General features: G+C 38.5%; 2 protein-coding genes across 3 annotated transcripts in view; one reads left to right on the top strand and one right to left on the bottom strand.

Moving 5' to 3' along the window:
- The first annotated feature begins 442 nt into the window (after nt 1-442).
- adcy8 (adenylate cyclase 8 (brain)) lies at nt 443-56,984 on the top strand. Of its 2 annotated transcripts, XM_060897502.1 has the most exons (18): nt 443-1,723; nt 20,515-20,664; nt 22,589-22,719; nt 24,653-24,764; nt 30,002-30,129; nt 33,524-33,682; nt 33,868-34,138; nt 39,578-39,775; nt 40,473-40,573; nt 43,533-43,734; nt 45,367-45,459; nt 45,801-45,988; nt 46,122-46,203; nt 48,602-48,760; nt 53,587-53,733; nt 55,320-55,412; nt 56,045-56,159; nt 56,285-56,984. In XM_060897502.1, the coding sequence occupies exons 1-18, from the start codon at nt 854-856 to the stop codon at nt 56,770-56,772; spliced, it is 3,687 nt and encodes a 1,228-aa protein (XP_060753485.1). In that variant the 5' UTR covers nt 443-853; the 3' UTR covers nt 56,773-56,984. The 2 variants fall into 2 exon arrangements, with proteins under 2 accessions (XP_060753485.1, XP_060753402.1); XM_060897419.1 differs by lacking the exon at nt 39,578-39,775.
- Nucleotides 56,985-72,069: 15,085 nt separating this feature from the next.
- basp1 (brain abundant, membrane attached signal protein 1) overlaps nt 72,070-72,089 on the bottom strand; it is a 19,764-nt gene continuing 19,744 nt past the window's right edge. Inside the window, exon 2 of the mRNA XM_060872332.1 lies at nt 72,070-72,089. This exon is cut by the window's right edge and continues 2,230 nt beyond it. The gene's annotated coding sequence lies outside the window, so the exon portion shown is untranslated.

The raw sequence follows: 72,089 nt of genomic DNA on the forward strand, positions 1-72,089 counted from the left end.
ACACAGACAGATACAATATAGATATACATCTTCTCGCTGACACGCTGTCATTTTACTGCGAAGACGTCTCTGTACCAGGTCTGTGCTGATCCTGACTCTCCGCTCGAGGCTGCATTTCATGTTGTGCTTGTGTACTGTTTGATGGACGGGACCAGCGCTATACTGCGCCTTCAGAAATCTTTACCTCTTTGCATGTTGGTCCTGTCCCCCAAAATAAGGGGTTGACACGTCGCCTGCCGTTACTGCGCTGGCGACAATCATACGTTCTCGTCATTGCGGCTGAAGATGCCGGCCGCACCAGATCTCCACTCAGCTTTAAGTTGAATTCCGAGAATACCTGGAGTTTGTGCTGCAAGTACGTTCAGCAGAACCGATCGGTCTTTACTTCCCAGGACGCCACGCACCCACGCACGCGCGCATAACGTAAAGTGACAGAGTGCTCTCTTTATGCGGCGCGTGGGAGGCGGAATGGCGCCGCGCCTCTTGCAGATTCTTGCCTATGCACTTGGGTCGCGCGATGGAAAATAACGGTACCCCGCTATAGGACTACACATCCACTAGCGTGGCAGGGCCACCAAGAACAAGCCCTTCTGACTTCGAGGAATTCCGAGCTGATGGGTAGATGTTTAAAAACGACACCGCCCGAGGACAAAGGTCAATGTAGGTGAGCCACTGATCATGCATGGCTATTGTTTTTCTCACGAGCCTGTCTGTTCCAGGCGCACGCCTGACTCATTGCGGAGTCAAAACCTCACTCGCTGCGCTGAACATGCTTAATTAGCCCTAACTCACATCCGCATACCTACATACGCACACATACATAGTCACAGAGAATATATAGGGTGCGAGAACTATGGAATTATCCGAAGTGCGGTGTTCCAGCGAGAGCGAGGAGCTGTACACTATCAACAAAACCCCCACGAATAACAGCGGCGGGAGACCGAAGCGGCTGCTGTGGCAGAACGCAGTGCGCCACATCACCGAACAGCGATTTATCCACGAACACAACAACCCCAAGGCCGCTCCTGCGGATGAAACACCAGGACAAGACTTGCGCAAACAGTCAACTGGGAGGACATCTGTGAGCGAGCGACACAACAACTGCGGCACAAAAGTGTTCCCGGAGCGCTCGAGTAGTGACCTGGGGTTCCTGCAGCTCGACTGCGCGCCCAGCAACTCGGACTTCTTCGTGAGCTGGGGCTGCGCGTACCGGGGCGTGATATTCCCTACTCTGCGTTACGCGTTCAAATCACGCGAACTCGAGCGCCTGTACCAGCGTTATTTCTTGGGTCAGCGGCGCAAATCTGTGGCGGTGATGAACATCCTGGACGTTGTGACCAAGCTAACACTTCTCGTGCTGCACCTGACTCTTGGCGCCACGCCCGTGGATCCAATAAAGGGCGCACTGCTCGGCTTCTTTGCAGGCGTCGAGGTGGTGATTTGTGCGCTTGTCGTGGTGCGCAAGGACGCGAGCTCTCACGGCTACCTGCAGTACAGCGGCGCTGTTACGTGGGCGGCCATGGCCACGCAGATCCTGGCCACGGGACTTGGCTACGGGCTGTTGGGAGACGGTGTGGGCTACGTGCTCTTCACGCTCTTCGCTACCTACAGCATGTTGCCGCTGCCGCTCACATGGGCCATCGTGGCGGGAGTCTTGACCTCCGCGCTGCATATTGCGCTCCAGCTGCTCGTGGCACCCCATGTGCAGCTTTCCACCAATCAGGTAATACTGGAAATAGTTTAGAATTTACACATTCTTACACTACACGATAATGAAACACTATAGAGATCCAAAAGAAGCTAAAATGCACGTGTACCGTGGTAATGTCACAGTCTATAACATATTAAAGTGATATAATTTAAATCTAACTAATCTAAATAATAAATTATGGCTTTAAACTACTTAGAAATATATAAAAAGTAAAATAAATTTTGGGAAAAATTGTGTTTAGTTCATTGTCATGGTTTTAAAAACTACTTCGTTCAAATCTCGTCGCTGTCTCGTGCTGTTATCTTGGACGCTCAGATCGCTGTCCACGTGCTGAAACCGTGATCTCGGTATTTCCATTTTCTGTTGTAAACTCAAACCACCAACATTAAATACCAAATAATTTGTCTTTTCAGTTAGTTAAATAAAATAAATGCTTAAACACGTGACATATTTCCTCAGAGTTCTTATCTCGTTGATTATCTTCATGTGAAGGAACATATTTATTTAATATATTTTAAGAAGCTTGGCTTAGCCTTTTTTCAAGACTGATTGAAATCCGTTATAAAAACATGCTTAATAATTTAGGACAAATATTTTTACTGATTTGGGGTTTACTTAAATCCTCAGTTACAACATTAAAATGTTATATACGTTTGAACAAATGTTTTTAATAACAATACTTTCAATAACACCTTCCTAATTTTCCAGATCTATACCTAGTTGTCTCTAACATTCATTATGCGCAGATTAATTGAACATCATTATTTCAAGTTAATTAACATCATAAATTCTTTCTTGTGGTAGCAAAGTAAAAAAGGACATTAAATACATACAGTATGTTGAAATTAACATCAAATTTAATATCTAAAATTTCATGAAGTACACTACGTAAAAGAGTTTGCATATTGAATAGTAAACCTAAGTAGCAGTATTTTTTTTTCCAGTTTTCCCTATACTCCTGCTGATTCAATAATTGAATGCACATTAAATGCACATAAATCAATCATCCCTTAATTTAATTTTTAGAAACTCTTCACTTAAACAGAACCACATTTATGTAATATATTTATGATGATATATATTATATATCAGTTTATTGAAGGAATTCAGCTGTGGCGGACTACACCAGTGTTAGTTTAGGAAAGTGACTGGGTGGGAGGAGTAGTGTTCAGTTCCCAAGTCTGGCTGGATTGTGAAGTAAGCAGGGCAATGTGTTAAGTATAGTTAAAAATGTATAAGGATCAGAATAGTGATAGATATGTTCATTTTACCTAGCACCAAATGCTCTGAAGGGAAAAATGAGAGGGCAATAAGCATTCGATTGAATTGAGAAGTGTTTTTTTTTTTTATATACAAATGGTAAAACAGCTAATCTAAATAACTCCAGTACATCACAGACCAATCATCTGCCTTTCAAATGTTTTTGAACATTTCAACATAGCTATATGTTAAACCAGGCACTACAAAAAACAATCATGAATGGCTAGAAAACACTTGCAACACAGGCATCACATAGAGAGGTTTTTTTTCTGCTACACCTACTGCTCTTTTTACCTGTTTCCTTTTCTGTACATTCTGTTTTCATTTGGCTCATGCATCACTGCCCCACTTTATACACATGACAATGAAGTATGACAGCAGACACTTATGCGAGTGTCCTCTCACATATACGCACACTGGCAAAGCAGCTTGATGTAAAATGGCCTTTTATGGCACAGCCCTTTATTAACAGAATGAACTGTTAGATCCTAGTTTATTTCCATGAATATAAAAGGTAATATCCTAAACAGTCAGTATATAGTCATGTAATAAATATAAAGATCAGACTAGCTCAAACACTCAAGAGTTGATCTGATCAGGAAGGTAGCTATCACAAGATCTACAATGCAAATACTGAAAGATATTTCAAGCAGCTTAAAAAACAATCAAGGTGATAACAAGTGCATAAAATAAACCACACAGTCAAGGGGAATTAGCACTAGTAAGTTTAATGGTGGATAGATTATGGTCCAGGGCTGTTTTTCAGTGTCTGGGACATTGCCATTTAGTTCCGGTTAAGAGTATTTTTAATGCTACATACAGCGATACATATAAACATACAAAGACATTTAAGGTAATTGTATGCTTTCAAGTTTATTTATCAACATGATTGTGCTACTGTACTCATAGAGGTTGAAGGTCAAGTGCCTACATACATTTGGCTATATAGTGTATTTAGTACAACTGGGACAGTACTGGGCTAAATTTGTTATTTGTGTGTTAATTATACTTTGTGTGTACTTAAATTAGTGTGTGGTTGTGAGGGTGGATGGGAGGCAATTTGAATTATGCAGTAATTGTTAATATGTGTAGTATAATAATATACGATATATAATGTATAGTATAAGACGTTTAACAATAGAAATGGTCACAAAGCAGAAGACTGTATGTCGATTTATATTTATGATGGGGTAAGGGGAATAATATTTAGATCACAGAGGTGACAGCGGCAAGTAAATATTCCCTAAAATGGCATGAGGAAGAAATATTGAGAAGAAGCAGACTCAAAATAAAAAAGTTTTTATTTTTATTAATATTAGCTGTATTGTGTGTTGAAAGGATGTTCAATAGTTCTGATGTTCATCAACGATTACAGCAACATTTTTTTTACAGTGGATATAAAATCTACACACCCCTAATTAAAAATGCAGGTTTTGTGATGAAACCAATTGAAACCAAGATAAATAAGATCGGCGGTTTACAAATAGAAGTGATGTAGAGGGAAAAAAGGAATAGAGAAACATCACAATAATCTAGTTGCATAATTGTGTTCAGCCTTCTAAAGAATACTTTGTTCAATAATTTTCACGGTAATTTTGCTGGTAATTTTGATTTGTTAAGAGTTTTATTACACAGATCCTTTTATAAATTGCTCTAGATTTATCAAATTGGGAAGGGATCTGAGTAAGCAATTGCCAAATGTTGATGGTACTTAAAATTGTGCTTTTGATCATTACTGTGCTAGAAATAGTAATATTTCCTCATTTTCAGCTGTCTAACAAAGGCATGCCGGTTTTTATGACAAAATAGATTTTTGGTAGTTTGTGCTTTCCATGATTCCTTCAATTTTGACTAAAGGGGATACCACCACCATGCTTTCATGTTTAAAGTGCTGTTTGATCAATAAAATGTCTTGTTTATGCAAAAAAAAATTTTTAACAGTATTTTTTTAATGCATAAAAAAGAACTGCTTTGGTCTGTCCAGAGTATAACAGAATTTACTGCATGGTCTGGGCTGATTTTAAGCAGATTTGTATGTTTTTTATTTTATGAGTAAATCCACCCAACTCTGTAGTCCAGACAGAAGAAATGAGATTGGTTTTGTATGCAGGGAGTGACTGTCACTTCCCAGCTATTCTGTCAGCTGCTTTAATTTTGCTGCAAGTCTCCTGGCATCCTCCCTGATTAGATTTCTTCTTGTTCTTTTGACATTTCTGGAGCGATGTCCTGTTGTTGGTAATGTCTCTGTTTTGTACATTTTATCCACTCGTTAATGAATGCCGTTACAGTGTTCCATGGTATATCTATTGGAAATTCTGTTCTACCCGTCTCCTGATTGATACCTTAAACAATAAGATCTTATTCATGATATGGAAGCTGTTTGGAGGTCATGGCTTCAGCAGTCATGGAAATGCAAAAAGAAGAACATCTTACAGAAGAAGCTGATCTTTATTTATTGATGATGGGTTGAACATGAGTTTAAATGTCACTGGTAAATTCTAAGATATCACATGCTCTATTATAAAAGTGTACACACACTTTTGCAACCAGGTTATTGTATTTTATTTTTATTTATAACTTTAAGGGGAATATACTGTAGACTTTTATTTTTACTGTAAGTGCAACTCTACATTATCTATTGAGATTATTCACTAAAGAAAGGCTTTACTTGGGTGTAAGAATTCACTTTGTTTTTGGGAAGTGCAGCCTTTAGTTTGTACATGTTGGACCATTCGCAGCAATTTCCTACTGGGTCATGGGGAACCTGGAGTCTTTCCCAGGAGACTTGGCACACAATGCAGGGTTCACCCTGGTCAGGATGCCAGTTTATCACAGGACACAACACTCACACACATTTACACATTATGGACAATTTAGAGCTGCCAATCACCCTACAATACATAATACATGTCTTTAGACACACACACACACACACACACACACACACACACACACACACACACACACACACACACACACACAGTGGAGGTGGGAATAGAACCCCAATGCTGGAGGGAGGAGGTGAACATGCTACCCAAATAGTATTAAAGATTAAACATTTTTTTGTGCTGGGGAAGGGTCAAGTCAATATTGTATTATAAATACTCTACATTTTTGCAAAGAAAAAAATCAGATTTAAATGAATAATATAGTGTGTGTGTGTGTGTGTGTGTGTGTGTGTGTGTGTGTGTGTAGGTGAGACTGTAAAAATAGCATGCGTGGGAAGATGATATGGAAAAAGATTTCTCTGACTCACACTGCATCCCTCCCCCTTTCCACCCTATTCTTTAAATCATTTTCTTTTCCCCCCACCCCTCTATTTTGCTCCCTCTCTCATCATTCAATTTCATCTGTCAGGATTATTGCCTTGTCCTGAAAACACATACAAACACGTATGTTTACCTGCAAAATCATAAAACCTGTCACTAGTCACAAGTAAGGAAATACCTTATAAGGTATTAGCATCTAAACTTTTTTGCAAACCAGCTTACAGGTTCAATACATTTTTATTATAAATATCTCTATAACACAATATACAACTCAGCAAAAGTCTCTAGGCCACTAGTGATGGGAAGTTCGGTTACTTTTCCGTGAACCGGTTCTTTGGCACAGTTCGTTTTAATGAACCAGTTCAATAATCCTGTTCACCAGTTCTTTTATGTCCTGACGTAATGACGTAAATTCCTTCATCCCGCCGCTGCTGGCAGATATTAAAACAAACAATTTAACATATTTGAAAAGTTCTTTGTAATCATAACTTTAGTTGAATACGTTTATTACATTTAAGTTTTGCAACTAAAACACCCAGTACAGGCATTGATGTGCAAACGTGGGTGTTTTACGTGTCTTAAAGATATAAAGTTAATAAACTAATCTTCATCAACTTACAAAAACTTACAAAAAAATGCATAATTTTGAAATGTTTCTGTCGCTCCATCAGTTATTTCAAAAACTAATTCAACTGACTTAAACACTCACACGTTGATAAGACATTAAATCATAACCATTTACATTTGTTGCTGTATCAGTTCAGTGACTCAAGCATGCGCAGTATCAACAGCTCATCGGTTCTCGGACACGTCCGAAAGAAACAGTTCTCAGTTCTGTACCTATGATTCGCTGTATCGGTTCAGTGATTCATGCGCAGTATCAACAGCTCGAGCTCACAGTTCTCTCAGCACAACATGTCTCAGTTCAGTGTACAGGAGTTAAGTATACTCCGGGATATTAGTTTATTTAGAGTCGGACCAACTGTCAGGCATGACCGAAAGTGAGTAACTTTAGTAACTTGTGGATCAGCGCTGACTCAAGACGCGAACTGTTTAGAACGAATCAGTCCGATTTGGTGAACTGGTTCATCCAGTTCACTAAAAAGTACCGGTTCAAAAGAACAATTCGTTCACGAATTGGCCATCACTATAGGCCACCATTCAATAAAAGAGCAGGAAATTAATTACAATTAGAAGGAGTTGTTGTGAAAGATAAAGCCACTTACTGTTTGTCTCCTGTGGGTGTGTATGGTGACTGCTATCACTGTCACTTGTGTACACAGACTGCCTGAGTTCTGACATGAGAAAGTAGCTAAACTTTATACACATCACTGTGATACAGATTTGTAAATGAATTTTAGCCTGTACATGCTGCAATTGTAAGGGGACTAATGGCAGGGAGTGAGAAAGAGGACTAAGAGCTTTTGGGACAGGAATCAGGAATAATTTACATTTTCTTTCCTTATCAAGAACTTACATAAAAAGGGATATGCAGGGTTTGTTATGACTAATGTTATCTCCTTAAAGTCTGTGATGAAATGATGAGGATTAGAAACTCACATGACAAGTCATCAGCCACATGACTATAAACTACTGAAATGAAGACTTTAGGGGTTAAACTGCATGCAGTAGATATTAGTCTGCATTTTTAACAAAAGCTAACTCACTAATGTTACATGAACACCCTCAGTATTGTTCTTAAATGTCACATACACACACACACACACACACAATTTATTTTCTGGGACTTATTTGTGAGGACTAAAATGTAATAATAACCTTAGAAATCTCATACTTGGCCTACAATGACCAGCGTCACTTTGGTTTTGCAGAGAATTGTTAATGATCGTTGTGGCCAGAATGCTTGATATTTCTGCAGCTTTTTTTTGTTGTTGTTGTTTTGAAAACCTACTTGAATTAGCAAAATTCCAAGCACATGATTCTTATTTTAAACTCCTACCAGTGAAGACATGAGTTATTACTTTCTAAGAATGCCCTACTCATGTTCAACACAAGAGAATCGAAGAGGGATTTGGCTGACTGCATGCTGTGATGACAAAATCTGCAGTAATTTTGAAGCCAGCCAAGTTTTCAAAATTCTCATTTTTAGTTGAGAATTACTTTAGTCTTTCAGTTTAGCGTAAGGTCCAACAATCCCGTGCAACAAATACCATTCAATTTAAATGGGCAGTTAGGGCAATTACAAATGTAGGTAAATTAAAATAATATTTAGAGTGAAATGGTGTATGGGGGGGCACGATGGCTTAGTGGTTAGCACATTCGCCTCACACCTCCAGGGTTGGGGGTTCGATTCCCGCCTCCGCCTTGTGTGTGTGGAGTTTGCATGTTCTCCGCGTGCCTCGGGGGTTTCCTCCGGGTACTCCGGTTTCCTCCCCTGGTCCAAAGACATTCATGGTAGGTTGATTGGCATCTCTGGAAAATTGTCCGTAGTGTGTGAGTGCGTGAGTGAATGAGAGTGTGTGTGTGCCCTGCGATGGGTTGGCACTCCGTCCAGGGTGTATCCTGCCTTGATGCCCGATGACGCCTGAGATAGGCACAGGCTCCCCGTGACCCGAGGTAGTTCGGATAAGCGGTGGAAAATGAGTGAGTGAGTGAGTGGTGTATAGGGTTGCTGTATAGTGTACTTAAATTAATTACTTTATGTAATTGTTTATACCACACTGTAACAAAGCAAGAACTATATTTAATAAGACATGTCATGTACCAAGTTTACTTGACATTTTATTTACATTTTATTAAAGTAAACTAAAAAAAGAAAACACATTTGTTGTCATTTTAAAAGCATAAGCAAAACTAATTGAAAGATTTAGTAAGAAAAAAGATGTGTTCCTGGTGATCCAGTGACAGGATCCCACAGTCTAGCTGCAGTCAGGGTTTGAATCTGAGGCAGGGAACCAATCCAGCCACTGAGGGGTTAGCTCTCCGTGCCAGTCCCAATCCAAGTTAAAATGAGATGGATGCATCAGAAAGGGAATAAAACGTGCCAAAATCAAATATGCAGATCAAAAGATATGCTGTGGCGATTTTAAATGGGGAGCAGCAGAAAAACAGCAACAACAGTAATAATAAAGATGTGACAATAAGGAAATGTAAAAATGTGCATTGTGAGGTTTAGCTATTATTTAGATAAGCTAAATCTTTCCTAAATTATATGTTTGGAAACTTTCAACAGCTGCATTGGAGATTTTTTGGAGCTTTTCCTACAATTTAATGTCAGATTGCTGGGCTCAGTAAATTATAATCAAAATAACTTTACAAACCTCATTGAACTATTAAATCTTTCTGCATGGAGAATTCTGTGCCAAGGTCAGAAGAATGATCAGAATTACACTGGTAAAATAATGTGGTAACATTATTATTATTATTATTATTATTATTATTATTATTATTATTATTAACATTACACATTATTCATGTGTACACCTGTAAACAAACAGCATTACATTTACTGCAACATGCATTGCTCTCATGCCATTTGAGCTCTTATGTGAGGGATGTTGCTTTTTAAGTAAAGGTTCCCTTCATGTCAGAAGCAGTTGTTATTCTTAGTTGCACTGCATTTCATTTCCGTCAGTCGGTGGAAATTGTGAAAATATGAAATGCGATTGTGCAGTTGTTCAAAATCACAATCCAAAACCACACTTGAAACACACACAGTGTTTGATCACATCTTCATTTTTGGCAGGTTTTGTTTTTTTTTTAGTTTGAGAAGAATATACCTTGTGCTACAATGAAGTGCAGTTGTCAGATTGTTCACACACGGTCCTAAACCTGTGGAGAATCTCAGAACGTAGGACATCAAGTGTGTGTGTGAATCACATTTATTTCTGACACAAATCTGCGTTTAATTAAAAAAAGCAATTCCCTGATGCTTGAGGCGTAGTGATTGCTTTACTCTGTGTACCATTTTCTATGTCACTAATGAAAAACAATATAATTTGTTTATTGTATTAAACATTTTTCTCCAGGTGATTGCTTTTCTATCTTTAATAGGATTAAGTGGCGTAATAACTGTGCAATAATAATGCAGTGTTGCATGTTATCTGCAGCTTTTGTGTATTGTATTTGAGCTTGTTTTGTTGGTGTGATTGTGATTTTCTGCCATGGCATGTTCTCCATTAAAGAGCTATTTTAAACCTATCGAAAGTCTATTTTTGTACTTACCTTCCTAGCTGATAATTCCCTGTCATTGTGTAACGCTTTCTTCTGGCTTGGATTAATGACAGGAGTGATTACATTTGATGTTGAAGTGATTAAATGTTATTTATGGATCAGCAATCATAGCTGTCATTTTTTCGGATCACTTCATCTGGGATGTACTCATCAGAGTGGATAAATCTGACAATTAATTATTAATTTAAACTCATCAGCAGATGGAGTTGTGTACTGTATGGTGCCTTTAGATCTATAGATATAGTCTAGGATCTGTCTTTAATATAGGTCAGAAATGTCTTTAGACTGAATTTTGGTGTGTTTTATAAAATACTGTTGAAATCTTTGTATTTATTCTGCTGAATGTAGATCTGACCTGACACCTCTAATCTCAGTTGTACAAACTGTCATGGTTATGTGTTTGGAGTTACAGGGGTTTCAGTTTATACTGTATATATTCCTCAAAGTGTGATTTCTGTTATGAATTATACATGGCACTGTTGTATTTGCTTTGGTTACCAATGTGAGTGTACTGAGCTGCTCACCAAATGGTAGCTGTTTATTTTATTATGTTGGCTTTGTCGAAGCCACATGCACCAAATTCGGATATGTTGTAGACCCTGGTCTGAAGTTTGTTGCTATTACTTTTATAAGCGATCCGAGTACCGGTACTTCTGGTACCGGGTCTCAAAGTGGCCTTTTTCCCATAGACTCCCATTATAAACTTTGGAGGTTTATAACTTGGCAAGCTTTCGAACTATCTACACTAAACTCAGCCAGCTCCTTTAGGGTGATATTCTGAACAAACCTTTAAATTGGTGTACCGACTGGCCTTCCAGTTGTCCAGAAGCCCTGCCCCCAATATATGCAAAATCAAAAAACCTTTTTACAACATTGACATGTCATATATCAAAACACTCACAACAATGAGGGGGACTTCCTCACGTGTATTCTGATGACATCACATGACGTCACGTCATGTCACGTCCAAACGTAACACTGATCCTTATGTCCACTCACCTCCAAAAAACACCGGCCTTTGCAAATACTTGCTTTGTCAAAGCCAACATCAAAGTTTGTTGCAAGGAACTTTACAAATCTAGTTGCTTTTTTAATCTTTAGGTTTGATACGGTTAGATGATGTTGAGCTTTGTAAATAGCATAAATACCACTGCAGACTATAAAGAATTCTACCACAAGAGGATTTGAGCACAGTGTGTATGGATTTTGACTTTTTGAGATAAATACAGCTCTTAAAATGGCCGACTACTTGATAAGTTCCCTGACTACTGAACTAGGGAGTTGATTAAGATGTCTTCACTGTCACTTTGTCTCTAACCTTTCTCAAAGTGCACAGGTCATTTGAATATTTTGGTTATTACAAAAATCTACTTTAAACCAAAATGCAAGGCAGGTTGTTTTAGGCAATGTATTTATGTTATAGTTGCACCATTAAAATGCACACTTGGAAACTGTAGATTTTGCCGGTTTTGATTGAATGCTTGAATAAAGACCTACAAAGTCATAGTATATTAGCCAGGATTTCTGGAAAATGCAAGGATTTCAGGTTAATGAAAAAAAAAAGGTTCGCTTCTTTATTAATACTAGAACTTGCTTTATACTACAAAAGAATCAAGTGCTAAATTTGCAGAGATTAAATGGATTAAATATACAGGTAAGTGCTTTGTTTAAATCGGCTAGTCTAGACACAAGCAATTTGGAAAGCTCAGACTTCATGAACAACTGAAATCAAAATTGATGTTAATCAGGGTAACTCTTTCTCTCTCCCTGGTCAGACTGGGTGGGATTTTTTTTTACAAAAGTCATCTTTCTTCTGAGTAATATTCCATGAAAGTAAACAGCCTTGGAATTTTCCCTACCCGCATAAGTGGTTATTAAAAAATCACACACACACACACACACACACACACACACACACACACACACACACACAGACACACAAAACACACAAACAATCATATAATTTCATGTGAACACTACAGCAAGCTATCATTGAATTGATAACAAAGCTTGTGTTCTTGACATGCTGATTGAATCTAGCAGGACTGGGTTTGTCTACACATGCTCTAATAACACCTGCTGGTATTGCAGGTGGTACGCAGTCCTCTGTGGTTAACTGCAGGCTATTGTCCAGATGTGACTCATTCATTTTTTGTTTTCAATTTTTTACAAATAAATGAAATCAAGAGTTCTCTGCAGATCTCCTGGCTACATGGTGTGTTTCTGATTTCGCTTATTGTTAATATTCTGAATGGAGTGCATAATAAATAAAGATATTTATGAACACTAAGGTATACACACTGGAATATATATAACGTTACATGGTTTTTTTTCATATGGTATAACCACCAACTCTAAATATTATCCAATATATTAACTTCCTGTGATGCATCTATGAGTATGTAAGATGCTATGATTGTTCTAATCGAGGGACGTCGTGTGTCAGTGCTGTTTGCTGTAAAGCAACAAAACTCAATCATCTCTCTTCTCATCATGCATCACGTCCACATTACAACAGTAACTGTATCTCTCTCCATCAATAGTAATGTCATGCTCCTGGCTCATTTCATCCATTCTGTGACTTGATCTATCAAGCTGTCTGGAATGCAGTGTTCCATTTTATTTATTACGTTTAGATGGATGGATCTGGAATTAGAGACAGAGGGTAGGAGAGAGAAAGAGACATGGGGAGGAAGTGGGGTATAGGGAGCAAATTAAAGATAGAAAGATAGAGAAAGAGGAATATGAGGAAGATAAAAACATAGGAAGAAATGGTGCAGAAGGGGACACATTATGGCAATATGAATCTACTGTTTCCACTATGTGTGTGTGTAAATTAATTTCATGGTGAGAAAATACAAAAGCACACACACACACACACACACACATCCTGTGGGGTTTTTAGAGTAGCAGGTGCTGAGGCATGTCTGGTCATGTTTATCCAGTGTCTTGGAGCATGTGTATCCATGTACCTGTTGCTCTGTAAGATGTAATTGTTTCAGGAGGCAATGGTTGCAGCTGGTTACAAAATAATCCCTGAAGAAAATACATGCTGTTTTCGAGTCTAGGCATATTTTTAGGAGATCTCTTGAGGTACACGACTTTGCATGCAAGTGTGTAGTGTGTAACATATGGGGCAAGACCATTGATCAGTCATGCTTGCAGGAGAAATGGCTTCACCAAAATCATATCTGAATGTACAATAGATGTAAGAAAAAATTGTTATTTGGGATGGAATTGTCTGTTTTTAAAACCCAAAACATGGCTGCTTAAGATACACATAAGGTCTATTTATTAGGGATGAGCGAGTACAGCATTATCTGTATCTGTATCTGTATCTGTTAACCATATGAATTATCTGTATCTGTACTCGGAGTGGGTGGGGTCTAACCCGGAAGTAGGCGGGGCTTGTCTTGAAATGGGCGGGCTTTAACCGGTAATAATTAATTTGTAATATTTATAACACTAGCTTACTACCTTTATGTTTTTATGAAATACAGCAAAAACGTGTCAGACACTCAGTGTCTTGTTGTTAGAGACAGCTGAAGGTTTAAAAAAGAAAAAAATCTCCGACAGGCAGAGACGCAATGCGAGTCGCATTCTACCAAGCAAGCACCACGGCTGAACGAACCCACGTTTACCAGAACTCTACTGGTTAGTAAGTACGTATTATTAACGTTACAACCCGAGTTAAAATGTTGAAGAAACCCTAAACGTTAACAGAAAAGACCCGCGAACCCGAGTGACTGAGGGAGAGACAGAGAGCTGTTCTGTGTGTGACTGTGAGTGAGCAGAGCGAGACACAGCAACACAATACATCTGTATGTGTGTAGGGGAGGGGCACTGTGACTAGCCTATCACTGTAGGGGAGGGGCGCTGTGACTAGCCTATCACAGAACGCTGACACAATCAGATACCCAATGATGATTTTCATTCAATCCGAGCACAGGTATTGACTCGTATTACTCGTATAATACTCGTACTCGGCAGAAGTGCTTTATCCGTACTGGATACTTGTTTCAGCCGAGTATCCGGCTCATCTCTACTATTTATATATAAATGTTCTTCACCATACATCGATGTTTGTACTAATAATTAGTACCATGCAGAATGACCTGTTTTTTTTTTTTTTTTTTTGCTTGTACACATACAGTAGGAATGGAAAACACTCTTCACTTACAACTAGCATCATCTGCCATATGACTAATATCATGTGAAATAATTAGTTTAGAGCAATTGTTCTAATAGAGTATTTTAGAGCTAGTAATAATAATTAACTACTAATTACTAACTGCTAAGACCAATTAGCATTTAATAATCAAAATAGCAGAGATCAAACTTGAATTAATTGAAAACTGCTTTAATACTTTTATAATATCAGTTGGCATGACCTACTATTAAGATTAGAATACACAAACAAATGCAGGGCTTCATTTTCATGTCACTAAATGTTAATTAACTGTCTCATCTTGCCATTTTGGTTGGTCATGGTCAATATTATTCACATTTTTATGCTGTTGCTATTTTGGTTATAAATTAATGCTGTACCATGGAGCAGAGCAAAAGGTGGTGTGACATTATCTCCCAGAGCAGTGAAGTATTAAAACCGATTTAGTCCACAAATGTGTGTGCAACAGTGGTGAGTGTTAAAGGTCAGTTTACACCAAAAGCCTTTATGAAATTGCACTATAGTTTTCATATCTGACACATGCTGTATAAATCAATTTACTTATATATTAGTGAGCAGTATAAATTCTGTAAGGATAAAAACATTTCCAGGTTATTTTGCAGTTGGAAAGTTTGTTTCTTCTGGCTTGTGCTTCACTTTTGCTTTTGTCTTCTGCATTACTAGTTGTAGAAAGTCTTACTTAAACAAAAATAAATTCTATTGAAGACATTGGGTTTAGGATACAAAAAAATCAAACTTTATTGAGAAGCCACAAAGCAAAGACATCTGCACGATCATCTGAATCTGAAGCCTTTTATAATCTTTTGAAATGATGCATTTTTGGTCACAGCTTGATCTCTTGCCGCATTTATTTCTCCATAAAAAAATCCTGGATTTTAACTCATATATAATGTCACCTAATGCACTTCACATACAGTACAAGACTGGAGTCATACCAAGGTCTTTCAATGCTATTTTTCTGTTTAATTCATTATAGAAAACAAAGCAAAGCAACAACTCATGATTGATGGTAAGTTCATGGTAAGGTCAATTGTAACCATGCCCCAGCATCAGCTGACATGTTGTATGACGACATTCGTTAAAATTCACACATAGTCTATGACAGATCCACTTGTCTGAGATCTTGATTCCCAGAAAGCTGCAGGCAAATTGATGCTAATAATGGTACTTTTGTGTAGGAAAAATCTAGACTGATCTTTTCATAGGATATTCTGCATCAGCTTGTCACAACATACTTTGTATATTTCTTTCATATTCTTCTCACAGTTAAAGCGTAGACTGGTTAAAATTAAATGAATCCATAGAAAGGTTTATCCAAAACTCCACAAGAAAACAAGCATCGTGTCTCAGTTGATGATACGTATACAACAACCAAAAGAACTGTTTGGAGAATACACCATACTCAAGGTAAAACCCAAGGGTTTTTTGATGCACAATAGTGAAACTAATAAAAAACTTTCAAAAGAAATGTAGCAGCATTGCAGTTTGATTGGCACTGCCTGCTTAGCTTTTACTCATTTTACTTTTACTCTGCTTACTGGAAAGTACTGTACATTCAGTTCCTTTCACAGAGAGAAGGAAAATAATGGATCACCTACACATATGTGGGAAAACAGAGCGCATGTATTCCACATTAATCACTTCCCATCTAACTTATTTCCAAATACCTTGCACACCCTGTGGAGGATGTTGCACTGGATACAATAGCTAATAAAGGTACAGTAGGGTCTCCAATTTTTGAGAAATGCTTCAGAAAACTTATTTGGGCCGAAAAATAAACAAAAAACAAAACAAACGTGTATCCACTGAGCAGAAAGGGACGGGTTTTTTCAATATGTGTTCAGTGTGCATGTGTGACATTAGCAGAAAGCGGTTTTAACATTGACATGGAGTATAAAAACAAAGAAAGAAAGCGAAGAAAGGCTTACGATAAGGCAAGAAGTAGGACCGTGTTAATATAGGATCAGCTTTCCAGCGCTGGAGAGAACTGAAGGAGCAGGAAGTTGGCCGCATTTTCACAGATTGGAGATTCCCGAGTCAATAACTCCTGAGCAAAACGCTGTTACGACACAAATAACACCTCTTTTCTATCGTAGTAATGTAGAGAGGCAGCTATAACCGCGTTTTGCTAGTAACAGCATTTAGCTCAGGAGTTATTGACTCGGGAAACTCTGATCTGTGAATATGCAGCCAACTTTACTTAAGACGCCGAGGCGCTTTTTTCCTTCTCGATAGGTGAGTAACGTTGGTTTTGCTTTGTTTCACAGAACTAATATATGCCGTCCTTTGTATGATTATGCTTGTGTGTCATTTATGCTTGTTTGTTTATCTGCAATCGTATTGTTCTTTCCTTCAGCTATAATGAAGACACATTTCTTTCCATTAGTTGCCTGGGTTACGTATGTATGTGTGGGCGGAGCTATCAATACAGGGGTGGGACCCATTTGGGTTAGGGGCGTGTTTGTTTTGGTGATTTTATATGTCAACATTGGCTTTCAAAAATCAGAGACCCTACCTTTAAGCCAAGTCAGTAAGAAACAAGAACAGAAGCATGGCATCTTCAAAAAGCTGAACAATCATTATGACATGTCAAAAAGAGTTTGCTTATTATTCTTACATATAGATATTTGGCAATTCTTTCAACTACATATTTCACATATACACATGCATATAGCCTATACTGCAGATTAAAAGAACGCTTTAAAAAATTCATGTATCTTCTCCACATCTACTTGTGATCACTTATGATGTTCACTGTAACAGATTCCACAGCATATTGTTTGCTAAAGGTAGTTTAGCAAATTGCATACAATTATGTTGTTTTCCAGTGATCTAATAACTGATTGGTTAGAAGGCCCGAGGGCTTAATTCTCTGTTGGTTCCAGTGCCTTTTTATTTTTTTTGGTAAGGCTACGGATGTAAGACAGAGCATGTTTCCGGTGAACAGTTCCCCACAGAGTTAGGGATGGATGTTGTCAGCTATACACAAATGTCATTGTTTACTAAAATTTACATTTTGGACAGCACAAAAAAAAAAAGTTTTAATGAAGTATAATTGAATAATTGTGGAAGTGGTTGGTTTCACAGGGCTAGCATTTCATTCCATTCTTGAACAGTCTCATTGTCAACAGCCTTCGTCAAAGGTCCTGTGTCAATAGCCATTCTCCATCAGCTTGTTCGTAAATGGGAGTTCCTCAACCATTTCTTCATCAATACTCATTCCAGTTGAGTCCGAATTAGTCACACTACTCCCATCATCTGTATTCTGGCACTTCATTTAAAAATGAAAACTTGACTTTTCTACTCCCAGCATTTCACAGTGCTATCTATCTATCTATCTATCTATCTATCTATCTATCTATCTATCTATCTATCTATCTATCTATCTATCTATCTATCTCTAAAATTCAGTTGTCAACAACTGGTGCGTAAATAGGTATGGCACTCTAGGGAAAGACAGGTTTGTTGCTCATTACACAATGGAAAGGCATGAGCCAGGTTGTGGAATAACTCAGGGAGTCTGTGGCAGATTCACCCCATGGGAGGAAACGTGACAATTCCTCTGGACAATTACAGTAATGTGATTTAACCAGGTCTTTTCAAAGCATAGCAAGGACTGAAGGGACATCTGGCAGAGCCTATGTGAATTAGCAGTCAATATCCTGAGTTTTAGCAGTGATGAACCAACTCTGAGAAAATGGTGTTGTTAGGCAGGTTTAGGGTTTAGTGGGGCACATGCAAGACACATCATTTGCTTAGAAAATTGTAACCTGGATAATTAAAGAATAATTGGAATCTTTGGTAGGGGCTTGGTGGTTAGCACACCTCTATCCATGTGTGTGTGCAGTTTGCCTATTCTCCCCACACCTCAAGGGTTTCCTCCAAGCACTCCAGCCTCCTCCCCCGTCCAAAGACATGCACTGTAGTCTGATCCGTAGGCTCACCACTGAATTGTCTGTAGTGTGTAAATGGGTGTGTAAGGGTGTGAAATTGCGCCCCATGATAAACTTGCATCCTGTCCAGGTGTACTCTCCCCTGTGTAAGCTTTCTTTTTGCTTTCCTTTGTTGCTTCAAAATGTATGCTATGATATATATCTTAAAATCACTACCAGGTATTAGGCTAGGTTTGCTCCACACTCTCTTCAGAGGTGTCATTCTTGACTATTAATGGCAAACTTGGATAAAGAATGATTTATAATGTAGTTCACGGTAAAGAGATGAATGTGCGATTTGCTTTGCTGTGACTTGGCTATTTATTGGATCCACTTTGAGATAAAAGCAGAGTTGCAGGGATTCTCACTCTGTTACTGCTGAACATTGACTCTTCCCTGTAATGTACATCTTATGATGTATCACAGGAAGGTTATTTAGAAGTTGCAAGGCTATTTTCTGCTTTGAAAATTGAGAAGATTTTGGATATGTTTGTTCAGCACTCTATTCACTTATTTAACATTCTGGGCTAGGGAGTTTAAGTACATTATGATCTCATGAGTAGAGGCTACAGGTTCCCAACCTGTGTGGTCCTCAAGCACACCATTGTATAATACACTGATTCAACTGAACAAACAGTCCTGAATTGAAGAGTGTTTAAGCCTGAAAAACACCACAATGCATGGGACAACGGGAAAATTCAGGTTCAGTGCTAGGAATCTATGTTTGCTGACTACAAGGCCTTAAGACAGCAAACATGCTGTGTCCATGCTTTTGGTGAAGACTTCTGCCATGAAGCTGATGTTGATTAGAGGATAGGGTTTCAAGCTTCAGCACTGCCAAGCTGCCACTGTTGGACCATTAAGCAAGGCCCTAAACCCTCCCTGCTCCAGGGGTGCTGTATCATAGCTTCCCCTGTGCTCTGACCCTACCCTCCTCAGTTAGGATATGCGAAGAAAGGAATTCCACTTTGCTGTAATGTATATGTAGTGTTAATAAAGGCTTCCATGCCCCAATTCAAGTGCAGGTTATAGCACAAAGATAACAGAGCAAGGCAACACTCAGTAATGTGAGACTCACCAGTGGTCAGTAGTTGAACAAATAAGTATAAACTAGACAAGACTGAATCAGTAAATGTGAAGCAGGCTATGAGCAAAACACTAACTAAGCCACATATCAGGTTTTATTTCAATGGGCTAAAGTAATCTCAAACAAGTACTTATTTAATAATCAGGAGACAGGGATAGGAGCTTGCCTGAAGATTGAGATGAGATTCTGGGCTGAGGATCGCTGGATAAATTGATGATTTATGGGAATTGTGCACTTTTTTTTATATCAGATACCTTTTAAAATTGATGCAATAGTGCAATAATCCAGTACTGTAAAAAATGCAATAATAATAACATACACTTTAGACCAGCGGTGTCCAATCTTATCCGGAAAGGGCCGGTGTGGGTACAGGTTTTCCAACCAAGCAGAAGCCACACCAGAGTTTACTAAAAGCCAAGAACAACTGATTAAACAGGTGGAATCAGGTGTGGCTTCTGCTTGGTTGGAATGAAAACCTGCACCCACACCGACCCTTTGTGGATAAGATTGGACACCGCTGCTTTATACCATTTGGGTTACTGATAGAACACAGGCCGACAAACATCTGTCAAATCTAACTCATAAGATCTGCGAACTACTCTAATGTTTAGATGAGAGAAGCTTTTAAATGGAATACTTAATTAAGATTTCTATCATTACACAGTACACATAGGAATACACAAATAGCTGTCCCTCTTTTCAAACACACACACACAAAACAATGATTAATTCACCAAAGGTAGCATGAGTAACGTGTATATAAGTTATAAAATGTGTCTCTTTGTCCCTCACATGGTCTCTCTCTCTCTCTCTCTCTCTCTCTCTCTCTCTCTCTCTCTCTCTCTCTCTCTCTCTCTCTCCTCTCTCTCTAGCTCTGTGCCCAGGTTTTGCTGTTCCTGTGTATGAACACTGCAGGTGTGTTTATCAGTTACCTGGCAGACCGTGCTCAACGGCAAGCCTTTTTGGAGACACGCAGGTGCATTGAAGCTCGCCTCCGCCTGGAGACTGAGAATCAGAGACAGGTTAGTGTGTCTGCATGAACCCATGTGTTCATGTGTTCGAATAGAATAGAAAGCATTCTGACAGATTGTTGTACTGTACATGTGACTAGATCTAGACCAGAAAGTCACTCTGTGTAAGTCTATTTTTGATAGACAAAATAGAAGTAAGTTAATCTTACACTCTTGGGGCAAAAACACTGCACACACACATACAGTCGTAGACTGACTGGCAAATAGAACCTCCTTCGGCAACTCCCCTGAAGAGTGAGGATATAGCTAGATGCATGTGTGTGTGGGTGTGTGGGTGTGTGTGTGGGGCGGGAGGGGGGTTTGGGGGGGCTCCTTTGTGTGTTTGAGTGTTGTTGTGTTATTTAAATAAAATGTTTTATATGTCTGAAGCCCTGGTCCTCTAAGAGATTAAATGCATGTGCAGGATCTGAATGTTGAAAGGTCTGAATTTACTAAACATTAGTAATATAAGGTCATTCACCAGTAATTAATTAGCAGATAAAATGGTGCACCACTGTGACAATGATGAAATAAGAACATTAAGGAAGTCAAGAGAGTTTTTTGGCAACATTAAACCCTCATATTTTTTACATATTTGCTTTCTTAAAAGCATGTGACAAAGCATTATGGATTGATTACACCATAGTAGGACATTTTGGGAAAATATAATACAGCCCAACAACCCAAGTTCATAACCATAGTGAAGCATGGTGATGGCAGCATCATGTTATGATATCTCTTCAGCTGGGACTGGGTCTCTCTTGAAGATAGCTTTTAGGCACAAAATATACATGGCGCTATTAGACAGCTGAAGATAGAAAAAGCACACATCTAAATCAACAAAGGAACAGGTCCAGAAGGAGAAGATCCACATTCTTATAATGGCCTGTTCATAAATCAAATTTGAACCCTAGCTGTGCACAGGAGATCCCTTCGCAGTTTGATAGATTTGGTGTGGACTTATCCAGGTTATTAAGTATGTACTGTATATAGGAGACCTCTGACTTCTGAAACTTACAGTTGAATCATATTGGGCCATATTCAGCAAAGTTGAATATGCAAATTTTAACAACAGTTTCACTGAATCAATACGATCATTTCATTCTATTATATCTGTCGGATAATTCATGTATATGGTCGTCTATTATCTATACTGCTTATCCTACATAGGGTCATGTGAGACCTGAAGCCTATCCTATCATTGGCGCACAAAGTGGGGGAAACCCTGGACACGCTGCAAACACACTGCGGGGGCAACCGCACACACACGCACACTACATACTTTTAAAGATGCCAAACTCCCTTCAACACATGTCTCTGGACTGGGGAGTATATCAGAGTACCCAGGGAAAACCCTAAAGCACAGGGTGATATGCAAACTCCATTCGCACACAGGATGATAACATGAATCTAGCTCTCAAAACTGATGCAAACGTGCTAACCACTAAGCCTTCAAGCTCCTTGTAGGAATTTGATAATCTTCATTTGAACAGACCATATCAAATACCTTATAGCATTATAGCAAAAAATATTAGTAGACTGTACAAGTACTACTAATAAAAATAAACATTAACAGTTACAGAGACAATTGTATATGCAGGAATCACAAAATAATGAGTAGGTTATGGGGCTTGATTGGAAATGTGAATCAGAAACCTTCACATGAATAACTTTTGTGTGATGGATAAGAGGGTATATTGGGGTGCATACAAAAGGTATCTAAGGGAGAACTTGTATCCACATTGTTAAAACTGATTAATCATTTGTTCTCAAACCATTATTAGTTTCATAAATCATTGTTGTAGATCTATTTATATGTCATCTTCTGTGCTGAAATTTCAGCTTACATTTGTGCAAGTTTGATGAATAAGGGAATTATGTACATGTGAATAATGAAGGCTACTGAACTTGATTACCCATGTTTTCCCTGTGCCAGGAGCGTCTGGTGTTGTCAGTGTTGCCACGTTTTGTGGTTCTGGAGATGATTAATGACATGAGTAATGTAGAAGACGAGAATCTGCAGCATCAGTTTCACCGCATTTACATCCACCGCTATGAGAACGTCAGGTAACTCCAACAGGCCACCAGGTCAGCTCAAACAGCAGACCCTGCTTTCCAGTGTTCTTACACACTCACACACACACACACACACACACACACATGCACACACACCTTCACTAACCCTGCATACAGTAGTCATTGCATATTACACACGTGTGTGATTAGCATTATTACTCATTGAAATGAATGAAAACTTTTAGGTAACAATCTGCCAAACAATTTGTTGCTGTCTTGATCCATTGAATTCAGCAATCAGGGCCTTTAGTCTTTTATTCACAAAATACTAATGATTTTAAATTGTATTTGATTGAGAGAATGTGTGAAACTCATTAGTGAAGCAGAAAACATACTCATATTAAACAAAACAACTCTATGCCTAAACAGCTATTAGACAGAACCAGGAAGTAAACAGTACTACTAAATGAAAATGAAAAGAAAAAAAGCAATAGATGTCTATGAATCTAATCAAAGAACAACATGATACAGGCAATGAATATTAAACGTCTACACAACCCTGTTGTAGAAAACAATTTCTTTATCGTCTTGTGTTTATGAATCCATGTTGAAGCCAATGTCCCAAATGAGCTTAAGAAGTGTGCTTAAAGGGCTAGACAAAAACTATCAAACAAGCTGCAGGAAGATCTGACCATGTAAAAACAAGGTAGGCTGGGGTAGGTAGCCAGAAGCTCTTTCTAACAATCTGAGCTCAAATACATCACCCCAGACCACCAAAAGGTATGTCTGGTGCAATAAAAGTACATCACCAACAGACCACTGTGCCCACAGTGCAGCATGGTGGTTGCAGCATCATGCATTAGGGCTGCATTACTCCAGCCAGAACTGGGGTTGTTATCAAGGTGAAGAGAATCATCAATAGCTAAAAACCCCAGTCAATGCTAGTGCAAAACTTTCAGTTAACTGCTAGTACTTTCATGTTTCAACATGATCCAAATCAGCATGAGAATGGTGTAACCTAAAGAAGATCAGTGTTTTTGAGTGATGAAGCTCGGACCTGAATCCAACTAAAAACCTGCGACCTGAAGCAGGCTGTGCACAGGAGATGCTTGAACATTTTGATGGATCTAGAATGATTTTACATGAAAGAAGTCAAAAAGTACCGTGTTGATAGTCTCTTAAGACTGAGAGGTGGAATAAAATATAAAGGTTCTTCAACAACGTCTTAGTGCAGCGGTCTGCACATTTATGAGGTCTGACATCTTGGAAAAAATCTTGGCTTCATGTTTTTTACATCACAAAAATCCTGCCATTTTAACAGGGGTGTGTAGACTTTTTATAGCACACGGGTAAGTGAAATGATGTGCAGGGAACTGATGGAATGGTGAATATTTAATGGGAATTGTGCTGAGTGGGATACAGTGTTAAAGTGAAATACTCAGGCGAGGCATAGCGCTGGGTTCACACTGCTAATGGTGTGGTGTTGTGAGCTGTGGGAAAAGGTCAGCTTGCTGGCTGGACTGGCCATGTTACAGTTCCTATTAAGAGAACAGTATGTTTTGAAACTTCTTTGCAGTGATGACCTTGGGAGGAAATTACAGAAAGATGAGTAGCTTTTCAGAATTGTGCTTGTTTAGAGTGTAATATTTTCCACTAACACCCCCTTTTTTTTTAATTTGGTGGCAGACAAGTTGATGCTGCTGTGACAAATGGGACTGCTTGTCAGCTGAGATCCTGTTCGATCATGAACAGTGAGAGAGTGAGACACATCAGGGAATTATTGAATACAGCATGATCAGTTACATTACAGTGGGGAGTATAGGAGAGGATAAATAGGCTGCAATTTGGAGAACAAATCAATCACTGGCAGTTTGTCACTGTGTTGTACTACCAATTACATCTTTACTGAGAACAGAAATGTTTAGCTGCCTTAAACTGGATAATCTGTGTATTTATATGTGTGTGATGACTGTGTCTCCTGCAGCATTCTTTTTGCTGATGTGAAGGGATTCACAAACCTGTCCACCACCCTCTCGGCTCAAGAGCTCGTTCGAATGCTCAACGAGCTCTTTGCCCGCTTTGATCGTCTCGCACATGTGAGTAACCAAAACACACACACACACACACACACAAACTTACTTTCTAACTCTAGTAGGCTGTCTCATACTGTATGTGACTATTTAGCTCATAGAAAAGGAAAGAGGGTTAGTGATAGCTCTATTTTTCCAAGAAAAATACCCATATTTCATCAGAAACTTTAATATTAACATATTAAAGTTTCTTGTTATAATAACCAAATTTGGTATATAAAAAAACTAACTTTTGACAGATGTGTGCTTTTTTTATATCGCTACTACTTCCTTTACAGTAACTGTTAAATGGTGTTAATTGCACACAATATCTGCATTGATCTAAATGTCACTCAGTCATTATGGCTGCAGTGTACAGATGGATGTTGCTACCTGCTGGCCATCTCTGCTTGACACATCTCCACCAGTGTTGCAGCATTCATGTTCTTCAGCCAGGAGACCACAATATTTCACTGCTTAGCTCAGTACATCTCATATTTGTGGAACAGTGGGGTGTCTCCCTGCGTCCCCTGAAGCTGGCTTTTGGATCAAACGTGAATTCTCGAATTTCTATCCTTTTTTTTGATCCATAACCAAAAGCAGGCCTTCTCTATTTCCTTTGCCAGTTTTTTTCCAGCTTTTAGCAGCTTGGCTCACAGAACCCCCTTGTCTCTGAGAAGGCGTGATTTTGATGTGCAGATGAAGCCAACATCCACAGGATATATGACAGCCTTCCAGCTGGCTACCCTGCACTTAGCAGCAATCTCCAACACTTCTGCCAGCTTCCTCAGAACTTGATTGTGTCACCACCTGCATTGCCCCTGAGCTAGCATAGTCTTGTCACCTGTAAGAATGTGTTGAAGAGATGTGTTGCAGAGAGTGCAAAGCTCATGTTAAAAACCATGGGTGAAGGTTGCTATGAAACAACAAAGTACCATACTGTAAGTAGATCTATACAGGAAACCAATAACTGCCCTTAAGACCAAGACCTGAACCCCTGCTATACTACTGTACTGCTGTTTTCTTCTCCTGCCACTTCAGCCTTGATCAATTCCTGCCTCGGTTTCCTGTTGGCTTTGAACCAGAGCTGTAAAGCTTGTCCCTACTCTTGCCTGGTACATCCAATGGCTTCTTGGTGTTGTGGAGATGGCTGGTTGCCAGGCCCTCTTCTTCTTGGGCCTTCCTTTTGTTGCCAGAGCACCTGGGCATCTGTGCACTAAAGTAGTTGATCAGTGGAATCTATTAGCTATTGGACCAGCCTGGCTTTTTCCTGCATGTGCCCCAGGCAAATGGGTTGGATTTGAAGTTTTTGAAGTTTTAATGGTGCAAGGTAGACAACCTTGAGCCATTAGTCATTGCATGTATTTAAATATATGTGCAAGATAATGTTAAGTATGTTAATATATGTATATTTAATGGTAAACATTTTTAGAGGTTTTTCATATGCAAAATCAAAACCACTCACTCATTTTCTACCACTTATCCGAACTATCTCCGGTCACGGGGAGCCTGTGCCTATCTCAGGCGTCATCGGGCATCAAGGCAGGATACATCCTGGACGGAGTGCAAACCCATCACAGGGCACACACACACTCTCATTCACTCACGCAATCACACACTACGGACAATTTTCCAGAGATGCCAATCAACCTACCATGCATGTCTTTGGACCGGGGGAGGAAACCGGAGTACCCGGAGGAAACCCCCGAGGCATGGGGAGAACATGCAAACTCCACACACACAAGGTGGAGGCGGGAATCGAACCCCCAACCCTGGCGGTGTGAGGCGAATGTGCTAACCACTAAGCCACCGTGCCCCCCCAAATCAAAACCATACAAAATATAAATATACTGAATAACTGTACACAACATTTCCATGAGTGTAAAAAATGTATTTATACCCCATTCACACACAAGTCTAATACACTTATTTTAATATTTTAATCAGAAAGTTCTTATGTGTCTGTTTGTGTGATGGGAGAAAACACTCATGCTTAATGCAGTTAGGAGTCATGTGTATTACCGATGAGATGGCGCTGCTACTGTAGATGTGCTTGTGTGTGTCGTTGCCGTGTAAAAGTTAGAGTAACTCTAGTGGCATACTGTGTGTGTCTGTGACTACACTGGAGTCATTACATTAGTATGTATAAGTATTTTCATGTTTCTGCTGGAGGGGGCACGGTGGCTTAGTGGTTAGCATGTTCGCCTCACACCTCCAGGGTCGGGGTTCGATTCCTGCCTCCACCTTGTGTGTGTGGAGTTTGCATGTTCTCTCCGTGCCTCGGGGGTTTCCTCCCACGGTCCAAAGACATGCATGGTAGGTTGATTGGCATCTCTGGAAAATTGTCTGTAGTGTGTGATTGCGAGAGTGTGTGTGTTTGTGCCCTGCGATGGGTTGGCACTCCGTCCAGGGTGTATCCTGCCTTGATGCCCAATGACGCCTGAGATAGGCACAGGCTCCCCGTGACCCGAGGTAGTTTGGATAAGTGGTAGAAGATGAATGAATGTTTCTGCTGGACAGATATTTTTTTTACTGATTTTTATTTTTGAGTAGAGGTATCCATGATTGGGGTTTTCAGTAGCATTTAGACTGTTTCCTTAGAAAGACTAGCACAGGCCTGTAAACCCTGAATCATTTTGGGATAGTAAATATGGACTAAATATATTTTTTTACTGCTTTTATTTTTTTCCTTAGTGTCAAAATAGGTAAGCAATATAAAAGTAAGAATATAAAAATAGATTAATCTGAGAATGAGTCAATGAGATAGCAAGCATTTAACTAAACATCTAATAGAAATCCAGTATTTTCATATGTGTGCTGTATGAACAGCAATAAGTGTAATGATCACATTAAACACTAACAATGATTATGCTCTCATTATTTACATTCTCATTACATACATTGTAGTTCAATTAGAAAAACTCATGTTTTTGGCACAAAGCTTGAAGCTTAGGCAGCATTATCTGCTGTAATTTTAATATTTCACCATTTCTAATTTCAAACTCTGAGCCGATGGCTAAGTGTACGCAAGTTAATGTGGCTACAAGTTATTAAATCAAGGTCATGAAATGTTTAAGGTATTTTATCATATCTATTTTTGTTATATTTTCTTGTGTCCATCTTGTAAAGTTGACCAAAGACAGTTTCATCTAAATTTAAGTATGTGATGCTCTCACTATAGAAAAAAATCCATATAAAATTCCATCTTAAAAAGTCTCTTTCAGATGTTATTTCCTCTGAGCAAAAGAAAATATTTGTTGACTTTTGTGGATTAAGGAATCAATAGTTTCATATCTATTCACAATTCCAGGCTTTAGCCTCTATGTTGCAAGACAAATCAGCTTTACATCTGGATGAGCATTCTACATAACTCTGAATACCAGTATGCACAAGCCTCACTACCTGTACCTTACTCAGCTCTGAATATGGCCCAGACAAAATAAGCAGGCTTCTGTTTCTGCACAATCCTGTGAGGACAGATTCAGAGATGGAGCCAGTAATTCAATCAGCAGCTGCTGCAGCACTCACATGATCCTGAAATAAGCTTCATTTGATATTTATGGTAGTGTTCAGGCACCAACGCTGAGCTTCAATATCACAGGCAGAGCTGTCAGGCTAAACCTCAGAAAGTGAATTTTAAAAGTAGATATGAATGTTTGTGCAAAGGAAAAAGGAATCTGTCAGTCAAACATATGATTTTCATGATCCCATATGATGTGGATTCATGGAAGAGGCTACAGTATCTTAGCTAGAGTTTTTATTATGATTACCTAAAGCATTATTAGCTTTAGCATCATAATAGGAAGATAAGCTTAGGTCTTATGTAGAGCTTGTCCGCTGCTGAATGGTGGATGTAATGTACAGTAATAACTGATTAATATTGTGATCTTCTAATCAATCCTAAACTATCCTGGGATGTAAAATTCATTTTTAACATTCATAAGATACAGTAATGACCTTGAATGTGTTCATTGAACTGTGGGAACGAGTTGGATCAATTGAAGAATTTTTAGCTTGTGTTTCTAGTCCATATTAATTCAAATAAACTTATATCATTCCTGATATATATCATAAAGTGAAAATTCTTTGGAGCAATTGCAGGTTTCTGCGATGAGCCACTAGTACTGCATTACTGCATGAGTTCATTAGTGTTAGAGCTAAAATGCTAATGAGTGCTATTTGGCAATTTTTGCGTCTAAAAAATTATTTGAATCTGGGAAAGGATTGAGCATGGATTGCATATTGAGGGACAAATATATATATATATATATATATATATATATATATATATATATATATATATATATTACACACACACGTATGTATATATTAGTTTTTCTGTTAAGATGATTTAAAAACAAATACTGTAGATCTCTCATAGGTTTCAGTGACAGATTATATTCTGTCAGCATCCCTAAACACGGATTTTAATTATTTTCTCCTGGTTCTATCCAAGGTGACTTAAATAATAAAATATTTTCTTCAATTCTTTTCCATAGAGAACAGTAGGTAGAACTAATATAAAAAGCAAAGTCAGCATTTGGCATCATAAAAATGCATCAATAGTCTCATATACAGATATATTTGTTGCATAATTATATAAGGAAATTGACTTTTTTTGAACATCTTAGAGAAACTTTTACGGTTCTCCTGAAGACTTTTTCTGAGGCTAAATAGTAGTCCAGTTTTGTGATATTTAAAATTTTTTACTGATGTACAAAATTATTATGTACCATTTCATTTTAGTTATAAAAGTAATGTTTGGAACGCAAATTTCTTTTACTGACCCAATAACACAAATTCATAAAATAGACAAATTCACATTTAAAATATGCTCTTTTTAACCCTTGTAGCTTCTACACTTGAGAACTGATCTCAGTCTGCGCTTGTACTATATCATTTAGTGCTAGCAGCTGAAGCATGCAATTATGACTCATGGCATGGTTAATTGTGGCAATGTGTAGTGTTTAGCAGTGATGAGCAGTGCTAACTGGTCTTTTGTTTCTGCACAGTCGTGAGAGCATGTAAACAGTGCAGCAAGCAGGTGTAATCTATATGAGTGCAACTAAGTGAGATTTTAATTCTTTATCTGTGTTTGTCAAGAATGTCAACATACTGTTACAAATATGTGGAAGGGCTCACGTCTCTCGGTCAGTACAGGTAGAGAGCTAGTTTGTGCAAAAACAATTTCACAGCATAATTCTGAATATCTTCTGAGTCCAAATTAAATCATTTCTTGAATTCTTTTTCTACCTCTCTTTTAGGAGCACCACTGTTTGAGAATAAAGATTCTTGGAGATTGTTATTACTGTGTCTCAGGCCTTCCTGAACCCAGACCAGATCATGCCCACTGCTGTGTAGAAATGGGTCTCAGCATGATCAAAACTATCAGGTAATGCTCCTGGGATGCATTTATATTCAGCCCACATGTTGTGTTATCTGGTACTTTTGGCTAAGATACACTACATGGTACACTACATGGACACCTGACTGTCACCTGTTCCCCAAATTGCTGACACACTGTTTGAAGCACAACATTGGCTAAATTGTCTTTGTATGCCTTGGTATTAATATTTCCTTTTACTGACAATTGGCCCTGTGTACAGAGTGAAGTGATTGTTTGCTAAGATTGCAGTGGAAGAACTAAAGTGGCCTACACAGAGCCCTGCAATCAACCCCACTCAGCATCTTTGGGAGGAAATTGATCTCTGACTTCACACCAGACTTCCTCAATTAATATTAGTGCCTGACCTCACTAAAGCTCTTGTACACTTGTAAAATGAGTACACTTCACAGTATATAGGAGTGTCTTTCCAGAAAAGGGGAGGTTAGAGCAGCAAAACTGGAATGAGATGTTCAGAAAGCACATATGGGTGTAATTTGTCAGGTGTCCATATACTTTTGGCGACATTTGAGTTACATTAATGTAACAATTTCTCTTTTGGATCATTGCTGGTGTTGAGGTGAATGGTTGAGTTAAGAACACACAGCTATGGGGTGCCCCTTGTGGTGTTGATAAAGCACACCGAAAGTGTGTATAGTGTGTGTAAGGCTGTATTTGGCTTAAAGCTGGAAAATCACATGTATTCTGGAGCTAAGCACAAGAATGCACTTCATAGCTCAGTTCATTTCTCTAGCCAACAGTAATTGTGGATGGTGGGTATCTGTTTCCCTTTTCTGTTAACATTGTCCCTTATTTCTCTGATGTCAAATCACTGACTTCAATGTAACAATGTCGGTGGTTAAGGGATAATTTTCTAAAACGGGAAAAAACCCTTCACACTCGTTGCACCCGAGGAGACTGATGAGAATGGATTCATTTTTACATTAGCAGAGCATTATTATTATTATTATTATTATTATTATTATTATTATTATTATTATTATTATTATTATTATTATTATATTTCTGGTGGTTTTTTTACTATTGTATATCTAAAATGAGGAACTGCATGATGATGACTATAATGTGGAAGATGAACATGATGACGACTCTGGTCGAGGTCGATCTTTTGGTTATACTTCATTTACTTTGTGAATGGATTAAACTAAAATCCAGATGTTTAAATATTGTTTATAACTTGTATTTTAGCAGAAGGTTATTTTCCCAATGACTTCCTTACCCAATTCATTCATACTCACTACATATAAAAGCATCTGTTTAAATCTAATGTAACGTTAATTATTGTGCTTGTGTTCATGTTTAATCACTTTATTTATTGTTTAAACACAAAGTTTCTAAGGGATTTATTTTTAATGGGGTTTGGTAATGTTTACACAACAATCAATGTATGGCTCTGCACTTAAACAGATTTAGAAATGTCCAGGTGAACAAGAATAACAAGAATATTCCCAGAGATCATAGAGAACTCTGGTCTAGAGCAGAGAAATCCACAGTGTCGGTCATTTCGTGTATTCGGTCTCACTTTGGAAAGGCAGTATAATGACTGAAAAACCATTTGCAGCACAATGAGATTTTATCATTTGGCCCATCAACATAACATAATATTATACGACTGACACAAACTCAAGTCTTCCGACTGCATGTGACTGTCAGGTAACAACTGCTGAAATGGATGCAAGTTCAATATGAAGTTTATTGAAGAAACTGGAAGACAAATCCAAAACAGTGCCCAAAAACCTCAACAATCAGAGTTCAGGAGATCAGCAAACATCAACAGTAGGATTAAATCCCAGAATCATAAATGAGACACAAAACAATGTCAGAACCAGAATAACAATACACAAATAACACACCTTGTCTAATTGTGTGTGAAGCCTATGTATAATGTCTGGCGATTGTGTACAGGTATGTGAGATTAGTACTCAGGTGACTGTGAACATGTTTATACTGTAGTTTATGATTGTTAGGGAGTGTAGTCTTGGGTTGCCATGTTTTATAGACTGCGGTGTGTTCTGGGAAAAATGACCTGAAGCAACCAACTAATGATATAAACACCATATAACATTTTTGTGTACATTACAGATTATTGTGCACATAGAGTTCAATTTTGAATATGTTTTTCTGTGTGGAGGGGTTAGTGGGTCAATTGTGTGCGTTTGTTTGTCTGTTTCTTTCTTTCTTTCTTTCTTTCTTTTCATTCTTTTCTTTTCTATTATAGTTTCCCCACTGTTATAAGTTAGATAACAATTGGGAGGCTGTTCCCCCTTTATTTAACAATATTTAAATAATAATTTATAGCAGCTAGTAGATTATTGTATGCAGTTATTATTGTATTAGTATGAAGTGAGACAATTATATAGATCTAATTATCCAGATATAACCAGATACAGTAGTTAACCAGATATAATCTATATTTTTCCAATAAAATAACAAGTATAAGCTGTTTAATATGTTTCATTTCTGGCAGACATGTGGCTGTGTTGTGCTGCTGCTCTGGCTGTACAGACGAAAGCCATATGAAATGTAATTTGGCGTGATGGAGGTGTGCTTGCGTTCATGCATTTCCTCTGCTCTTCATATGTGGGCCAGATTGGGTTGTCATAACCTACAAACAGTGACCATTTACAACACACAACAATGTTAACATCTGGAACATCATCATAAGGCTTTTAAAACATTCATGCAGTATTGCAGCCATAACTCTGGACTGTTTAATGAGATTAAGAGGTTGAGCTGGACCATGGCAAGGACAATGTCCCTGTGTCTGTGTGTGTGTGTGTGTGTGTGTGTGTGTGTGTGTGTGTGTTTACCTAGTTATACAGCAAAAATAAAACTACCTCACAATAAATCCAGCATAGATGAATGAAATCTAATTTCACAATGGTTAAGCTCTCCAGACAAAATATTTTTCATTTGTCAATTCTTTGATAATGTGACTCTTAGTGGTCTTGTCATAATAACAGCACTGACACCAGTGTCAGCTGACTCGAGTGATCATTTCAGTGGCCTTTAATGCTCCTTTAATGAACGAATCACACACAAATTTGAGTGTGTCAATATTATGCATTAATAACCTGGACATAAATCACAAAAAGTGTCAAAAAACTGATGCTCCATATTTATTTCTTTTTATTTAGCAAATCACATTAAGTTACAATCAACAACTGAAGCAATACAATAGTTTGCTGCTGTTGGTGTCTTTAGAGCATATAATGCAGAAAGAAGATGAAAAATGTAATGTGTTTTTATGTGAAAAATTGAATGTGTTCATAAGGTCTGTGTGGATTATAATCGGTTAGTGCTTATTCATCTGAGTCTTCAGTATGTGCACCTGCATGTTGTTGTTTTGTGTTTGTTGTCATGTTTGTGTTTTTGTGTGTAGGTATGTGCGTTCACGTACGAAGCATGACATCGACATGCGTATTGGTATTCACTCCGGCTCAGTCTTATGTGGGGTTCTGGGACTGAGGAAGTGGCAGTTTGATGTCTGGTCCTGGGATGTTGATATTGCTAATAAACTTGAGTCTGGAGGCATACCAGGGTGAGACACACACATACACTCATATTTTTAAAGAAAGATTGTTGTCCATTTAACATTTTTTTAGTAGACATAAGAGATAGTTCATAATCAAATCAAATAAATATCAAATAAAATAACTTTAAATTAAGCTTTAATTATTTAAAGTTTATGCTTGTCTAAATATCTGTCCGTGTCTTGTATTATAGGCGGATCCATATCTCTAAAGCAGCACTGGATTGTCTAAATGGAGACTATGAAGTAGAAGCTGGACATGGCAAGGATCGGAATGATTTCTTACGGCGACACAACATTGAGACATTCCTGATCAAGCAGCCTGAAGAAAGCCTCCTCACGCTACCTGAGGACATCATGAAGGAGGCCACCAACCAATCAGATCACAGAGCATCCACCACCACATTTACTGAAGGCACATGGAGTCCAGAACTACCGTTCCACAATATAGTGGGCAAGCAGAATGTGAGTGACCTCTACATTCTACAGAGACAGGAACAGGGAGAGAAACACATACACACACACACACACACACACACACAATTCTGCTTATAAAATAACTGGTTTTTGGTCTAAGTAAGTTTTTAAACTTGTTAATATAGTGTAAAGGTCAAATTTACACTAAAAAATCAAACTTATATCTTCAATGTAATAAAAGCGAGTTGGTTTATGATAAATATTAATACATTCTATTGTAAGGACACAATATTGCCATTCATCTTCCAAAGAGTATACTATAATGATTAAAAGCACTTTAAACTGTTCTTGTGTCAATTCTGGGATTGCTTGAAAAAGATCAGTGAATGATGACCTGAACATTCTGCTTGGGTTTGTTCGGGTTAACACATTTTTTGGTTTTGTTTGACTTTGTGGAACTCTTGTAACAAGCCTTATAACTCTGCTTATAGCCTTAGTAGCTGAGTTTTTCTGTTATTTAATTGAACAAAATAATGGAAGATCTATTGGCAGATTTTCTGCTATATTCAGAAAGTTTGGTGAAAGTGTTGAGATTATCAGTGAAGACACAGAATTACATTTGAGGATCATCAACATATCATCAGCATAGGATGGAACTTTGCACTATATATATGTGTAGGATTTAAGAACATAAAAATAGGTTTGTAACTTCTCATAGGCACTGAGTACTGTAGCTCTACTATAAGGAAGGCAAATAGGTGCTTGAAAGAAATACTTGTCATGATTGCTTGTTTTTTAACATGTTTTGCGCAAGGCCCATATCAAGATTTTGCACACATTTAGAGCTTTTTAAAAACAATTTAGTCCAGTCTATTTAAAGACTCAGCATTCCATAAATCAGAGTCATTTTTTTGAGTCATTTTTTTTTAACCTAGATAATTTTTGACACAGATTTGGATAGAAAAAGCTCTTGATTTGGACAAAAAATAATTATACTATAATGTAATATATCATAATCACTTAGAAAACGTAAGGTCAGATCATCCAGCCATTTACTGCTTATCCTACTGGGACACGGGGAACCTTGTGGCCTCCCAGGAGACTGGGGGCACAAGGCAGGGTTCACCCTGGACTTGATGCCAGTCTATTACAGGGCACGATCGCACACATAAACACTACAGACAATTTAGTGACGTCAGTCAGCCTATAACGCATGTCTTTGGACTTGGGGAGGAAATCAGAGTACCTAGAGGAACCCTCTGAGTACAGCAGGAATCAAAACCCCAACCCTAAAGATCTGAGGCAGATGTGCAAACCACCAAGCCACCATGGTTTTACAGCCACTGTGTTTTACAGTATTTGCATGTTATCTGGCCAAAGATTTTTGTTTTGTTTCTGTTTTGAGTAATTCATTTTCACTCAGGTTACACTCACCTTTCAGGAGAAGAAGAAGGCTCAGTCATATTCTAGAACTGCTCTCATGACCAGTTGACTATACCTTTACTGTTTTGTTTTTGAATTGAGTATTTGATAGTAGTGTTAAGCAGTGGCTTCTTCCATAGGTAAGGTTATTTCAGTAAAATTGTACGGTTGTGTACGGTTATTATCTTGAAATATCTAACAAAGAAAAATGGTATACTGATGAAGATGGTATAAAGATGCATTTATAGCAGTATTGTAAAAAAAAAAATGTTTATGATGCATTATTGGTGGGCTGTGAAAGACAGACAGTCTAGAACAGTGTTATAATTAGATGCTGCTGAGGAGTCAAGCTGCAGTGTGTTGTAGACAGGGGCAGAGCTGCTGTGGTGCAGCTGGAGCATTTGCACTGGGGCTCACGATCCAGGTGGCAAATCGTTTACTCTCAAAACTATTTTCTGCATTTAAACAGTCTGTCTTTTTTTCTGCCTTTTAACAGAAATAAAATTGCAAACAGTTCTACTACACTATTGCATTTTACATCTCTATTATAAGTAATGCATTACAACTTATAAATAAAGTATTACATTATTTTGCATTCTGTAATTTAAAAGGTAATGGGTTTGTTAGGTTTTCCCAGTTTTGAATCTGGGAAACATTACATACAATAAGACTGTAATACATCATGTGGTTAAGAAGCTGTTAATGGTGTTTCCATTTACATCACTTTGCTTATTTGAAGTTCTCTGATTCTGCTAGGATACGTAGCAAAAGTGACAGATATTTATAGCGAGTATTTATTAAAGTTAGAGGAAAGAGAAAGAACTGGACAAACCAATTTCTTAATAGTTTTAGACTGCTTTTCTTGATCACTAAATCATGCTGGTTATTGGTAAGCAATCACAACTAGTCTAGTAAAGTGTAATGATTTAGTAAAGGTTGGCGTGTATTAATTACTTAGCTAACAGCTGCAGGTTACCATATACAGTATCATGATATCTTATTGTGGGGTTAGTCATTACCCCTATTTGATCAGCAAAGTCGTTGATTGCATGATAAATTCGACAGTATTATAGTATTATAGCAAGTAGACTTTCATATCATTATATAATTACATTTCATACGTTAAATAAATAAGGTTGGCGATAAAGTTTCAAAAGCTTCTTTGAAAAGCTAGTTTCCTAAATGAATTAATGTGTATTTAAGTGATAAATCCATGCTTGTTTTTGTCTTTTATATGATGTGGGCTCATGTCTATGAAGCTGTAGACAGTACTATATGGTTACTGACTGTTTGAGATATATCCTGGCTGTGGAAATATGCACATGCAAATACTTTATTTAAAAAGGTAACGTACAGTCCAAATGTAATGCTTACAGTACCTAAAGCTCTATCATGACACTGTGTAGCCAGTACAGATCAATGTTAAAGAAGTATCTGTGAGCCATAGAAAGATTATACAAATTTGAAACAATAAAAGGTGTAGATTGTGTAACATTATAAATATAGTTTTGCAAACAGTCCTAAATGGTGTATTGTGTAATATGTTGAATGCTGTAGAAACTAATTAATTAGAAGCATTAGATAACATTTTCATTATTATGCAAAGTTTTGGTGTCTTTCTGAAGCATTACTGAAAGTCTAAAATGATTGCAGGAGCTTTTAGACAGTGCAGATGAATGGTGTTGAAGGTTTTATTAGGAGCAATTGATTAGAAAGGTCTTGGTATGTGAGCTGCTGCTTGTAATGAAGAACTCTTGTTTGTTGTTGGATGAACTACCAAGCTGTTGCTATGGAGAATTGGTTAACATAAGGGAATGTAGTCTTTGATTAGCACGGCGCTTTTGTTGTTTTTGTCATGCAGTCAGCTCTGAAGAACAGCTTAACACTTCAAAGAGATCATAATGCTAACCTTGCCCAATCATGCTCTAGCACAACCCAAACCTCTCCCCTGTGTGTGTGTGTTTGTGTGTGTGTGTGTGTGTGTGTGTGTATGTGTGTGCGTGTGTGTGTGTGTGTTTTATCTTATAAACCTAATTGTAATGTAGAAGTCTCAGTATGTGCTTGTGTACAGTTTATTACCCTACATTATACAACATCTGAGTGTTAAAAATCTGATTGACTGTATGCACTGAAGTGATAAGACAGCAGCACAGCTTAAGTCTGTGTGTGTGTGTGTGTGTGTGTGTATGTGTGTTTGTGTGCGAGAGAGAGAGAGAGAGAGAGAGAGAGAGAGAGAGAGAGAGATATTCTGGTAATGGTCTCCATGGCAACAAGAATGTCTGTAAAGTAGTAACAGGATTCCTTTCCTGTAGTCACTCTATCACGCTCTGCCTTCCACCCTCTTTTCTCTCTTTAATCTTCACCTTTTTAAACAGCTACTCTGCTGTTTTTATCATGCCTGCTGTTTTTATCATTGTATCTATCTTGTTGTTCTTATCTTTCTCATCTTCTTGGCCATGCATGTGTGTGTACAGTATGTACAGTATGTACACATTATAAGATCATTTTATTTTGGTGTGTGAGTGGATCAGATATTGCATGATATCACACACTTTAGATACAGCAAATATTGTGTGTGTGTATGCATGTGTGTGTGTGCGTGTGTGTTACAACATGGGTCTAGAGACCAATAGTTCACGTTCCATGTCTGCACATTAGGTTGGACCGAGACTTGGAGTCTGGAGACTGGAGGCTGGTGACCAGGGGATTTGAACCTACCCATAACTGAGTGAAGCATGAATGATACAGCGTTTTCATTCTGCAGCCAGTGTGTCTTTTCCACAGTCACCTGTGCTAGACATGCGTACTGCTGATAGAGCAGCATCCATGGGAATGGTGGGGGTGTCTAGCCTAAAAAAGGGGTCATAAACTGGAATTATCCTATTGCAAATCCCAGCAGCTATCAGCAGATTAACTTGACCTAATCCCACAGCAGTGACGCACATCAGTTCAGAGAACTTATCACACACAACTATACCTCTTCAATGAGCCGAGTGTGAGCAACTGTGTGTGCAAGAATCATTTGAGCATTACATGAGTAAAGCTCTGTGCTAACTGCCATGTGAGTCAGGACCCAAGCTGTGAGGGATTGAGCCTGGGGCTTCGCTCATCTTTAGGATACTATGTGTGTGTGCGTGCGTGCGTGTGTACGTGTGTGCGTGTGTTTGTGTGTGTGTGTGTGTGTGTGTATGTGTGTGTATGTGTGTGTGTGTGATATGATGTGCCTGATGAGAGCGAGAGAGACAGAGAGAGCGAAAGAGAGACTCTGTTATACTCTTTCAGGTGGCGAATTAGTGTTTTTGCAGTAGTTCTTACTGCTGTTTTCATTCTCAGTAAGACTCATTTTTATGTTTCTAATTGTGCATCAACTAAAGAGAGAATCTGTGAAAAAGCAGACTTCCTATGGATACCCACAGGGGACAGAAACTCAGGAAAACTGCTCTTATGGCTATGGAAAAATAAATTGTCATTACAACACACACACACACACACACACACACACACACACACACACACACACACACACACACACACACACACACTGCAGGTATTTATATCATTAAATAATATAATCAGGTATTCAATCAACTCATCTAATGACCAGGTGTAAGCGCTGCTAGTGCAAACAATCTTAGAGGTTAACTAGTTAATCTGCTTATCAAAACATCTGAGCCCTGTGAAGAACTAGTCTAAATTATACATCAGATCATTTTCAGGAACAGGAATTTAGATTGTGCTAAATATATTTCTAGTATCAAGGATAACAATTCCTGCTATTATGCTAATTTACATCACCTCTGTCATTGACAGTTGCTTTCAGAAAGCTCCCCCTCATCTTCTTTCTCAGGAAATTGCGTCTTTTTGTTCCAATCAAGTTAGCTCATCCAAAACTTGTCAACGTCTTTCTATGGATAAGTCAAGCAATGAGTCATTTCATTTGCTTGAAGTCACAAACACATAGACCTAGGCATTCAAAAACACAGGCATATACAAATACACACCTTGACACACAAACATCCCTGCTCCCACACACTCATGGAGGCTGCATGTGCTTTCCCTCTGTAGACGTTGGCTGCTCTCACTCGTCACTCCATAAACCTGCTCCCCAACCATCTGGCCCAGGCGCTGCATGTGCGCGCCGGCTCACAGGAAATTAACGCGCGCATGCAGAGCACCATCGCACTGCGCAGCGGAGACAAACTCCGACGACAGCACATCATCCCTTTCTCTCTCACGTTTAGAGAAGCCGTCCTGGAGCACAAGGTAGCCAGCTACCCCAGCTCATCAGCAGCAGCAGCAATAGCATCAGCATCATTGCTTAATCTCCATCATCCCTGCTTTTCTCTCAGTGTGGCTTTTTTTTTTTTTTGCCTTCATTGTATTTTGTCAAAATACATTTCTCATAAGTAAGCAAAAGGCCATGATAGGATTGTGGTAGGATATCTACAGTCACACACAGGCAGATGCAGAAGTATCTCTCCTTTATTCAAACACAGAAGTTTGTATACTAGCAGCACTCATGAAATGTGCATTCCTAGAGCAGTGATTGAATGGGATAATCTCTGTTGGCCTTTGTTTACTCATGAGGCAATTGCCATTGCTTTCCCTGCCCCATCACATTGTTTTGCTTTACTCTGTGTACTTGAGTTGACCTTGAGCTGCCCCCTTCTGTGTCTGGCCCACTCTGCAGCTGATTGGTTTGTTCTGACTTGCCTCCAACTCTGACATATATTCTTCTCTCTGAAGTGTGTGTGTGTGTGTGTGTGTGTGTGCTTGTGTGTGTAACAGAGAGAGAGAGGGAGAGAGAGACTCACACATCTACTCTCTTGATTCTGCACATCAATGGGGTTTGACTGTATGAGCTTCTGTGTGAATATACAACCGTGTAACTCTGTGTGTGTGTGTGTGTGTGTGTGTGTGTGTGTGTGTGTGTGTGTGTGTGTGTGTGTGTTTCCCACAGTACTCCCAAATGAGGGACGAAGTGTTTAAATCTAATCTGGTTTGTGCCTTCATTGTTCTCATCTTCATCACAGCAATCCAGAGCCTACTGCCATCTGCAAGGTAAAACCCACAAACACTAAAGCATGCTTAAATACTACAAATATAGTAGGAACATATGTCATGTTCACGCATTTTATACAAACTAATTTAGAAAATTGTAGTCACATAATTTTCTACAATTAATACATTGCTGTCATGCTTTTTCACACGTGCTGAAATACTTTTTTAATGGTATGTGACAGAACAGAATAATAACAATAAAAACAACAATAATAGAAAAAGAAGTAAATGTGCAATAGTGAAGGGAAAAATATAGAAAAGACAATATAAGTATTCAGACCATTTGCAACACTTGAAATTGAGCTCAGATCACTCCCATTTTTCTCTACTGTGGCTGAGATGTTTCTACACCTTCATTCGAGGGCACAATAGAGGACACACACCCAGAGGACACACATTAGAAGTCCTCACAGCTGACATTGCATATCAGAGCAAAAGCCAAGCCATGAGGTCACTGGGAAACTGCCTGCAGAGATCAGAGCCAGGATTGTTGCAAGGCACAGATCTGGGGAAGGCTCTAAATACATTTCTGCTGCACTGAAGATTTCTAAGAGCACAACGGTCTCCATAATTCAAAAATGGAAGATGTTTTGCACAAACAAGAGCTGGTTGCCTGGCCAAACTGTACAATCGGGGGAGAAGAGGTGACCAAGAACCCGATGGTCACTCTGACTGGCTCTCCAGAAATCCTGTGTGGAGATGAGGCAAATTTTCAGAAGGACAACCGTCACTGCAGCTGTCCACTGATCTGGGCTTCAGCAGAGTGGCTAGACAAAAGCCCCTTGGCTAGACAAAAGAGCCTTGCTCAATGGCCAAACAGTGGCAGCTTGGCAGTCAACAATCCAGGATGCAGAGCCTAACCACTTGAGCCACCACTGCCATAAGGACAGTGCACCTGAAGACAAAATTCTCTGATTTGATGAAACCAAGTTTAAACTGTTAGGCCTCAATTCTAAACGTTATGTCTGGAGAAACCCAGTCACTGCTCATCACCTGCCCAATACCATCTCAACAGTGAAGCATGGTGGGGACAGCATCATGTTCTTGGGAAATTTTTTTCTGCAGTAAGGACTGGGAGACTGGTCAGGGTTGAGGAAAAGCTGAATGGAGCAAAGGACAGAGATAAACTTAATAAAAACCTGTTCCACGGCACTCAGGACCTCAAACTGAGCCGAGGTTTCACCTTCCAACATGACAATTACCCTAAGCACACAGGCAAGACAACACAGGAGTGGTTTAGGGACAATTCTGTGAATGTCCTACAGGTAGAGTGGCCCAGCCAGAGCCCTGAGTGAACCCTACTGAACATCTCTGGAGAGACCTGAAAATGGTGTCCACTGAAGGTCCCCATCACAGCTGACTGAGCTTGAGAGGATTTGCAAAGAAGAATAGCAGAAAATCCCCCAGTCCAGGTGTGCAAAGCTTGTTGTGTCATTCCCAAAAAGACTCGAGGCTGTAACTGCTGCCAAAGCTGCTTTAACTAAGTACTGAGTAAAGGCTCTTTCTTTATAATAAATTTACAGACATTTCTAGAATTCTGTGATTACTTCATCATTATGGGGAACTGAGTGTAAATTAGTGAGACAAAAACATGAATTTGAACAATTATCATAAATAGCGATATGTGCAATGCAAACATCCAAGCTCTAGTTCTACAGTTGTTATGGTCAAGGACCTGAATGGCCTATGGGAAGAAGCTCCTCCTCATTCTCTCCATTGTTGTTTGTAGTATCATATCTGAGGTCTTCAGTTACTCTATTAGTGGAACACTTAGCATATGAACTGAAATATTTGCAGTATATTATAGATAATAGATTTACAATAAATAGACAAATAGATTTAAATGACTTAAAAGAAGCAAGAAAAAACCTTCATGTGTTTGTGCAGTGCAGGCTTGATATACAAATAATGAAATACAGTAAAGTACTGTATATAAGTACTAAACAATATGATTGTACAATTATTTCTCTCTCTCTCTCTCTCTCTCTCTCTCTCTCTCTCTCTCTCTCTCTCTCTCCCCCCTCTAACTTTCTTATATTTTAAAATTCCAATACCCTAGTGCTACTTACTACAGTACTACACATTTAAATAGAGCTAAAAATATACTTTTATAGGGTGTGAAGTGCATCGTTGTCCATTTTTCTCAAATTCACTCACTATCCACATTAATCGGCCCACCTGCACATTCAGTCTGCGAGTCAAAGCAAAGTTTACTCATTTTTTTTAAATAAATTATGTATTAATTAATAAAATTATTATGTTCCAAATTGATAATATTCACCTGGAAAAGTTTTGCTAACTATTTGTTTATTATGAATTTATTAAAGTACAGGTTCTCCCTGGTTCAGGAGATCCCCCTGTTCTGCTCCAACTCTAACACATCCTTGAACATTATTATGTGCAGGACAGGGGGTACTAAAGCAACAGGGTTTTTTTGCATATAAAACGATTTATAGTCCAAATTGTATGTTTAGAATTGTATTTGTAAGTGCTATGAAATCCTATTTGTGTACTCAGTAATATTACATATGGGATAGTGATAATCAAATAAGAAATCCAACATGTTAGCAAATTAACACAAACTCTTATGGTACTTTTTTTTAAAATTAAGTTTAATAGTTGCCATTACTGAACTCTGTGTAGTCTAGCATTTATACATATGCTTTAACGTCACTATTATCTTTAATACTGTATTGCAGTTAATATAAAAATAAAATTAGATTAAAAATATATTAACAGCCAGATTTCAAGAACATTTGGAGAAAGTAATTTGTAAAATCCTTGCTTCAACACAATATGCTTTACAAAATACTTCAGCAAGGTAAAGTTTTCAACACAGTATTAATGCCGACTCTACTGACAGTTTTTCAATCATGGAAATACTGTAAGTCAACTTAATCTTTATTTCACACGTCTAAGTTTTTAACCGTAACTCTGGGTGTGTTGGCGATGTCTGTAGGATGCTGACCATGGTGATCCAGTTTTCTGTACTTATCTTGCTGCACTGCTGTCTGGTTGTCGTGACGACGGCAGAAGACTACAAGTGTCTGCCGTTAGTGTTGCGCAAGGCGTGTTGCTGGGTGAATGAGACGTACACAGCGCGAAACGTTATCATCCTCCTCTCCATCCTCATCAACTTTCTGGCAGCTATTATCAACATTGTGAGTATAATACACACACACACACACACACACACACACACTAAACAATCATGAAGACCTGCTATTCATTAAACATTGAGGCTAAAACAGTAATAATGCGTAATGAGTTTGAGGTATGCTACAGGTTTCTTTGCACTTAACACTATACATTCACCTCATGATCTACTTTATACCCTTTAAGAGCACATACCTGTCATCTGAAGAGTTTCTAAAAAAATAGTTTCATGTCATGTTCATATCCATTTAAAAAGACAAAAGTGAATGCAAGTGGTACATATAGTCATATGTTTTAGTCTTGTCCGTCAGTCTTGTTCAGGTTTGTAGTAAGAACGTCCAAATGAGATTATAAGCCATATTTGGTTCTTAATCCTCGGATTGATAATATAGGATGATATAGGATTGATAATGATTTTGTAGCTTGAGAAGAAGTTGCCTTCGTTTGGCTGGAGATGTATTTGACTTAATTGGATTAAGGATAAGCCTCCGTCAATTTGCTTGTGGTATCAGGAGATTTTCATGATGCTCTGAGAGAATGAGTGCTTGGTCTTGGTCTTTGGTCTGAGTTATATATACACTGTTTCACATTGTGTTTACTGTAATAAACCAATACACTTTCAATACCTTAAAAGATACAAATAAAACAACAATATTACCTCCATGAGCTGTACATATATATAATGAATGTAATGTGAATGAATCTTGTATAGATATTGTCTGGCATGTTGCTTTGTTTACATTTACATTTACGGCATTTGGCAGATGCCTTTATCCAGAGCAATGTCTCTATCAATGAATACATTAACACTGGTTCACTAGGTTACAGACTTGGTGGGAAAAATGCTAGTTTATGTGTATCAGGAAGAGTTAGGTCTTCACCCGTCGTTTGAAGATAGCCAGTGACTCAGCTGTTCAGACATCTAGGGGAAGTTCATTCTACATGGCTTGCTGTATACCTACCTCTTATCCTGAGAGATGGTGGGACCAGTCGAGCAGTGCTGGTACTGTAGCTCTGAGAGTGTGATGTGCAGTGTGAGGAGTGATAAGAGCTATGAGGTAAGAGGGAGCTGCTCCAGTTTTGGCTTTGTAGGTAAGCATCAGTGTTTTGAATCTGATGTGTGCAGCTACTGGAAGCCAGTGAAGGGAGAGCGGCAGTGGGGTGGGGTGGGGTGTGAGAATTTACTATAGGAAGGTTCATTTGCAAAGGATGAATTGCATTCATAGGTAGACCTGCCAGCAGTGAGCTGCAGTGGTCCAGTCTTGAAATGACAAGAGACTGAATGAGTACGTGAGCAGCCTGTGTGGATAAAAATGGTCGAATCCTTCTGGTGCATGTCACATTAGCAACATGCGAGGAAAAGGACAGTTGATTGTACATAGTGACCCAAAGGTTGCAAGCCATGACCAAAGGGAAGATCAGATCATTGTTTAAGGATCTTTCAAGATCATGACCAGGGGATGAATCACCTGGGATGATCAGCATTTCAGTTTTGCTGGGATTCATTTTCAACTGATTATGTAGTGTAGTGTATGTAGTGAATGTTCAGAAAGAGGATTTAATATGAAGGATTTTATTATTATTACTATTACTACTATTTTAGTATTAACACATATATCATTTCTGTTTCTCTCTAGTTATGGTGTAACGTTGATAAATCAATTTGGGATGTATTCAGGAATGGCACATTTGATGCTTCAGCTTCGATTCCTGGCTGTCTCTACCCAGAGGTTTGTTCTTCCTGTGGCTTATTCAGTGCATACAGAAATGTCAGCCCAGAAGCACAATGGTGTGGCTATTTAAAGATATCAGAATAGATAATTAATATAATGTAGCATCCTTTAAGTAACTGTAAGTAAATATCCAGATTACTGAAAGTTTTCAAAGATTATTAAAATGATTCCTGTGAAATTGTAAATTGTTTACTGTAAGCTTAGTGAAGTTGGTGCACAGTATGAGATGCTTTTCAATGATGATTTTTTGTTTTTGTATATTTGTGTCTGTGGATGTTGTTCTGTCATTAGAGTCATGGATGTTGCCATATTAAACTGTCTGAGTTTATTTTGTCCAGTACTTCGTGTTTACGGGTGTGTTGGCCATGGTGACATGTGCTGTGTTCCTGCGCTTAAACTCTGTCCTCAAACTGGCCATCCTGCTGCTAATGATCGCCATCTACTCACTGCTAACTGAAGCTTTCTATCACTCTCTGTTTACTCGATATGACACCATCACTGAGTATGATGGGTTCGCCAATCAGAGGTCAGTCCACACATACACACACACACACACACACACACACACACACATTAGTGTTTAAAATGTAGTGTCTCTGCCCTTTAGAATCCAATAAATCCCACTGATTACGTTTTTTATCCTGTTACCCCAACAACAGTGAATGTTTCCTGGGAACCAAGAGAACATCTTTACTGCTCATGGCAATGTTCCTTTTAGCTGTATTTTATCATGGACAACAGGTGAGAAATTGCACACACACACACACACACACACACAAAACTACTATAGTTGGGGTCTTTCTAATGACATATATTATTGTGGAGAACTACTGTATATGCCGACTACTTTCACCCTTCAACTTCAGTGCTTAAAAAGAAAGTAGTAAAAACATTTACTTAATGTGAGCCTGACTATATAATATAATATAATATAATATAATATAATATAATATAATATAATATAATATAATATAATATAATATAATATAATATAATATAATATAATATAATATAGGGGGGCACAGTGGCTTAGTGGTTAGCACGTTCGCCTCACACCTCCAGGGTCTGGGTTCGATTCCCGCCTCCACCTTGTGTGTGTGGAGTTTGCATGTTCTCCCCGTGCCTCGGGGGTTTCCTCCGGGTACTCCGGTTTCCTCCCCCGGTCCAAAGACATGCATGGTAGGTTGATTGGTATCTCTGGAAAATTGTCCGTAGTGTGTGAGTGAATGAGAGTGTGTGTGTGTGCCCTGCGATGGGTTGGCACTCCGTCCAGGGTGTATCCTGCCTTGATGCCCGATGACGCCTGAGATAGGCACAGGCTCCCCGTGACCCGAGGTAGTTCAGATAAGCGGTAGAAAATGAATGAATGAATGAATGAATAATATAATATAATATAATAAAGACTATTTAAATTGACTATACAATACGTTCCCGTATAGCCTTGTTAATTACACATTGATGGCATTAAAAAAGTTACACTTTAATACTACTTTTGAGCATTTACAATAAATTAAGAACAGAAATAGTTCACATTTTAAATAGTACAGTCACAGTGCCTTAACCTCATCTTACACTGTGATGGTTAGGTCCAGGGACGGGACTAAGAGAATAAAATGGCTCCTACACAGTCAGTCTAGGTGGGTTATTGTAGGAGTTGGTAGACGGTATACCAAGTAAATGCTTTGTTCTTGCTGAGGTGGTTCAGGTCAATTGATTTAGCTGAACTAGCTTGTAAATATTTTGTGTATAGGCTTTACAGTTGTACAGTTTTATTTTTCTTTTTGGATTATTTTATCACTTACACCATGTGTGCACTAATAAATCACCCTTCACCTGACTCCAAGTGGCTTCTGTGTCACATTTGCCTCCTATCCCCCCGGTCAAATCCTAACAAGTACCCTTTAAATGTACTGTATGAATCATTAGAGTGGCTGCAAGTACTGTAAAGTGTGTTGTAGCATAATCAAGTTCAGCACACCTGAGCAAACTTAATCCTTCTGTAGAGACCCACAGGGTCTACAGTAAAATGCTGCAGAAAACCATTGCAAATGGAAACGTAATTTACAAACGTATTGTAAATTTTATGTTGGAATTTCTTATTGGTGTTTATCCTTTACCTTTCAAGAAAAACATTCTATTAATCGTTCTTCTGGAAAGATGGAAGATAATCTCACAATTAGTTTATTTCATTAATTTACTTCATTTTCCCTAACTTGCTGTTATAGATAAACTCTGTGTTAAATTAGAAGCTTAGAGTCTACAGAAGGTTACGCTCATGCTAAGCTTGGAAAGACAGCCTTCACAAGTAGATGTTTGAAATAATTGAAATTTCATTACTGTCATTCTTGTTTTCTGTTCCTTTTGATGAAGGTTTGAATGAATAAATAATGAAGTAAGCAGTTTGCTGTGGTAGAGGAATTGATGACCTTGATTTTAACACAGAACAGGGAAGGATGCAGATTCTGATTGAGACTCAAAGTGACTCTAAGTGGCTTTAAAAGATTCTGTTACACTCAGTACTGCTTGCAAACAAGAGCCTTAAATCAACTGAATAATTAACAAATAAAGTTTCAAAGTGAAAGATTTGCAGAGTTAAACACAGCACCACTGCTGTATCACATCAGCATATGCATAATGCAGTGGTGTGTGATTTTGGTTTGGTGCAGTTTTTGGGATTGGTGCAGTGTTGGTGTGTTATTTTAGATTTGGTGCAGTGTTTGGTCATGCCATGTTATTTCGTATGCAATTCTGTATGCTCTACTGTTCAAGAGCCACAGCTGACTTTGGTTTTAATCCATTTTGACATTTTGATATCAGTTGTGGATTGATGAATACAGATTTAATCAATCAACAGGTCAGTTTTGTTTTGATGAGCAGAACAGAGTGAAATTTTCTGCTTAGATAGATGTTTTTTCTGCTTGGATGGAGTAACAACCTGCACCCACTCTGGCCATTTCTTGATAAAAATTAGTTTATCCCTGAAGTAGAACCTCCAGAGAAATCTTAATATCTGTAAAAGATACAGTATCTTACATGTATTGCTCACATATACTGTACAGTAAGACAGAGACCTTTGATATTCACCTTTGTTTCTCTGGCTTCCCACACTTTGTCTGCCTTTCCTTCTTTCTCTTCATAGCTGGAATACACAGCACGTTTGGACTTTCTTTGGCGAGTACAGGCAAAGGAGGAGATCAACGAAATGCGGGAGCTGCGGGAGCATAATGAGAATATGCTGCGCAACATTCTGCCCAGCCATGTTGCACGTCACTTTCTGGAGAAGGACAGAGACAATGAGGTCCTGACACACACCTACCCACTGTACACACCGACTGTCAAATCTTGCAGTTATTTCAAAAGTTTCTAAGATCTGAGTTCGGCATTGCTATTGAGAACAAATAACACATGGAAAATGTAATTTAAATTCTGTGAAGAACATACTAGCATAAGCACTTTGATGTTCTAAGTAACACAGATGCCCTCATGTGTGTTATAGTTTCATGAATTCCAGCACGTTAATCCACACAGCAAGCAACCGAATATAAAAGTCTTGACACATGGCTTCAGAAACTGAAATATGCACAGCCATGTATGTGCATATACCTGGATTGTATCATATGATGAGACAATATTTCTGGCTCATAATAAGATAATGGGTATAACTATAGATGTAGAAATCTGACAGACAGCTCTGGGTGACTGCATTCACAAAAAATAGGATTTTGTTTGTTTGTTTGATTGTTTGTTTGATTGTTTGTTTTTCTAAATCTCTCCCTAATTTAGTCACGAATAGTTCCCAACCTCTAGTTAGGACTCCTTTATCACATGACTGTTACCAACCAGGGAGAGTGAAGCCTAGCACATGCTTCCTCTGAGGCATGTGAAGCCAGTTGACCACACCATTATGAACTGCTTAACACACTCCGAGGAAAGCATTTTCCCTCTTCCACATGCAAGAGCTCACAGACACTCATGATACCCAGTGCCTTGGTGATCAACTCCCTCCATCCCTTAAACTTCTGTGGTATCATCAGGATCTGAACCTGCAACCACTCCACAATATAAAGTGCAAATTAAATGTAATATGCTAAGGCAACAAATTCCTTGAAAGATTCCTTGTGCCAATAATATGATTGGGATAATAAATTTGTATAGATACGTTAAAAAGAAGAATAAAGCTGCATAGGGAATAGCAGCTACATACAGCAGTAGTGCATTATTCATTTGTGTTTAATTATTTGGGTTTGGAAGCTATAAATAGCTGCTACTACTATATTTATCATCTGAACGCTGGACAAGTAACAATAGCAGCCACTACTCACACCCAAGAGACAAACGACAAGTGGCATGGGTTAACTGTCATTAGTATTGATACAGATCTGTGAAGCACAGGCATAGGATGCACTAGATTTTCTCTTCCTTCTCTCTAAAACACACAAATTAGGAAGTAGGCAATCTATTAGCCACACTTGTCTAACTCAGCTGCACCGTTTGCCCAAATACACATATTCTGTTCACACAGCCCAGTGCAACACAGTGAAACACACCTGAGTAAACACATTAAAGTGTATAGCAGTCAGACTTCCATATGGTGTCACAACAAACACTGCATACTGGCTATAAGAACACTAAATGTTTTCTTAAAATAATTGTGCTTCCCCGGGTATTCATAAAGCGTGTGCAAGTCACATTAGAACCCCTGCAATGCCTTGACCGTTGCATACTCCCTTATCTGCACAATTATGCGGATGAGCCATACAAATACCATGGTCTCCTAATCAAATGTCCTGTGAAAGCATTAGCACAAAAGGTCATTCATGAAAAGAATCACTCGACTACTTTGTATATTGTTCAGTGGTATGAGGCTTATGAGCTTTCTTCAAGGAAGACAGAGCTGTGAAATTGTCTATGATTACACATCAGTCATACGCTGACTTCCTACAGTCTATTTTAAAGCATGAAAGTAAGAGAAAATGTGTATCAATATGAAAGCCATGTGGTTAGAGATGCTTCAGGAAGAGCTTACAGATACTGTTTAACAAAAATGAATATATATATTCATTCATTCATTTTCTACCGCTTATCCGAACTACTGTACCTCGGGTCACGGGGAGCCTGTGCCTATCTCAGGCGTCATCGGGCATCAAGGCAGGATACACCCTGGGCGGAGTGCCAACCCATCGCAGGGCACACACACACTCTCATTCACTCACGCAATCACACACTAGGGACAATTTTCCAGAGATGCCAATCAACCTACCATGCATGTCTTTGGACCGGGGGAGGAAACCGGAGTACCCGGAGGAAACCTCCGAGGCACGGGGAGTACATGCAAACTCCACACACACAAGGCGGAGGCGGGAATCGAATGCCCAACCCTGGAGGTGTGAGGCGAACGTGCTAACCACTAAGCCACCGTGCCCCCCATACATATATATATATATGAGTTCATGGACAGGGAAAAGGCAAATGCTTTGGGCCAGGATGAACTAACAATCACCAAGTGGCCTCAGATGAGCACTGTCACTGAGTGAGGCTGGAAGTCATGTAGGTTTTATTAACCCTTGTGTGGCCTGCATCTGGCGAGTAATGTGCAGGTTATGAGCTGGTTTGAAAATTGTTGAGGCGCATAGGTTTTTATGATGTCCAGTGACCCATGCCTGAACCACACGTGGGTCTATGTCCCATATGTTAAACATGACAAAGCATGACTCAGGAAGTGTAAGTCTACATTTGTGTTCTTGGAGCCTTAAACTCAACTTTGGCCAGGTTCTCACTCATGACTATGACTTGGTGTGTGGTTACTCTCTTCATGATGCTTTGTTTGCTGGAAAACATGAGCCTAATTTTTTACTTAAAATCAGACATGATTTTATTTCTTTTGGGTAGGTTTTATTCATTTCTTTCATTATTTTATTTAGGGCTTCATCAGCTAAAAGCAGTGTAGGTGTGACGTTCATGGCTGAAGCATACTAGTTCTTTGCCTGGAATATTGTTGAGTTGTTTGTGTGGTTGGTGACACTGATCAATCCTTACTTTCCTAACATGAAAAATACTTTATGCTGCTTTGCCCATAATTTCAGTATTATTATATCACTCAACATTGTCTCAGATGAATGTGGTCTAAAAAAAATTTCAGGTTAAAATGCAACTCAATCCATAAAGCAGAACTCATATTCACTGTGTTTCACATTTTAGCTGGAATTTGAAGTCAGAGAATGTAAACCCATCTGACCTAAATTTATAAATAAAGCTTTGATCATCTAGTAGAGCTTTAAAATGCATAAAAACCAAGTCATGTTACTACCCACAGGGGCTGAAATGTTTTCTGTTGGATTCTGTGTGGGATTCTACGTGAGTTTTCAGAGTGCACTTCCATAATATTCCATAAGATTCACCTATATGACATTATTCATTTTAATATAGTCTGCAAAAAAGGACTTCAAAATACAGATGTATTGCACCATTCTGTCTTCTGTTGAAACTGTGTCTCTCTCTAAACCTCCAATTCTGTCAGTATCTCTGTTCCTATTGTCTTATGTGGCTCTCTTTTAATGCATGATTTCTTGGTTTTTGACTGTGTAACAATGTCTTTTTTTGTCCTGGTGTCGTTTGTGTGTGTGTGTGCGAGTGTGTGTGTGTGTGTGTGTGTGTGTGTGTGTAGCTGTGCCTGTCTTTGTGTATCTGTGTTTTTGAGTCTTTTATCTGTCTTACTGGAAGTTTTGGCTGTCAGTGAATAGTGCCAAAATGGCGCTGGGGTCTTATTAAAAATACATCTTTCAGACCTGTGTGTGTGTGTGTGTGTGTGTGTGTGTGTGTGTGTGTGTGTGTGTGTGTGTATTAGGTTTCATTAATTATCTCATCCATTGATGATCAGGTGACTTGTTATCGTATGCTTCATTAGGGACAATGAATGTACATTTTATACTGTGTGTGTTTGTGTGCGTGTGTGTGTGTGCATTCATTTTAACTGTGTAACATGCGTCACTCTACCTTTGTCAGCTGAATGATTTAATGCTATTGGCAAAGAAATGTGATCTGAATCACAAACACACACACACACTCACAAACACACACACACACACTCACAAACACACACACACACTCACAAACACACACACACTCACAAACACACACACACACACACACTCACAAACACACACACACTCACAAACACACACTCACACACACACTCACAAACACACACACTCACAAACACACACACACACAACTTTAAAGCATAAAAGTGTGAAGGTCACAGATGATGGTGCAGATCATCAAACACTGCTTTGTCAAAACAGCCAGTGACTTCCAGAGCTTTTAACAGCTATATCTTTTAACAGCGGCCATTTATGTGTGTGTGTGTGTGTGTGTGTGTGTGTGTGTGTGTGTGTGTGTGTGTGTGTGTGTGTGTGTGTGTGTGTGTGTGTGTGTGTGTGTGTGTGTGAGTGATTGATGATACCATGTTGGTAAATCACATACTAATAGCATTAGTTCCCTCTGGTGGCCAGTTTCATCAGTGCAGCCTAGAAAGAAAGAAAAGGGCTACGTTCCGTTTTCTAACTTCTATGTCCGTCACCATCTGTTACGGAATAAATGCTCCATTGCTCATAAAAAAAAATATTATTTTTAAAGTTTAAAAATGCACAACATATGAGTGTGATGCTCAGGTGTCTATACACTTTTGGCCGTATAGAGTACTTGGCAAAATCAAATATTTAGCCATAGCATTAAAGTGTCAGAAGCATATGAGAGACATGGGACAGTCTGTGTATTCCAGCCTCACACACTGAAACACAAAGCGTTTACAGAATGTGTTCTGTATAATGTGAATACATTCCATTACATTTTATTTGTTCTATTAATATACACACAACATTCTCCTTAGCCTTCTATATGTTACTATTTCTTTATTATATGTTATTATTATATGCCTGTCAAACTGTTGTATTATTCATTGTTGCACTGTCTGATGAAGAGACAAGGAAAGGCATTTTTTTTACTTTTTTACGTGACAAATAAAAAGCCTTAAGCCTTGAACATATATGTACTGTATTACGTGGTTCAAGTCAGTACACATGTCATCATCTGTCTGTGTCTCTGTGTCTGTGTGTTTCTTTACAGGAGCTGTATTCTCAGTCCTATGATGCTGTCGGGGTGATGTTTGCATCTATTCCTGGCTTCGCCGATTTTTATTCTCAGACTGAAATGAACAATCAAGGAGTTGAATGTTTGCGGCTGTTAAATGAGATCATTGCTGACTTTGATGAGGTCAGGACTGACACTGACATTGACACTGACACACAAACATGCACACAGGAAAATATTTTGAGAATACTGTTCCAAATTGAAACGATAAACAATTGCTGCGCTTATGAATATATTCTATATTAATTCTATTTGAAATCATACCTTGAGTCTTAGGTTAAAGACAGAGGATTAACTCTAATTCAGTATTTATGTGAAATAAAATTTAAGGTATTACATGCATATTTAGGTCTATTTCAGGCAACCTAGAGATTAATACGATATGAAATATACAGTGACCTCTAAAAGAATTGGCAGAGTAAGGCCAATGGTTTTGTTTCTGATGTACACTGAATTAATAAAAAAAAAAAATGAAATAAAATAAAATAGGATAAATTGGAACTAGCTGTGCAAAGTAGAATTTCAAATAAAATAGTGGCATAAGTTGTACATTGGGAAAATAAATAGACAAAATATTAAAGAAAAATGCAGCATACAAAATGATATGGTTACTGGTGAAATACATTGGTATGAAGGTACTATGACTGTTATGAATGACTGTTGCTGAATTTGAATTAAAAATGCAAAATTTGATGTGCAAAAAATCACAAGTAGTTGGTGTTGTAGCAAGAAAGTGCATCATTTCCTCTATTTAATTCAATATTTTATATTTATATCTGGATGTGTTAAAGTTAGAACGTGATATTTTGTGTTTGAGACCATCCACTTTTTTACGTTATCAAAAACAACTGGTGTTTCTTGTTGCCCAATTTTGTCCTGTTAGACTGGTCATTTAAACCGTTATCTCTGTGTGTCTAATCTTGGTTTATGTACTGGGTTTCACCTGTGAAGTCTACATTTGTTACCAACATTAAGACCAGAGAGCTATCTATGGGACAAAGCTAAGAGTTTTTGAAGCTGAGAAAAGAGAGAAAATGAATCAGAGCCTTTGCATACTGTAAGCATTGAGCATAGCAAATACAACAACCTAGACTGTGCTCAAAAAGAATGAAACCACTGGTGTAGCAGACATTGGACAGGAAATCAAGCGCTGATGACAGAATCTTTATTGATAATGTACTTCATGGTGGTAGAGACAGAATGAATTCAGGGGAGAGAGAAACAATGCCTTTTTACAGAGACAGGCAACCAATCAGATTTGAAGAAAATGTATCATGCAGCAAGACGGTGACCCAAAGACCACTAGACTGGTTGTCAATCACCAGACCTTAACCTAACTGAGCAGCATTTCACCTCCTGGAGAGGAAAGTAACAGGAAAAAACCTGAAACAAACAACAACTGAAAGAAGCTGCAGTAAAAAAAAACACAAAAGCAGAATACAGTAGTTTGTTGATGCCAGTTGTTCATCAGCTTGTTGCTGTTATTGCAAGTCATGGATTTGTAACAAGGTTTTTAATCTGCAAGTGGAATTGCAGTGTTCTGCAAGAAAGGGTTCAATCGTGTCTTAATCATGAAATGTAGATACACCTAACAACTATATAATATTCAAGGACTGATTGTTGTTATGTCTTGTCTTCTCAGACTCTCTTTAATTCATGTTTTTCCATTTGTCCTGACCTTTCTTTTGCCCTCCTCCTACTTGCTGTAGCTGTTGGGCGAAGAACGTTTTCAAGACATCGAGAAGATTAAAACCATTGGCAGTACGTACATGGCCGTGTCTGGCTTATCACCCGAAAAACAGGTAAAAAGTAAAAAAAAACATGCGAATAAATAAATGTATCCATTATGCAGTGTGATTTTATGTTGATTCTATGACATTGTTTATTTTCCAAAAAATAAAACGTCAAAGAAAAGGACACAGTGGATCAAGTACAATTTTATTAGCTGCCAGATATAAAGACTATCCATTAACAATATACAAGATTCCAATTACATTACAATATTTTAGTGCTTGCTGATCTATGAAAGCGTATATTTATATCATCTTTAAATTTTCTCTTTCATTTATGTTGCATCTTCTATAAGACAGCAAAGAAAAATATACTCTTTACTTCTGTAGTAAGTTTTTTTGAGTTTTTTTCTGGGCTTAAAGCCAAAGGCTTGTGTTTAAAGGCAGTGATCTAGACGCTACTGAAAAACTAATTTTCTACTCATGAAAAAATCTGGCAACCTTAAAAGAGATAATTTGTGTAATCTAAATGGGGAGCTCAGAAAAATCAGTTTAAGCAGCTGCAGAGAAGGAATCTGAATAGATATTTTCTCTATATGATACATAAATATTGATGTCACTTTTGGACTAAAATCACCACCTCTGAATACTGCCCTTGATTAAATGTTGTCTCTCTCTGTGTATTGCTGTGTGTATTGCTGTAGCAATGTGAAGATAAATGGGGTCACCTCTGTGCTCTGGCTGACTTTGCCATTGCTCTGAACGAGAGCATACAAGAGATCAACAAACACTCCTTTAACAATTTCCAACTGCGAATTGGTAAGAGACCAGTCATTCATACTGAACGTCTGGGAGATAATCTACTCTCTTTCTCTTCTGGTTTCTCCTCTTCTTATGCATGTTCTTGCTTTTTCTTTTTCTTCTGTTTCTCTTCCACCTCTCAGGAATGGCCCATGGCTCTGTGGTAGCAGGTGTTATTGGTGCTAAAAAGCCTCAGTATGATATCTGGGGGAAAACAGTGAACCTGGCGAGCCGCATGGACAGCACAGGTGTGAGTGGAAAAATCCAGGTCCCTGAGGAGACGTACAGCATCCTGACAGAGCGTGGCTTTGCCTTTGAGTACCGTGGTGAGATCTACGTGAAGGGTATCAGCGAGCAGGAGGGCAAAATCCGAACGCACTTCCTTCTTGGCCGTGTGCAACCCAACCCACTCATCCTGCAGCCTCGCAAGCTTACAGGCCAATACTCGCTCGCCGCTGTGGTGCTTGGCCTTGTGCAGTCACTCAACCGCCAAAAGCAGAAGCAGATCCTCAATGAGAACAACAACTCAGGCATCATGAAGGGCCACTATAACCGCAGGACCCTGCTGGCGCCCACAGGGCCTGATGCCAGCCATGCTGAGATGGCCACAGACAAGAATGAACTGGCTTAAAGATTACCACTTTATTTTTGTTTTTAATGACAAAAAAATTATAGAAGAAAAAAAATACTGAGCCAACATAGTGATGGCCTGAGGATAAAGTCTGAACAAAGCACCACAACGCCTGACTTAAAGACTGAGCTGCCCCAAAGACTGATAAACTGCCTGCGTGTCTGTATTGCTGTTTCTTTTTTTAGTATTTCTTTTGTATTTCAAACACATTAAAGGGGTTTAATTTTTTATAAATACTTGAGGAACCTGATTTTTTTTAGAAACCCGATTATTGCCATCACTAATGCTCCCTGCATTTATTACAGAACTAAAAGCTTTTAAAAGTTTTCAATTCAGAAACAAATTATGGACCTGTTTCTCTAATAAGCCACGGCTGATATTTATAAAGCTTTATAAAGTTTAAGACGTCTGTTATACATATCTCTTCATTTTAACATTTTCATAGCAATTCAGAGCAACTCTTAGTGAGGGGTAGGAGTTAATTGTAGGAGTGAATGCTAAAGCATGAAGTACAACAGGTCCGTCACGTTTGTAGCACAAGCTCAGGTGCACAAATAATGCGTTCTTCATAAAGCACAATCATAAAAGTGTTGAAACCTCTCTTATTTGTATTGAAGAAGAAGCAGAAAAAGAAGAAAAAGAAAAAGAGTCGTTATTATTAATGATTATTATTATTTATTATTAAAAACACAAAAACATTAAAGTACCAATGCCTCATAAGGTGAATATTAGTTCACTAAGGACTTCCAGTAACAGTTGCTCAATATTTACTAAATGAATTCAATGTTTGAATTTAAGCCTAAATTCAATTAAATACTAAATTAAGTGTACAAAAATTTTCAACCACATTTGAAAGCAACAGAATTCACACAAAAATGAAACCGTCTCTTGTTCCAGTCTAGAAGGTCTGTTTTTGTCTTGAGAGGGTTCTTCAAATGTTCTTTGCTGCTACTCTGAACTAAGAAACCACTGAAGCACTTCTAAATATTCACCTATTTAATCATACTGTTGGAAATTGCTCTTATTCTTAGGTACCTTCTCAGGTAATTCTCTTATTTCTTTCAATGTTTTGCCATATAAGAGCAAAAATATTACCCTGAGCAGCTTATACACCTCATCATTTTCTCAGAGACCTCATGAGATAATCCTATTCACCATTTAAGGGGTACAGTTTTTATAAATGCTAGTCATGTTCTCTATTTACTTGAAATGTCCCTTTCCATCAGCATCCATACTGAGTTCTTTTTTCCAGATTATTATCTGAAATCTGCTTATACAGCCGAGTGGCTCTGTAATGTTGAGAGGCATTTAGACATGGTTGGAGGGTTGCTGCAAAACAATACAAATTTTAATGGACCGATCCGTTTTATCCTATAATGAAACATTTGTCTCTTTCAGGAAAACAATGTTCCCATCCATAGCGTGCAAGGGCTCCCGAATTGTTTGATGAGTATGAAATGATTTTTCATATAATATAGCATTTGTTTTACTAAATCTCCACCTTGACCATCAGTGGAGGGAATCAATCGAACAAATGGTGTTCATCGCAACACCTTACTAAAATTACTTTAAAATACTCTCGAGCATGCCTGTCAGGATCCAGCCCGGACTTTGGCCACGTGTGTTTGTTTATGTTCTGTGTCACGTGTCTGCCCCGCCCTTGTCTCTTCCTCCCGCCTCTGCACATCTGTTCCTTATGTGTTGATTGTCTTGTGTTTTGAACCGTGCTGCGTTGCCTATGGCGGCGGTGGAATCCTCGTCCCTTGGTCTCGTCTCTAGTCGTGTCTTTTGTTGTCGTGTTCCAGTTTTGTTCATGTTATTTAATAAACCTGTTTATTTTTATGCTATCCTGCATTTGGGTCTGTTTTTATCCCCATGTCGCTGACAGAAAGATTCCACCAGACTCAGACCCAGCAGGATAGCGTCAGCCTGGACCGGCTCTGTGGGAGTATTTTTATTTTTTTTCCGGACTGGTTTTTCTGCCCTGTTTATCCCTGGACTTTTTATTGTTTGTGTGACATCGGTCCGCATCTGTTCTGGTGAGGGACGCCGCTCCGCTTCCGGTTTCCCGTGGAGGATGCTGCCTCACTTCCTGCCTGTGGAAGATGTCACAACCCAGTTTGTTTTGTTTTTTTTGGTGTCCTGCAACATCGCCCCGCACCTGTCCGGTGGGGGACGTCGCTTCCTTTTCTGGCTTCCCGTGAAGGACGCTGCCTCACTTCCTGTCTGCGAGGGGGTGTTGCAGACCCTATATTTTGTTCCATGGATATTTTTGTTTATTTTTTTCTCCGTTGTGGAGGATTTTTCCCGCCCTCCCTACCATTCTGGTTTTCGAGACGTGGGTCTGGCTGTGGGGTGTCGGGGGTTGTGCTCGGCCCTTCTGCTTGGCTGTGGACATTGCTCTGGCTGCCTCGCCATGGGCGTTGCTCCCCCACCTGCTCCCCCCACCCGCCTCGCCATGGGCCTTGCTCCTCCCACCTGGATCTTGCTGGGATCGTGGTCCCCGTGGATATAGTCTGATACGGGATTGGCATGTCGGGAGCCGTGCCTCGAGGGGGGGTACTGTCAGGATCCAGCCCGGACTTTGGCCATGTGTGGTTGTTTATGTTCGGTGTTCACTTGTCTGCCCCGCCCTTGTCTCTGCACACCTGTTCCTCATGTGTTAATTGTCTTGTGTATTGAACCGTGGTGGCGGCGGTGGAATCCTCGTCCCTTGGTCTCGTCTCTAGTCATGTCTTTTGTTGTCGTGTTCCAGTTTTGTTTATTTTATTTAATAAACCTGTTTATTTTTACTCTATCCTGCATTTGGGTCTGTTTTTATCCCTACATTGCTGACAATGCCTTATTACTCCTTTAACAAGAAAAAAAACCCTCGTCAGCATTTATCCATGCATGATCAAGAAGGTAAGTAATGTTCATTTTACAGTGCCTTGCAATTTATACCCATTGAACATTTTCACATTTTGACACTTTACAACCACAAACACAAATGTATTTTATTAGGATTTTATGTGATACACCAACACAAAGTGGCACGTAATTGTGAAGTGGAAGGAAAATGATAAATGGTGTTCAAATTTTTTTTACAAATAAATATCTGAAAAGTGTGGCGTGCATTTGTATTCATCCCCACTGAGTCAATACTTTGTAGAACCACCTTTCACTGCAATTACAGCTGCAAGTCTTTTGGGGTATGTCTCTAAGAGTTTGCAGAGTGAAATGTTTAGCCGAATCTTCTTTGCAAAATAGCTCAAGCTCAGTCAGATTGGATGGTGAGCGTCTGTGAACAGCAATTTTCAAGCCTCGCCACAGATTCTCAATTGGATTTAAGTCTGGACTTTGGCTGGGCCATTCTAACACATGAATATGCTTTGATCTAAACCACTGCATTGTAGCTCTGGCTGTGTTTAGGGTCATTGTCTTGCTGGAAGGTGAACCTCTGCCCCAGTCTCAAGTCTTCTGCAGACTCTAACAGGTTTTCATCTAAGATTGCCCTGTATTTGGCTCCATCCATCTTCCCATCAACTCTGACCAGCTTTCCTGTCCCTGCTGAAGAAAAGCATCCCCACAACATGATGCTGCCACCACCATGTTTCACGGTGGGGATGGTGTGTTCAGGGTGATGTGCAGTGTTAGGTTTCCATCACACATAACTTGTTAAATGTTAAATTTTGGTCTCATCTGACCAGAGCACCTTCTTCCACATGCTTGCTGTGTCCCCCACATGGCTTGTCGCAAACTGCAAACAAGATTTCTTATGGCTTTCTTTCAACAATGGCTTTCTTTTTGCCACTCTTCCATAAAGACCAGATTTGTGGAGTGCACGACTTATAGTTGTCCTGTGGACAGATTCTCCCACCTGAGCTGTGGATTTCTGCAGCTTCTCCAGAGTTACCATGGGCCTCTTGGCTGCTTCTCTGATTAATGCTCTCCTTGCACGGCCTGTCAGTTTACGTGGACGACCATGTCTTGGTAGGCTTGCAGTTGTGCCATACTCTTCCCATTTCCGGATAATGGATTGTACAGTGCTCCGTGAGATGTTCAAGACTTGGGATATTAATTCATAACCTAACCCTGTTTTAAACTTCTCCACAACTTTATCCCTGACCTGTCTGGTGTGTTCTTTGGTCTTCATGATGCAGTTTGTTCACTAATGTTCTCTAACACACTTCTGAAGGCTTCACAGAACAGCTGTATTTATACTGAGATTAAATTACACACAGGGGCACTCTATTTACTAATTAGGTGACTTCTGAAGGCAGTTGGTTTCAATGGATTTTAGTTAGGGGTATCAGAGTAAAGGGGGCTGAATACAAATGCACACCACACTTTTCAGATATTTATTTGTAAAAAAAACATTTGGACACCATTTAAATTTCCATTCCATTTCACAATTATGTGCCATTTTCTTTTGGTCTATTTCATAAAATCCCAATAAAATTCATTTTTCTTTGTGGTTGTAACATGTCAAAATGTGGAAAAGTTCAATGGGTATGAATACTTTTGCAAGGCACTGTATGTGGTGCAAGAGAAAGTTTTACTGTGTAGTTTGGAGATTAGGGTCTATTATGCTGCACTGTAACTCGACAGAAGCAGCAGTTCAAAATGTTGCAGTTGTCTGGCTTTCACATGTCTGTGCTAATCACTATGTCCAAAGCATTTGTGATGGTACATGAAACTTGAGAGGATGTTCTACAGACGTTCTTGAGGTAAGTACCAGTGTCTTTCATTTTAAAGAACATCACTTACTACCAAAAGTCTTTGCTTTGCTGCGACTGGAAAAAAACATTCATGCCACTAATTGAATCCATTAAATACTAACTGTTTTTTAATTTACATTTATGGCATTTGGCAGACACCCTTATCCAGAGCACATTTTTATTTCATTTTCCTACAACCAAGCCATTGAGGTTTAAGGGCCTTGCTCAAGGGCCCAGCAGTAGAGGCTTGGTGGACCTGAGATTTGATCTCATGACCTTCTAATCAGAGATCCAGTGCCTTATCCACTAAGCTACTTTTTTTAAAGTTAAGTTCTCAAAGCTCAAAAGTACAAAACTCTTCTTTTATAACTTCCAACCCATCCAATACTCTCCCTCTGTGTGTAAGAAGTGAAGGCCTGCCACTAATACTGTAACCAAGAATTTGAAGTTAACTAGTCTTTATTTCTCAGTTGTTTGATTGAACTGAAGAGAGAGAGAGAGAGAGAGAGAGAGAGAGAGAGAGAGAGAGAGAGAGAGAGAGAGAGAGAAACTCAAGTAATTTTATTGTGACACCCAAGTAACTGTTAAGATAATGAGGACTCTGGAGTCAGGTGTGAGAGAGAGCAGCATTACATTTATTTTAGTCTTTATTTTGTCATTTCAGCTAGGATAAACAGTAACTGTGAAAATTCGCCTGTTCAACAGGATGCTGTTGGGGTGAAAAAATGCTTCATTCTTTGACCTAGACACTCTGCTTAGCATTACTCTCACTTCAAACCAAAACACACAAAAGCAGTTGTGTTAATCAGGTGTGTAACAGCTGATGAAACTGATGAAATTAGTCATTCCTTCTCCAACACTCTGTCTTCATTCACAAGCTGCACAAAACCAGACTTCCAACACTACAGATATAAAGATACAATATATGGCCAAATGGACACGGTGACTCTTCCCACAATATCAAGTTGGAAACACACAGTTTTATAAAATGGCTTTGTACGCTGTTATAATTATAATTTCTTTTACTGGAATCATGTTTGCAGGACAGGGCCCTTCTGCACAAAGCAAGACCCATAGAGACATGATTTGCAAAGCTTAGTACTCTCCGAATCAACACGGTCAGGGTAGAAGTAATTACAGCAGCAAAGGGGAACCAGCTCCACTTGGGTTTGGAATGAGAAGTCCAACAAGCACATATCTGTGTAAGGTATGTGTAAGGCTACTGTCTAGTAGCTCAAATACTATTATACACAATTAGGGACCATAAAATCTTTCATAGGTCTGAAACAGTTGGAAATTTGACAGAAATTGGATCCATGAGCACCTTGTCCAGGTGAGGAATATAATACTAAATAGTAATATTTTTTTACTTCTGTAAAGCTGCTTTGAGACAATGGGAAATTGTTAAAAGCACTATACAAATAAATTCATTCATTCATTTTCTACCGCTTATCCGAACTATCTCGGGTCACGGGGAGCTTGTGCCTATCTCAGGCGTCATCGGGCATCAAGGCAGGATACACCCTGGACGGAGTGCCAACCCATCACAGGGCACACACACACTCTCATTCACTCACACACTACGGACAATTTTCCAGAGATGCCAATCAACCTACCATGCATGTCTTTGGACCGAGGGAGGAAACCGGAGTACCCGGAGGAAACCCCCGAGGCACGGGGAGAACATGCAAACTCCACACACACAAGGCGGGAATCGAACCCCCAACCCTGGAGGTGTGATGCAAACGTGCTAACCACTAAGCCACCAATCCCCTACAAATAAATTGAATTGAAAGATAAAAATCATTTTTCAAATACCTCTGCCATGAAGGTTCAGACTTGGTCAAAGAAGAGGCTTTACAACAAGATGAAGAGCTAAACTAATATCCAGAAGCCTAAACCCTGTTGAAAGGAGGTATGAAAAGAACATTCAACAAATAATGAAAAATAATAAATCCTACATATTCTGCATAAGGAAATGGTTCAAGATCCCTCAATAAGCGTTAGACATTCCAGAAAGAACCGCAGTGCTGTTATTCCCTCTAGTGCAGATGCCACAGAATATGAATTACAGCAGATGAATGCAGATGTGCAACCAGTTGTATTGTATGCAGAAAAAAAATGTTCTTGGGTTTTCTTTGTGTGAAGGGTGCCAATAATTCTGGAAGGCACTATAGACAGATTTTTATTTAATACTTCGCACCATAATCATAACTTAACAAAAGACTTGAAAGAATGTAACAAAAAGCTAATGTTTATAACTTTTATAAAAAGACAAGAAGACATATTAAAAGGCAAAAACTGAGTAACAGTGAGTAAAAAATATGCCCATATGTTACAGTTTATCTACAAAATACATTTCCCTGGAGATTTAATCATGTCTGTGATGCATTTATTTGATTCACACATCATAAGAGGCTTTGTGTTCATTTTTATACTGATTCTGCCATTCGTCTATTGAATTCTTCAACCTTTTGTAAGTGCAGTTTCATATCCAGCAGATGGCACTGAGGACTTTCCTCACCTCAGTCTTAAAACCATCAATGATTATGGGATCTGTGATCGCCTGTGGTGTATGATTAGATAGAGAGAACAAAGTGTTTCAGAAAAGAACTTTTGTTTTGTGGAATTAGACACACACACACACACACACACACACACACACAAATGTGTCTTAAATGATAGAGGTTTTAATTTACAATGAATGTAACTACACATACACACACACAGTAGACACTGTGTAAGGTTTTAATTTACAATGAATGTAACGACACACACACACACACACACACACACACACACACACACACACACACAGTAGTCACTGTTCAAATTTTACCATAAATTTAAAACTCTTGAATATTTAGATTTTCGTCAGATGCAGAAAGTTCCAGTAAGAACCAATAAATTATTCTGTGTACTTTTACATAATATTGTAGTCTAAAATTACGTGAGAAGAACAAAACAACTTATAGAAGTCTTTAACATTTAACATGACATTTAATAAACTTACATCTTTTGACATTCAGTAGATATTAAGAGCATATGGAAACCTACAAAACCTCAGGACATTGAGCTCATGGCATCAGACCTGCACTGCACACACACACACACACGCACGCACACACACGCACGCACGCACACACACACACGCACACACACACACGTACACACACACACAGACAGAAACACACAGGCACACACAGATACACACACAGCACACAGACACACAGACACACTTACACACAGACACACACACTTGCTTCATATGGCATTTAAAGTAATTTGCATTTAAATGCAAACTAAATTAATCAAATTGTTTTTGTTTTTTTCTGTTCATGACAATGTATTAAATTATTTTATTGCTGTCTCACAGCTCCAGGGTCCCGGGAATTGATCCTGAGACTGACATCCTCTAGAGTTTCAATGGAGTGTGATGGACTGGCATCCATCCGGGCTGAATTCACTCAACTTGTGCCTACTGTATATTGTCAGTTTCATAAATAAATGAATGAGTAAAAAATGAAACACTGTTTGCCTCCTTGGTAGTAATTTGAATTGAAATTCAGAAAGATTTTCATGTTTGTATGCCAACATTTTGTTTCCAATTTCCAAATTTTTACAAAAGATCTATATTTTGTGGTATAATTAAGCCCTTTGTTTTTTGTGTATTTATTCCTCACTTGGGTCAATAATAGTTAGAAAAAAGGTATAGATGAACATAATCTCTCCATTCTGTTTTCTCTCCTTACGTAGGATGTGTATCCATGGCAACCTAGATCTGCTCATCAAGTAACCCTACAGGAAAAGCTTGGTTTGTGTGTGAGTGTGTGTGTGTGTGTGTGTGTGTGTGTGTGTGTGTGTGTGAGTTTGTCTGTTAGCTGGGGAAGGGGGAGTGTGTAAATTTTTGTCAATGTGTCTGCATATCACTTTGAGTGTGTTTTTTGTTGTGTTGATGTGTGATTGTTTTGACTAATCTGTATGATCAGTATTCTCACCATCATGCGCTCACAAGCCATGATAGAAGAGAGAGTCATCAAAGAGTTAAACAGCATAGAATCTGGCATAAATATGAGCTCAGCTGTGACACTACAGGCTGTGTGTGTGTGTGTGTGTGTGTGTGTGTGTGTGTGTGTGTGTGTGTGTGTGTGTGTGTGTGTGTGTGTGTAAATGTTTATAATGTGAGAAGCCATCTGTCAGGTCCATCTTTTCTGAAATTTCCTCACCCTAACAAGCCAGTATACACACTCGTTACAGTACTTTTAAAACACAGAACACATAGATAGTGAAAATCCTGAACCTGCCACACAGCCTGTTGCTTGGCAACCGCCCAAGTGTCGGTCCTAGTATACATCCTAGGCTGTTGACTGTTGTGTTTGCAGTTCTCTGCAATTGCATGTGATGATATTTGTTTGAATGTTTGAGCATTTTATGCACATATTTATTCCTGAATTATGAAGCAATTGTACAGTGAACATCACCATAACAATCCATATAAAAGTCAGTAAGAATATCAACATTTATTTATTTATTGTTTTGTTTCTGTAGAAATGATTGGAATTTTAGTGTCCTATCAGCTCTCTGGATCAATACTAATTTGCTTATTTATATGCCATATGAATATTTAAATGAAAGGATTATGAATATTTTAATGTAGTGTTATGGGGATGGTGGATTAGTGTCTTAAACTCTAGCTGAAGCTACTAGGAGCTGTGACGTAAATTTCAGCAAATATTCCATTTACAGAATTTACAGTGCTCTCTAATATTAAGTCGTTGTTTCAGGATACAGTTAAACAACACTGTCTCTCATGAACTACTCTTACAGCATGACATCCCTAGTAATGTTTTGCACTGAAGTTTAGGTAACATCTTTTGGCTTGTCATCCTGCCAGTCTGAATTCCACACACTGTATTTCCACCTGCTGCCTCCTGCATACTAATCGTCTCAGAAATGTAAGGTGTGCTGCTACAAAATTCTGCCGGAGTGTGGAGTTGTGCTCTCTGTTGAAGGTTAGAGCTCCAGAAGCACTGTTTTAAACAAATATTTAGCAATTTCAGACTGTAATTGTTTGAGGCTTGTTGAGAGTGAAATTGCATTCAAAATGTTTTCAAGACAAAGATGACAGATTTGTGAATGGATTAGTCTCTCTCTACAAGCAAAGTGATTCCTTGATGTATTTATCTCACGGTTGTGTAAAGAGATAAAGTGTGTGTGTGTGTGTGTGTGTGTGTTTATGTGTGTGTTTATGTGTGTGTTTATGTGTGTGTTTATGTGTGTGTGAGAAAGAGAGAGATTCACTTAGCTTGTTTAATAGCATATTACTTAGCTTGAACATCTCACACACACACACATGCACACACTCACTCACGCACACACACTCACTCACGCACACACACACCCACATGCACACACTCACTCACGCACACACACACACGCACACACTCACTCACACACACACACGCATGCACACACTCACTCACTCATGCACGCACACACACACACACACATACATATATATAGGTACTGCCAGTGGCAGAAGCATAATAAGGCAAGGAACAAAATTTTCACCAGCTCCATTTAGCAGTCATTCGGATATTGGCAATCAGGTTTTAGGGCAAAACATGGAATTTAGTGGAATTCAACAAGGTCACTTGCATGTCTATAGTGAAAAAAGGTTGCAAAGTTGTAATAAACTATAGCACTGCTTGTCACTGAGGTTTAGGTGAATTATTAAAACTTAAGGAAGCTAGATTGTGTGAAACAGATCTAACTCATTAATGATCCACCACCATACTGTACAGTTCTACAGACTTTTCTTTGTTGGCAGTCCCAAACAAGCTACTGGTGTGTATGGTTAAAAAGATGCCATTTCCAGTTGTACATGATGAGTGGCAGAGTTTAGGCAATACATTTTCTAGGTTGCTCTCAACTGAATTTGAATTCTCTAGGTGCCTTCATCCGAGATGATCTATTAGACCAAGCTTTAAGATTTTATTATTATAGTACTTTCATACAATTCTTTTTCTATACAAACTAGCATTAGGACACATTTTTGATGCAGACAGCAAAGCATTTCTGTAAGTTCTCAATATATATTATATTAAATAATAATATCAAATAGCTGTTTTTTTTTGTTTGTTTGTTTGTTTGTTCACTTAACATTTTTGTCATAATAAAAATGGTACAAATTCAAAATTTGATTCTAGATTTACACTAGAAATGGGAAAAGGAGAAAGGGAAGTGAGTACTCTTTCAAGCCACTTAGAGTAGATTATATGATTAAACGCACTGCTGATACCAGAGCTCCACCACATCTCCAAATCTTATTCCAGTCCAGACATTATACTGTACACTTTCACCTGAACACTGACTGCATCAGTTTTACTCACATTTTCTCAGTGTATTTTCCTAGGTCCTTTGAAGCTGTTTGCTGATTTGGATTTGGATTAATACATAAGCTTGTGCTTAAATCCAGTTTTTACACTGCATGACAGTCCAATGAGCTGTTTGGGGTTCAGCACTGGACAGGTCCTGTGCTATTACTTCAATAAGTCTCTGAAATTAGGAGATTTAAAAATCAAAAATGTTCATCGTCTTAACAACTTAAATGTGTGTAACCATAAGTAAACAAATTGCAATGAGAGATTTATTCATAAACCTAATAACTAATAAACTAAAATCATCCTGCATTTTCCCTTCAGCCTTCTTTCCATCTCCAAATGGACCTTAAAGACACAAGGGAGTCATGTGAACAGTCCTCATGTCCTCAAGTGTAACACTTCACAATGTTATTTTTGTGGAGAGAGTGAAAGGATAATTAGCATTCCTTGGCAGTTAATAGTAGCAACTTAAGTGTTAATGAAGAACTATTCATTTGTTCCTGCATAGTCCCTACATACAGTACATACATATTAATTATCATCCAATGCTGTAACGTGTTAACAACCTTACAATATTTCAGAAAGTTTTGTTTAGTGCTTTTACAGTGGCTTGTCATTTAAGAATTAAAACAAAGTCACATATTAAGTGTTTTCAATGGATCTGTTGTGATGGTTTGCCATTTTTCCTTTAGAAAAAAATTCTTGCCAAGCTAGAAGCTAATTATAATGATTGCACAAAATAAAAATGTGTGGTAATAATAAAAAAAAATAAAAATTCAGGCTACAAAAAAAATAATGATTTTGCATTTCTATTTATAAACCAGGTTTTGCAGCATTACTTCTGCACATCAGCACACATCACCAGCTGTGGGTCAACTCTTGGTTCAGTTTCTAGAAATATCTAGCTATTTAACATTAAAGGTTACATATATGGTAATCTATAACAATGTTTGGATTTTGCTGTGATATAAACAATAATACTTGCCTTCATAGGTTTATATAGGATGTTGCTTTTATGCAGAAGCCCTATAAACACATTTACATTTATATTTATGACATTTAGCAGAGGCACGTATGCAGAGTGACTTACTGTACAGAAGTGGTTTGAAATCTCTATTAATAAATGCATCCTGATATTTGAGGTCACAGATAAAGAACACCATCAGTATAAAACTCTGTGGTGAAGGTAATATAGCAAGAAAAGCAAACAGACACCGGTTTTATTAGCAAGTAATAATTTTAATATTTCAGGAAGAGGTAGGTTAATATGTGAAGACTGCCAGTGACTCAGCTGTTTGGACATCTTGGGGAAGTTCATTCCACCACCGAGGTGCCGAGACAGAGAAGAGTCTTGATGCATGCTTTCCTTGTATCCTGAGAGATGGTGGGAGTAGTCAAGCAGGGCTAGAGGATCAGAGGTAGTGTGGTGCAGTGTGTGGTATAATAAGTGTTGAGGTAAGTGGGTGCTGGTCCATTTTTGTCTTTGTAGGCAAGCATTTTTAAATTTTTAACTTTTTTTAAGCATTTTTTACTTTTTAAATTTACAGCATGCCAGTGGAGGGAGAGTCACAATGGGGTGGTGTGGCAGAACTTAGGAAGACTCAAAACAAGTAATGCAGTCTATATCAATTGCAGAGGTCTAATAGTACTCAGAGGCTGACTTGCCAAGATAAGCAGTAGTCCAGCCTCAAGATGTTAAGAGACATTAAAAGCACCTGATTGGCCTGGGTGGATAGAAATTGAAGAGTCCTTCTGATGTTTTAAAGGAGAAATCGATGCAGGAATTTCAGATTATCTATTATCTATTAAGTAACTGACATTTCAGCTAGAATATGGTTGAGTGTTTCATTTGTTTTTGTTGTGCTAGTGGAAAGTGAGCCCAGAAAACAATACTTACTGTACAACTTGTCATCTATCTACATCACACTGATGATGATCCAAATGTTACATTTATGAAAAATGTTTTGTTTGTTATTTTGATGACGTCACATACATTACTGTAGTCATCGATTTCTTTTATTGATTCATGTTATTCCAAATATTATCACTCTTGGAACACCGCTCACCCAGATAGTGGACTGAAACTGTTGTGTAATATACAATATGTTACATCATGACTGATGGCAGCTACAGTATTAATCTGAATACCTGAGATGAGCTGTCAGGGTCTGTAAAAACAGTTACCTACTGCAATAATTACCAGAAATATTCACCACCTACATCTTTCAGTCATGATCAGCTTATTTGCATACTTTATAAACAAGCATGTATTTGGTGCTGTTTGGATCATTCTCATAGATATTGATAAACACAGCCATGGATAGGGTTATCCAGGGTTGTTGGATGTCTGAATGGTGCTGTTCGCCAAACAGATCTCTATAAGCTAGGCTGCACCTACACATATTGAACTGGGTTCCGGATAATTTTAATAGTGTGTGCATGTGTGTAGCAGTCAGAGAGTGGGACGTAACCACAGTGTGGGCAGGGCAGGGGCAGGGAGTAGGTGGTGCAGGGGTAGGTCTAGGCCGTGAATGACAGTTTAATAGAGATCACACTGATCTCTCATAAGGAGCACACCTGCCTCCAACACACACGCACACACAGCTGTGTTACCATAGAAATGCAACCAACCAATGACAGGCACTGATTTTCCCCCCAGGGACTCTGCTGATGTTAAGGAGCTGGGGGTGGAGTTATACCACTAAAGCCATCTTTAGTGACTCTGAAATGTAAATTATACCAATCTGGCCTTACCATGGCTAATTTTATTCCAAGTTTACACAGAGAGAGAGAGAGAGAGAGAGAGAGAGAGAGAGAGAGAGAGAGAGAGAGAGAGAGAGTTGTGTGTGTGTGTGTTTGTTTGTGTGTCTTTGTTCAATAAAATATATGATGGGCTATTTAATGATGTTATTATTTAATTTTTATAAGATAATCACAGTTCAACACCTTTCTATGCTATGGGGCCTTTGATGCTTACAGGGCATTTATACAGGTTTTATGCAGCGTTCAAGTGTGTTGCTAGGCAAGGTAACTGGTAACTGGTAACTGTGGTCAGCTCTCAGCCAATCAGATGTTGCAACACAGTCCTTCTTTCGATAAGTAAGTCCAAAGTCTGTGCTGGTTAATGCTATAGTCAATCACTATATAACCATGTGTATAAAGCTGATAAGTGTACTATAGAATATACAGGATTTCTTTGAAAGTCTTCTCATGCACGGATTAGCATATTCAGTTTCGATTAAGGCTTTCTCCCAAGAGCTTCACACTGATTTTCATCAGGAATGAAGCAGGGACTAATTTCTAATCAGATTTGATTCAGTAATTGTTTTAATCAGGAATATAGTGGAGAATAATTTCTGATCTGGTTTGAATCAGTAATCGCTTTAATTAGAAACTGGAGAATAATAAGAGAATCGCTTTTGATCAGATGCTGTTAAGCATTATAGATTTACATCACAGCGTTTTCATTGAGTCAGCGTCGTCAAGAGACATTCAAGACAAGGATATGAGAATACAGTAGTTCAAGGCTTTATAAAGAAGGTCAATTGAATTGTTTATAGATAGATAGATAGATAGATAGATAGATAGATAGATAGATAGATAGATAGATAGATAGATAGATAGATAGATAGATAGATAGATTGATTGATAATTATGTTGAAGCCTGTATAAGCATTCAAATTGTCAAATGTTCACAGTCAAATCTTGAAGCATTCCCAACATCATCCATGTCAGTCTGTTTCATCATCTGAGGTAAATGCCACGGTGTATAAACACTAGTATCTAGTATCACTCACACATCTCTGTGCTTTTAGAACTGGGGAATAATAGCTGATGAATGCAATCAGTTTTCCAATTGTACTTAATTCAATGTTGATAATTCCATTAGCTCACTTGCACACTGTTATCTGTACAGATTGTGCACACAGACCAAATCTGAGAACAAATTAAATTATTTAGGCTTATGTGTGTCTCCTAGGGACTCTAACTATTAATAAACCTGAACATAAACTAATAAACTACCAATACACCTGAACGGCAGTTGATTCAGCAGTTGACAGTGACAACATGTAAGTGAAGTTAAACTGGCAAAGCTAACCTATATTAGCAAATATTTCTGTCATTTTGATAAAATATGTTAATGTTCATTAAGTATTTAAGTAGAGAAAATGTCAAAATGCAGAGACAATAAATGATGACAAATTCAAAAGGGATTTCAATCAGTTTCTTACAT

The sequence above is a fragment of the Tachysurus vachellii genome, chromosome 1 (assembly GCF_030014155.1).
Source record: "Tachysurus vachellii isolate PV-2020 chromosome 1, HZAU_Pvac_v1, whole genome shotgun sequence".
In the NCBI taxonomy this organism is placed as follows: Eukaryota; Metazoa; Chordata; class Actinopteri; order Siluriformes; family Bagridae; genus Tachysurus; species Tachysurus vachellii.

Coding starts and splice junctions, on each gene's coding strand:
- adcy8 (XM_060897502.1), top strand. CDS start 854: ATGGAATTATCCGAAGTGCGGTGTTCCAGCGAGAGCGAGGAGCTGTAC. Junction 40,574..43,532: donor AGCCTACTGCCATCTGCAAG/GTAAAACCCACA, acceptor CGATGTCTGTAG/GATGCTGACCATGGTGATCC. Junction 53,734..55,319: donor TCATTGCTGACTTTGATGAG/GTCAGGACTGAC, acceptor TACTTGCTGTAG/CTGTTGGGCGAAGAACGTTT.